At 43.7% G+C, this 72089-nt stretch overlaps 4 protein-coding genes and 1 pseudogene across 4 annotated transcripts; 4 read left to right on the forward strand and 1 right to left on the reverse strand.

Moving 5' to 3' along the window:
- The first annotated feature begins 17044 nt into the window (after positions 1-17044).
- Positions 17045-21206, forward strand: LOC147974871 (uncharacterized). The gene is made up of 13 exons (XM_087520182.1): positions 17045-17162; positions 17235-17420; positions 17517-17714; positions 17799-17879; positions 17963-18046; positions 18127-18195; positions 18286-18363; positions 18455-19393; positions 19462-19563; positions 19655-19732; positions 19836-20092; positions 20181-20432; positions 21198-21206. Exons 1-13 carry the CDS (start codon positions 17045-17047, stop codon positions 21204-21206), a joined length of 2451 nt encoding a protein of 816 aa, XP_087376308.1.
- Positions 21207-21577: 371 nt separating this feature from the next.
- On the forward strand, positions 21578-23284 carry LOC147974872 (uncharacterized; annotated as a pseudogene).
- Positions 23281-30537, forward strand: LOC147974873 (uncharacterized). The gene is made up of 19 exons (XM_087520184.1): positions 23281-23302; positions 23374-23407; positions 23687-23780; positions 25395-25520; positions 25679-25762; positions 25863-26039; positions 26141-26245; positions 26428-26581; positions 26666-26817; positions 26905-27084; positions 27178-27303; positions 27401-27531; positions 28962-29037; positions 29113-29405; positions 29489-29675; positions 29743-29862; positions 29948-30177; positions 30251-30326; positions 30406-30537. Exons 1-19 carry the CDS (start codon positions 23281-23283, stop codon positions 30535-30537), a joined length of 2499 nt encoding a protein of 832 aa, XP_087376310.1.
- Positions 30538-32904: 2367 nt separating this feature from the next.
- On the reverse strand, positions 32905-33519 carry LOC147974874 (uncharacterized). The gene is made up of 2 exons (XM_087520185.1): positions 33088-33519; positions 32905-32949 (listed from the first exon to the last, which is right to left on the reverse strand). The coding sequence occupies exons 1-2, from the start codon at positions 33517-33519 to the stop codon at positions 32905-32907; spliced, it is 477 nt and encodes a 158-aa protein (XP_087376311.1).
- Positions 33520-34771: 1252 nt separating this feature from the next.
- Positions 34772-42715, forward strand: LOC147974875 (uncharacterized). Its single transcript, XM_087519567.1, has 4 exons — positions 34772-34989; positions 35063-35631; positions 36226-36577; positions 41863-42715. Exons 1-4 carry the CDS (start codon positions 34775-34777, stop codon positions 42713-42715), a joined length of 1989 nt encoding a protein of 662 aa, XP_087375693.1. The 5' UTR covers positions 34772-34774.
- The last annotated feature ends 29374 nt before the right edge of the window (positions 42716-72089 follow it).

Raw genomic sequence — 72089 nt, forward strand, 5'->3', positions numbered from 1 at the left:
CAAGTCGATATCGATCATCTAAACTACCATCACATAGAAGAGAGTTGTGGTCATCACAATGAGCATCATCGCGATGAAACTGGTCTTCATCCGGTTCCTCCAATGCTCCCTCCTCTCTCCCGCTAGATAGCGCGCGTATCTAGCTTCCGCCTCCGCCCTAGTGGTGTACCCTTTGTAACTATTACCGCTGAAACGGTGAACCTATCTCTGGCACTCCTCCCAGAAGTTGTAGACTCCGGGAACCTTACCCTTGTACACGACATACGACGACATCTCTATGCACTAGCCAAACAAAACGTTAGTAGCAATTCACAGACAATACATAAGCAATATAGAAGTATGAAACAAAAGGATCGGAAGAGAAAAGCAAGACATTAATAGCACGATTCATGGTCCTACTAATAAATAGCATCAATTACATATAAGTTGAACGACTGTCCAAACCAAAGAGACATACAAGTTCATTAAAGTTTAATTACAACATGAGCCAATCGATATTTCAGAACTACACATAGCATCACTACTTTCGACTCGACTCAGGGACCGGAGCGTGGATGAAGCCGCCGTCTATCGTGATGGTCATGAAATCGCGGGCGTTGTCAGCCTGTATTTGTAGCGTTGTTTCTATCTCACTGTTGGACAGTTGATATTTGAGGTAGAACTGCCCCGAGGTATGAAGGACATCTTGATGGATGATTTCCGCAAACTCCGACTGGATGCAAAAGAATTCTTGTCTGATGTCCGCGTCCTGGATTGCCGACAAGCTTGCGGCCCAATCTTTGAGATTATTTGGTAGCAGAAGGTGATTATGGTCCCGTACGATCGCCCGCATGTGATGGAGAGCGTAGTAAGCATTCTTCTGACCGCCAGGCGGCTGCTTGACGCAGGGGAACATCGTATTGTGGGCGAACACGTGCTTGCCGTACCTACAAATTGGCCTGGTGAAGGTGCCTCCAGATCTGGCATAGCCGGGGAGAACATCATCATGAACTTTCTGGATATTTGTGTAGTCTTTCTTCAACTGACGGTCCGAGTCGAAATATGTGGCCATGGAATATTTCGGGCTTAAGAGGATGAGTGTGCAATGTGTGTCACTGCTCAAAACACAGAATGTTAGAAGAAAAAAAAAGAACGATCGAAATCTAACAAATCATATGTTACGGGGCGGTGAGGGGATGACTTACTCGGTAAAGTAAGGCACGAGGAAGTTATCCTTATCTGGGTTTGCCAGAATGACGGCTTTGAGGTATGAACTCGCGACTTGTCGGTCCCCAGCATTGCCCAAGAGCTTGGCATGCATGTACAAGGGGTCGACAATCACATTGTCCGGGGTCTTGTCTCTAATGATTCGCATCTCCATACTTAGCAAAAATAGCCGAACGAAGGTGTAATGCAGCAGATGAAGGTTAAACATAGTGAAGATGTCATCAAACCGCAGGACGATCATACCCCCGATGGCGCTATCGGCAAAGCCCTTGCCCTCTGGCACCTTGGCCACGAAAACCGGGTATGCCACATCATTCTCGGAGAGATGCCGCTTCTCCAAAGAAAGAACACTGTCATGAGACTCCGCATAGCACCGGTTGCAGCATTGAGCAGATTAGTCGGTAGCATCGGCCTACCCGCCACATGCACCCTCCTCGAGATATCCTTAGGTGAAGGTGGCCCATCCTGAGCACAGATCGTACTCGGTACCGGCTGGCTCGCACCCTTGTTACTCTTTCTTTTCCGTCCCTTCTTCTTCTGCTTTAATGGGATCGAGTTCTGCTCACAGACCGCCTTCTTGAGTGTGTTGGGGCTGACAATATTTCGCACCTCGGCTATCTGAGGCTCGGTGAAGGCGGCAGCTAGAGGCGTCTCCTGAGAACTGAACGCCAAACGACGCTTGTTGCAATTGGGTTTCTCCGCGGTACCAGCTAGATCGCGGTCGTCTTTTTCAGGGTTGGGTTCTTGAGAAGGAGGCCCGAAGAATTCGTCACTGTACCCATGTTTGGCAAAGTACTTATCGACGTTGGTAAATGTATCGTCGTCGTCCGGATCCTGTGCCATATGCATGTTCGGATCCTGTGCCATAGGGATGTCCGGCATGTCCGGTAGCGTTGCGGCGGTCTTGCCATGGCTTGGCGCCGGCACGACTGGCGGTGTTGTCTATGGGGTGGTGTCCCCCGCCCCAAACGAATCTAGCTCTACGGCCAAATCAGGGGCCAGCTTACGTAGGCGCTGAGGGTCATCACATCATCTTCGTCGGCCCCATCGGGTCGAATCGGAGGTAACAACTCGTCGCAGCCTAGCAGCACCCGAACCAGTTCAACCCTATACACTGTGGGTGGCATTGGATTACTGTGGAACACGGGGTTGCCCGGTTGAATGATTCTTCCCTTGGCGACATCGATCAACTCGCCGCCCATGAAGTGCAGGAGAGTGCATGGAACGTCGACGGCACCTTGCGAAAACATGTAGGGCGTCAGGGATGCCCAGTCAAAGGCAAGGAGATGAAGTCATTGGCCGAGAAGCTTAGTTACCGTGATGGCATCGAGCTCGGCTAATGTCGAGGCACCACCAACGGCGGGCGTGCAACTGACGGAGGGGCCACTTGCTGCCGAGATGCCGACCGGCGTACACCTAGGTGCATTAAGCTCCAATGCCCGTGCCGGCGTCGGAGACACCAATACCGCCTCCGCCGGAGACACCAATGGCGCCGCCTGCGCATTGTGCGAGTTGCTGGCCGTGAAGCTGGGAACCGGGGGTGGCCCCTGTTGGCCGCCCGCAATCCACGTCGTCAGCCCCTGAATCAAGGTAGGCATAATGGCGGTGAGCGTCATTCCCAGTTGTTGTTGCACTTGCTCTTGGACAATCTTCGGAATCCGCGCCACTTGTGCCTTGAGTTCTTGAACCTCACGCGATTGGCTTTCCGAACTGGTCTTTCTCTCCTTTCGCCCACCAGCGTTATAGTATGACGACCATTTTGTGGACAAGCCTTTGCCGGCCACACGACCAGCTGACGAAGCTTACTGAGCTTATCCTTCTTTTTCATTATGTTCAATGCCCTATTTAGAGTGTTGTCCCAAGGGGAGCTCTGAGACAACCCCGCGCTACTGCTTTCAGTCTCCTGTGGAAGGAATGTGAACCATTTAGAAATTTGGCTTCATTAATTAGAATGCAACCATATGGAGCTAATTACGCGGGGGTGTATTCCTTACCAGAACACGCTCAAGCGCCCTGGTCTTCAGATCCGTGGTAAGCTCCTTTGTTACCGGGTCCTCCTTGTACCGGGCCCTGACATAGTTCCTGGTCTACTTGTCACGGTATTTCTCAAAGCGGGGCGGTAGGCCTTGCTCGGCACGCTCCGCGTCCTCTTTGTCCCATATAGGCTCCACCACTCTGTAACCGCCGGGACCGAGTTGGTGGACCCCTAAGTTCAACTCCTGCATTTCTTTCCCCCACTGACATAATTCCACGGTTGCGCTGCTCTCGCACTTGATCTTGAAATCCTCGTAGTCATCTTCCCTGATCGAAGGATTTTTCTCCTTGATCTTCTCATAACTATCACCTTTGTCAATCATTCTCTTCACCGCGCTTGTCCAAGTAGACAGGGCCGTGCTCATCCTCGTGAGTGTAGCACTGTTCATTTTATTCCCTGAGAGGCGTGTGTTTGCAAAGTCAGCAGGGAACTTGTATCGTTCGTGCAGCTTCGTGAATAGGAGGCTGCACAAATTCCCTCGGTCCTTATGCCTTAGGTTCTCGGTGTTGATCGAGACGGTGCTTCGAAGAATGCACCTGAGCTGAACCGAGTACCCCTTGACTAATTTTTTGGGCGCCCTTGGATGCCCGTCGGAGTTCACTTCAGTAAATTCCTCCTTGGCGGTGCCGAGCATGTTCAGGCGCCGGTCCTTCCGTTGCCTCTTCGGTTGGCTGCCATCATCAGTGGTGGCATCCTCAGTGGCACCATCAGTGGTTTCATCCCCGACGCCACTAGGGGTTGTGTAGTCAGGATCGGTGTCTTCCGCGGCGTCCTCATAGCGGTGAGGTTCTTCCTCCATCTCCTGGGACAGCTCCCAGAATTGCTTGCCCGAACCGCCGGCCTCATCGTTGTGGGCCATGTTTCGCTCTAAATAGGAAAAAAATTTGGTCAAAAAGTTGGTTATTGTCAAGGAACAAGATCATGGTCTCATCATTTAGGGTTTGTCGACACCGAGGCATCCTAAAAGCTAAGCTTTTATCATTTAGGGTTTGTCGATGCCGAGGCACCCTAAAAGCCAAGGTTTTATAATTTATGGTTTGTCAACACCGAGGCATCCTAAAAGCTAAGCTTTTATCATTTAGGGTTTATCGATGCCGAGGCACCCTAGGTTGACTGATATATATGGGTATCTTCTAATAATATACCCTATCAAGAAAAGGGAAGGAGAATTCTAAGTTGGGCCTAATCACTTAGCTCTATTGCCACCTATGGTTTAATGCAGCAAGAATAAAGGGGCAGTTGATCCTACTTAATTAAGTACTAAGATACCCCGGCCCATGCATTAGTCCCAAGTACCCCATATGTCCTATTTTTAGCAAAGTCATGCTAAAATTCACGGAAAATTTCATCATGACCTTTGCTGAAAATAGGACATATGGAGTACCCTAATTTGCCGGAATGGAAGTTAATCGGCATTCCGGCAAACTCAAGGGCCTCTCGGGGTACCTGCAAAATCATAACGACATGATGGTCGGAGACAAAACCCAGCACTAGCAAAGTTACTGACGTGTAGAGCAAGAATGACTCGTTGTGCTAGGGAACAACATAATTAGCACTTAGCAGTACTGGCACCTGGAACCTTGTCTGTAATTTTCCTACGAGGGAAATTACTCATTGGTTCACCTAGTTTCAGTCCAGTCCATCAGATTACAGTGATTTCGAATGCTCCAGATAACAAACGGAATTTAAGTTCAACAATACTAGAAAGTCTGCACGAAACGAATAACTTGACAAAACTGGCCTTCTAAAGTTGGTAGCAACCTAGAGAGTCTCTCTTTAACAGTAGCGAAATGGTTTGATCATTTTACATGCGGTGTTCAGTAAATCAGATAAAAGCTAATTCTGTACCATTTTATACAACTTCTCTGCAAGCACGTACTTGCAAGTAACAACCTAGAGCAGGATATCCACTACAATTTTTACGACAATAGATTAGATGGTGGCATGGTTCTTCCTCCCGCGTGATGGGCATTGAACAGCTAATACTCAAAAACATACAAGATGCACTACACTCTAAAGCCTCCAAGGCAAGAATTGAATGAACAGTTGCTTATAGGCCTCTACTGATCAGCCCATAAAAGGTCAGGTAAAGCTCTATCCCAATACCCCGTGCACACAATGGAATTATGGAACAAGCCCTTAACCTCAAAATAAAAAGATTTATGTGTAGTTTGTACCAAATTTCAATACTTCCACAGCTACTTAATAAATCTAGATTGTTACTTGCAGTAGAAAACTTCAGGTCATCTTCTAGACCAGAACACATGCACACAACATTTCTTCACTAATTGCAGTAGAAAACTTGATCAGAAGGGGAGAGAGGCGAGAGAAGAGGTCACCTTGGCAACAGGGGAACCAAATCCAAAGAAATTGAACTCGCAGTAGCTAATCCATGGCCCTGTTTCTTTACCCAACACAACCAGATTGGCGCAATCTGCCTACACAAACTGCACACACGCACACATGAGATGCGGGAGACGAAGAAGAAAACTAGAAAGGGAAGAAGAGAAGGGGAAGATGGATTCGTACCCTTGTCCAGAAGATGAGGAAGAGGCTCGTGTTCCTCTTCTTCTTCTTGAGGAGGAGAGGTTGCAGACTTGAGTCCGGGCGGCGGCCTGGATTGGGGGGAGCGGCCTGCGGCGAGGGATCCGCGCGACAGAGGGGGCGCGGCGGAGGTGGCGAGACGCGTCGGGGTGGGGTCGGAGGGGGAGGAAGGGGAGGATGGGGAGAGGGAGGCGGCGGGGGCGCGGGGGCAGCTGTGGCGCAGTGGGTCGGGGCAACGGCGGCGGCGGCGCAGTGGGTCGGCGTAGTGGGTGGGGGGGCTGAGAGAGATGTGATCGATTGGGGGAAAGGGGACTGGGGATTTTAGTGGGGGAGGGTTAGCAATGGCGCACCCCCTAGCGGTGCGCCATTAGTAATTTTTTTGATAGCAATGGCGCACCTCCAGGCGGTGCGCCATTAGTAATCTTTGTTTTTGGATAGCAGTGGCACACCCCCTAGAGGTGCGCCATTAATAATCTTTTTTTGGATAGCAATGGCGCCCCCCTAGTGGTGCGCCATTAGTAATTTTTTTTAGGATTTTTTATTGCCTAGCGGAGGGCCGGCAGCGGCGTCTTGAACCCTAGGTCTCGTTCGAGGGGGGGGGAGGGGGTGGGTTGTGCGCTCGACCGATTCCGTTCGGGGGAACCGAGCGAGGAGACAGGGGAGGGTGCGGGGGGTCGTCGGCGGCGGTGGAGCGGGGGAAGGTGCGGGGGGTGCTCGGCAGCGAGGGGGGGTCTGGCGAGGGGGGGGGATAGCGATCGAGATGGAGGGGGATCGAGATCGAGTGTCCTCATGAATATTCAATATTTTTTCATATTGAATATGAAAAAATATCATCAAATTTGAAAAAATATTCATGAATTCAAAAAGTGCCCATGAATTAAATTTAAAAATATTCATGAGTTCAAAAAATATTAACAAATTCAATACTTTTTGTGAATTAGAAATTCAATACCATAATAAACATAAATAAATATTCATGAGGACAGTAGAACAGAAGAAATATCATTTCAATATGTCAAAATACAATCGAGAAATGAAGGCTACAATTTAAATACAATCGATCTTAGCTAGCTATCTGTTCACAATATCCCTGCCCTTATTTTTTGTAAATGGAGTTCTTCTCTTGAACGGGCGTCCTTTAGGTAGGGTGGTCCTACTTCTTCTTGTGGTGTATGCTGGTACTTCATTGTCGTCGTCATGTCCCATCTTCGGGTCGCCGTACTTGTCGAAGTCTTGCTCATTGGCGACTCCATACATTCCGATGATCTTCCTTTTGCCTCTCCTCACGACAACACGACTGGGCTTTGACGGGTCAGTAATGAAGAAGCATTGGTCCACTTGGGAAGCCAGTACCCATGGCTCATTTTTCACGGTGACGTTTGCGCCCGTGGTCTTGATTTGGCTTCGGGTATAACCATGGTGGTGAAATATCGGTCTTCTTTTATGACGCTCTTGGCCCATCTGACACGGAACATCGGAACCTTCTCTCCAGCGTAGCTCAGCTCCCAGATCTCCTCGATCCTTCAGTAGTATCTATCCTTGTCGTTACCGGTGTAGGATTCCATCGTTACCCCGGAGTTGTGATAACCATCGCTCTTCATGTCCTTTCCCTCGGTGTAGAATGTGTAGCCGTTGATATCGTACACCTCATACGTCATCAGGTTGTGCTTGGCGCCCTATGACAAGGCGAATATGAGTTGTTCTTCCGCGAAAGAATCCTCATGTAAAGGGTACGACAGAAGCTTCTGCTTGAACCAACGCGTGAAACATGAGTTGTGCTCTTTGATTATATCTCCGTCCATCCTCTGTTGGCCTCGGTCATTGTACATCTTTTCAATAAAGGTTTTGTGCTCTACCACCCAAGGATCGACCACGTATATGTGTTGTAGCGCGACTAGGTTTGCTCTTTCAAAGTCGGCGAGTCGACCCTCGAAGTCGACATGCATTTTGCGGCGACCCTCACGGTGACTCCATCCAGCGACCTGCCGAGGTGCCTGTTGACGGGCAGACCAACGAGGTTCTCGATGCCTAGATAATTCGTGCAGTTGGAGATGCACTCTTCGGTCAGAAAGCCCCTGGCTATGCTTCCCTCTGGACGTGACATGTTGCGATCGTATCCTTTGATGACACCATTCATCCATTCGAACAGCATCATGCTGTGCAGGAACGTCGGCCCGAGTTGGATGATATCCTCCACGATATGGACCAGCAGATGCACCATAACATCGAAGAATGCAGGCGGGAAGTACATCTCAAGCTCGCATAGTATCACCACGATCTCTTCTTGTAGCCTTCTGAGTTGCCTCACGCCAACCGACTTCCGAGAGATGACGTCGAAAAAGTTGCATAGGCCAAATAGCGTTTCACGGACGTGCGCGCCCATGATCCCACGGATTGCAACTGGAAGTATCTGCGTCATCAGCACGTGACAGTCGTGAGACTTCATCCCGCTGAACTTCTGCTTCGCTGAGTCTAGGTATCTGCTTATCTTCCCCGCGTAAACGTAAGGAAGTTTTACTCCTACGAGGCAGGTGAAAAACTGATCGATCTCTTCCTAACTTAGAGTGAAGCACGCGGGAGGGAAATCATTTCCGGTCTTCTTGGCCTTTTTGCCTTTGCGAAGACTTTTCGTGTCCTGCTTCCCCTCATCATCATCATCATTAGCGTGAAGCTCCTCCCTGATGCCCATTGATTTCAAGTCTGCCCTTACTTTCGGCCCATCTTTGGTCCTCTCTGGCATGTTGAGCAGGGTACCAAGCAGACTCTCGCACACGTTCTTCATGATATGCATGACATCAAGGCTCTGAGGCACACGGTGGATCTTCCAGTACGGCAAGTCCCAGAAAACAGACCTTGTTTTCCATACCTTCAGCAACGGCTCTGGCGCCTTTTGCTTCTTTCCCGGCTCTGGCGCCTTTTGCTTCTTTCCCGGTAGTGGGCAATCTTTCCAATTTTTCAACAGCTCATCTATTTCCTCGCCGCTCCTCGTACGCGGGCGTCTTCGGGGTTCGGTTTCACCATCGAACAGATCCTTGCGTTTTCTCCATGGGTCATCGCCGCGAAGCCACCTTCGATGTCCCATGAACACGGTTTTCGAAGACCCGAGATCTCTATCTACCTGGCGATACATTGTGTCATCCATGCACCTGACGCATTCAGAAAATCCGTGGACCACCTGCCCCGCGACATATCCGTAACCGAGATAGTCCTGCACTGTCGTGAGCAGTGCGGCTCTCATAGGGAAATATTCTTTCTCTGCGGCGTCCCACATATTGGCTGGCGTTTTCCACAGCGTGTCTAGCTCCTCTTTCAGCAGCCCCAGATACAGATTGATGTCGTTCCCTGGTTGTTTCGGCCCTTCAATTAGCATACTCATGTGAATGTACTTCCTCTTCATGCACAACCAGGGGGGAAGGTTGTACATCCACACAAACACATGCCAGGTGCTATGTGTGCTTCTCTGGCTGCCAAACGGATTGACTCCATCGGTGCTCGCGCCCAACACGATGTTCCTTGGATCGTTCCCAAATTCTGGGTATTCGAAGTTCAACGCTTGCCACTAGCTCTCCATCCTTAGGGTGACTCGACATCTTCTCTTTTTTATTTATCTCCGGGTCATTTGCATCATCTTCTCGCTTCTTCTCCTCCCTATCCGTGTGCCAACGCAGGAGCTTTTCTACCTTAGGGTCCGTGAAATACGGCTGCAGACGAGGAGTGATCGGAAAGTACCACACCACTTTTCGAGGAGCTTTTTTCCTCTTCTTGTATCAAGTGACGCCGCACACCGGACATATGGTAGACTCCGCGTGCTCGTCCCGATAAATGATGCAATTGTTCATGCACACATGGTATTTCACGTGCGGTAACTCCAGAGGACACGTGATTTTCTTTGCCTCCTCGAAACTGGTTGGGCACTTGTTCCCCTTGGGAAGACGTTCGTGCCAGAATGACATGTTTTCGTCCAAGCATGCGTCGGTCATTTTGTGTTTTACCTTCATCTCCAGAGCCATCAGCGTTACTTTCAGGCGGGTATCCTCGGGCCTGCATCCTTCATACAATGGAGTAACCGCATCTATCTCCAGTTGATCCATCTTGGCTTTCTCTCGGGCGGCACCTCTTGCGTTATCCGTCTGCTTGAGAAGCAGCTCTTGAATATGAGGGTCCTGCAGCCAACCCATCGATGGTCCATCGTCTTCTGCTCCGGCATCTTCATCTTCATGATCATGCCCTTCGTCTTGATCTTCCTCATCATCATGTTCAGCATCTTCTACATGATGACTGTGTACAGCATCACCGTCGTGATCATGTCCTAGAGATTCTTAGTCTTCTCGCCCGCCCTCGCCGTGGTGGTTGTCTTGCTGCCCTTCCTCATTTCTTGCCCGGCCCCCATGGACAACTTCATAGTCATCTTCATCACCTTGCCACCGATAGCCATCCATGAAACCATGCAAGAGCAGGTGGTCCCGCACCTGCCCGGAATCCGGGTCCGCAATAAGGCTCTTCAGCTTGCATCTTCGACACGGACATCTTATCTCCGTCTCGTTCTTTTGAAGCATCTCGGCCTTTGCGGAGCTCAAAAACTTATTCACGATTCCTTCGGTCATCGTGCGGACCATGGTCGCCCGCGGGGTAGAGCAAAACGATATTTTAGAACCAAGAAAAAATTTGGCATGACTTTCCCTAAAAATAGGACCAAAAAGAATGCATAGTGCCAAAATTCTCGCTGAAACAAAAATGAATCAACATTCCGACAAAATATTGGCAACTATCGCATTTCAAATACCAGTACCTTCAAACACAAACATATATGCAACACCATAAACATATGCAACACCACAAACATATATAGATCTAGTTAGGCCATAAAAAGTGCATGTGCATGTTGTTGGAGGGAGAAAAAGTAGATCTACAACATAAAGAAAGCTTTCCCCTTACTTACCTATCAAAAAAAGTAATTTAATCACTTAATTTGGATGAATCTATGGTGCAAATGAGATGAGGAGGAGGAGGCAGTCGAGACAAGCTTGGAGGAGGAGGTGGAGAGAATGAAGTGGGGAAAGTGAATGTGTAGGTGGCTGTCCAAAATATCTAGCTGGTCCCAGGTTACTAATGGCGCACCACCTACAAATGCGCCATTAGTAGTTTTGCAAAAAAAATGATAGTAGTGGCGCACGGGGCGAGTGGTGCGCCATTACTAGTTAAAACTAGTAATGGCGCACTGTGCCCTGGTGCGCCATTATTATTTTTGGAAAAATAAAAAATATATGTTAGTAGTGGCGCACCATGGGCGTGGTGCGCCATTAGTGTCTATCACACTAATGGCGCACCAACACGTGGTGCGCCACTGCTATATAGTAGTGGCGCACCACATGTCTGGTGCGCCATTAGTGTCCATATTATCTATAGCCCTTTTCCTAGTAGTGACACAACCAACTTTCTGTTTTTTTATAAGTGAACTGATGGAAAACTTAATGGTGCACTTCTGTATTTTATTCAAGGTGAACTGATGCACTTGCAAAGTTAACTTATTATGTTCCTTTTTCATACTGAACTGATGCATGTTCACAAAATGAAAAGATTAAAGGTGTGAACATTCAGTACATTTGTACCTTCGCTAGTGCCGCACTAGAATTAACATAACTAGATGATACCCCGGGCGTTGCTACGGAAACTTGTGCTGCTATAAGGAGGGGGTTTATTGAGTAAAAAGAAGTGAGACCACTAAAGGGGTGTATAAATACATATATGTTTGTTTGAACCTTTGATAGAATTATATGAGGAGTCAGAAAAATTACTATAAGGTTTTAGGGCATTGGTTCGTCGTATTAAAATTAATTAACAACTAATATCATTCTGGCCTTTATGGTCATTCCTTGTGTAAGATCCAAATAGAGTGTTTAAAAAGAAGATAAAAAATAGTTGGGCGCCACTTTAATGGACTCTTATGATTACAAAATGGCAACCAATGGACTCTCTTTATCTGATAATGTTCATGGTCGAATAAACGGGCAAGATAAACCAAGTCATGAACGGCTTATTGATTTGAGACGACCAATCCATATATTCCTGAAACCAATCAATAGTAACTTGCTCGCAGGAAACAATCCATAGATCTATTGTCTTCAGTATTGGACATCACATGTAGGTAAACAACCTAACATGATACTCGATTCAGAAAAAAGTGACGGGCCTTTTTTCACCTAGGAAGTATTCTAGCATGGTACATGATACTTACCAAATTAACTTGTTCGCAACTGATTTTGATGCAAATATAAGAGGACAATGGCATATTTTCAACACAATAATTAGTACAAAAAGCTGCAAAACAAATGTTTCTGTGATGTGCCATATATGAACTCAATATGCCATCCTAGTAGTATTTTTGCAAAAGAAAGAGAACATCATGTCCCTGAATATGCAGATACAAATAGTAACCTGGTACGTAAACATATATAAATTAGTAGCCTAAAACTAGATAGATGATAATTAATAACTGAAATCAGTTATATATATTCACGTGCACTGTAGTTCATTTAAGGGAATCCTACAGAATAGGTGAGCAAAGACATACCAAGATTCAGGTTGGACATGATGGATGATAGGATGATTTTCCTTTGCAAGCACTCCTGTACAGTTCCACAGGATAATCTCATATATGTTCCACCTGAAGATAGTGAAGAGACAACCGTGCTTACTAATAAAAACAATACCAATAAACATCATCAAGACTGAAGCAGTAGTGTCTTCGACTTTCCATTGAAACCGAACTAAGACCTATGATTAATCTTTAATAATGCAAAAAAGAGGACAGAGAATGGAGAACCTGTCACCAATTCACCACAAATCGAGCCATTGCCTGTCGGCCACCCATTTTCCCGAAGAATGGTGTTTGAGGCGTGGACAACCCTGCCAAAGTTTCGTCTGAGGTGCGATAGAGCACGCCTTCACCCACAACCATGGGGAACGACCCGGGAGGAGGCATCACACTGGAAGAGGAAATACTCGCTGTGGTGGTACGAAACAACAGCAAGTTGAGTTGCATCTTTTATCAATCTGGTGCCAGAAGTGGGGAAAGAAGAGCGCTAGGAGGAGGGAGGCCCTCCTCGATGCTGCCCCGCGGCGGCGCTGTACGGAGCCGCTTGATGAGTCGCTCTCCTCTGTGTGTCCTACACAGGCACGAAAGGAGATACCATCAGACCATCATCACTTCGTCGTTGGATCGGATCTCCCCTTTTCTTGTTTGCTTTTGGTGGAGTGGATGATTGACAGGAAGGACAAACTACACGTGAGATTTATCTTCCATCAGAGTGCATGTGAATTTGGCCACTGTACTTCGGAATGGATAGACAATGGACAGTAGATCACACAAGGGGATTAATAGCCAAGGAAACTACCGGAGAATGAAGAGACGGAGAAGGGAATTAATAGCTGAGCAAACTGCCGGAGAATTAAGAGACGGAGAAGGAACAGACAGAAATATTAATCTAGTGGGGAGATGAAAAGAATAGGCCTTATTACGGTTAGAAAACTTGGTCTTCATTATCGATCAATTCACGCCCGAGGAGGTGCTGTACGTGGGGAATGCATGAGTGTGACGTGGTTCATTGCTGATGTGTACATGTTGCATGTCAATATAGGATGATGTGACACATTGCTGATGTGGATAGTGTGCATGGTGAGAGAATAGGGAGTAGTGGGGAGCAACTTCTTAAGAATGTTAGATAAGTTAAGCTATCAGTACTGATGAAATCTTCACCACAAAGGAAACCCATATGAATGACTACTTGCATAATTTAGAAAAATTGAACATCATGTCTACTGTTGTTTTTGCAGAATGGACTTTGTGTTTCTTATGTACTTCAATAGTTAAAGGTTTTGAAAATTGCCACTGTCACATTCTCTATACTTGAACTCTTGTTAGACTAGGCATCTCCATTTCCCAGAGAACACCATAAAATTCCACTCATTTTGTCAATATGGCAGGAAATTTCACATACTAGGAGCAGTAACATCACATGAGATAGAGTAATAGAAAGAGAGAGAGAGCACATGATAGCAGTAGCCTGTGCATGTTTATGGGGGACTCTTGTCCATGAGAAGCGCTGACGGCATGAGACGAAGGCCTGTCGGAGGCCAGTCTAACTCGAGGACAGCAGGCCCGGCTGTTCGAAGGACGACGCGCTGCAGTTCAAGTTAGCACCGGAGGAGCAGCTGGTGGAGAATCTCGAAGACGTCGCCGCGTCTCCACAACGATGGTGCAGTCGGAGGTGCGCCGTCCAGGGCGCCGTGCCACGGCGAGGAAATGGGGACAGTCGGCGGTGGTAGTGGGGGTAGATGGGGCTCTCGGTGGCGCGCTGGGGGAGGGCGCAGCGGTGTCGCCCTCAGAGATAGAGCAGTCGGCTATGCGCCGGGGGAGGGGTCAACCGATGGCACGCTGGGGCATAGCAGACGGTCGAATTGGGCATATTGGGTGCAGCACATGTACCTCGGGAATGGAAGGGAAGTCGGGAGCAGGGGTGAATGGCTGAGGGTGGCAATGGTGAATTGCCTGGGGTAGTGGCGGTGAACGGTCTATGCTGGATGTTGTCCTCCTCGGGGCAGAGGGGGCTAAGGAGGAGGCCAACCTGTAAACACGGGAAGGCGACGATGTGGTAGCACCACTGCGTCCACAACGCCGTTGAGGTGAGCAGCGAGCCATGGAGCGATGAAATGAGGCGCGCCACCGTCGACAGCGCACGGCGGCCGGGGGGTGGGAGGCGCGCGACGGCTGGGAGGTGGGAGGCGCGCGGCGGCTGGGGGAGGGAGGTGCGCGACGGGCGAGGGGTAGAAGGCATGCGGCGGCTGGGAGGTGGGAGGTGGGAGGCGGGTCGTGCGGGTGGGGAGGGTTTGGTCCGGGCGGGGACGACGATGGACGAAAGGCGGAAGGTGGGCGTACCTGTTCAATCGCTCATATAGAGGCGAGAGTTTCTAGTATATATATATATATATATATATATATATATATATATATATATATATATATATATATACATACATACATATATATATATATACATACATACATACATATATATATATATATACATACATACATATATATATATATATATATATACTACCATCAGGAGGTGTAGTTACACCCATTTTTTATATACTAGCATGTGATAGTATATACTCTACTTTATTATTTTTAGTATGTTCACATACTATATCTAAGATACTCCAAAGTGAGCTTTATATAAAAAATAGCAAGTGAGCTCATAATTTTATTGTATTTGTGAAATACGTACATATTTATACGTAAAATAGAGTATGCATAAAATATGATACATACTATCAAAAAAGTAGTCCCTTTATCTCACAATATAAAAGCGTTTTGCAAGCTATGTTAGCTTGCAAAATGCTCTTATATTGTGGAACGGAGAGAGTAATATATATACTACCTAAAATTTTTATATACTACATACTACACGTACATACTCTTCGATATGATAGATACTACCTGAAACGTACGGAACAAAAGTAGAAGTAACCACACCCAGTAGTAGGTAAAGATAAAAATAAGAATTAGATAAAAATAAAGATAGATATTATAAGACAGAGGAAGTAAAAGGCATCGTGGCTGAAGGATTTGAGAAGATTGGATGGGTTTCGGAGACGGAACCGACCCATGATTTTCCACTTCTCTACTACTAATAAACAAGCAAACAAGAACTTCGCTAAGTATACCCGGCAATTTGTCCCACAAAACGCACGGAACAATCAGCACCACACAATTATACCCGCACATCTAAATCTAACAGCCATCATTCATTTGCTGCCTGTACGGTGTGGACTTAGGAAATACCCTTGACTGACTGTGCTCCACCTCCAGCACCCCCCATCCACCCCCTACAATCATGCTGTTCTCCTGGTAAATAAGGAAACAAAATTAATTCGTGATCGCACCATCACACCACGCTGTTCTCCTGGTAAAATAAGGAAACAAAATTAATTCGTCATCGCATCGTCGCACCATCGCCAACGTCATCGCCATTGTTGCCGAGCATCCTTCCCCGAGGTCGCCAGGGCAGCGACGCCACGGAACGCCCAGCAAGGTCGCCAGGGCAGCGACGCCACGGAACGCCCAGGACCTTGCCCTCGCAGCGTGGCATCCCGTCGGGAGATCCCCACTGGTACAGCCCGCCCTGCCCGTCGCAGCCAGCCGGATATACGCAGCTGTAAAATTCTTCTCTCCACTTTAGTCTAAACTTCTTCCGTGGCCTGCTTCTTCCTTTGACCCGTTGTAGCAATACTCGGAATTGTAATTTTCAGAATATATATAGTTCTAAAATATACACATGTGCACATCACAATACTACACATTTGTAGCGATTTCTAGCCTAACTGATACATGCATCCTATGTCCTAGACCTGGTGTGAACTAAAATAGCCATTCATAATTTAGATTACATCTAGCTGTGGGGATAAAAAATATAACTTCATTGTCCCAAGTAGATACGTCAGGATAAAGAATAGAAGTTAATTTCCACACCAATAACTCACAAATTCTGTACCTGCCAAAGCAACATTCTATGTTTGCGGCTCAACAGCAGGGCCAATATCATCTTCTGCCTTCTGTCACCGTGGAACTGAATAGGAGGGCCAACCACTGAGAGTGGTCCTGCAAGGGGACCTGTCATTACAATTTCCTATTAATAACGTAAATACAGCTTTGATGAAGCACATTATCAACTTCCCAATTTTTTATGATAACAATATTCATATGTAGGCCAAGGGTATGTCATCTCCCAAGAGTGCGGGAGTGCGCACCCCATTTTAGGATCTAAGTAACAACCGACTATTGGGTGATTATCGTCAGCCTTTTCCTAAAATGTCATACTGTATTTGTTGGTGCTTATATCCTAACTTGCGGTATGTACTTATATCCTAACTTGCGATATGTACTTATGCAGACCCCAAAGAATTGAAGAGGCAGAGGAACAGAGAGTACTATGCACGCAATAAAGATGATATCCTTCAAAGACGGCGTGAGGCCCGTGAGAAGAAACAGGCTTCAACAACACTGCTTAATGTCGATCAAAATGTACCTCATACACCCCAGCAGTTGGCCCGAGGTAGAATTTCCCTTACAATGCATTCTTCTGTATTGGTCACAAAACTTATGACATGCATGTACCAAACTAACAACAATATGTCATAGATATGGACCCTAACGAACTGCAGAGCCAACTGGTTGGGAAACAGTATTCACAGAACATGGATGGTGTCTTTGAGAGACAACATCAAGCCTATAGTGATATAGAAATGACCGGTGTGGATGGCGATGTCAATGAACAAGAAAATGAAACAGATACACCGGTGCCCATGTACATCGGTAATGCTGATCAACAAATTATATATAGCCCTATGTGTTCATACTAATTAACTTTATTACACATATATGCAGACCCTAAGGAGTTGAGGAGGCAAAGGGACAGGGAGCGGTATGCACAAAATAGGGATGAGATATTAAAACGACAACGCCTATCCCGTGAAAAGAGAAAGATTACTACTGGCCTCAATGATGATAACACTGTGTCGCAAACACCACCTACAGGACAATCCGGTGTCACCCAGCTACATAAATTGACAGGTTCGGGTGTACCATGAAATATTGATTGCATGTTCACACCTCATCGAATATGCCAAAACAAATGGGTACTCATGTGGTGCTGCAATTTTATGGCAGGCTTGTCAAATATACAAATTTCGTCTCATGAACAAATCCCTCACGACAAGGAAAATTATTTAACCTGCGATGATGAATCCAATTGGTTGCACAGGAATGATGCGTATCAGAGACAACTAATAGCAGGAAGCTCAAAAGGAACTATTGTTAGGCCTCAAGTACATAAAATGCAAAGCCTCATCAGAGATATTGCACGAGGTATATTTAACTGGCTTTGCCTTCCGGTCCAGCCACCATTCTGATTGTAATCATCTTCTGTGCAAAAATTAATTGTACATGCAGGACCTCCCACCCAAATTTCTGGAGTTCAGGTACCACAAATGAGCATAATACGTGAGCCAGATTGCACAACTGAGCATGCTGGTTAGTTCGTCCGTATAGTTATGATTGGGGTGCCCAAAGTGTATATTTGATAAAAACTCCCTGATTTTCGATTGTTTCTTCAGGTATACAACCTTTTAGCGGATCCAACCAACTTCAAAATACGCCAGAATATGATATGATCCGGCCTGCGCAACTGGATCCACTAGGTACTAATAACACTACTAATGATATGGGATTTTGAAGATCCAGCATGCTTATGCTCTACTAATCTTATGATTTTTCATAGTGTGCAATGACCAGAAAGATGATCCATATGGGATTTTTGAACCTGTTGTTGAACTAGACAATTTACAAGGTATATTGTATAATATACTATCATACACACATAAAGGTCATCATACATAAATTTGAGTCATTTCTGTATGACCAATATATTCCCTACTAGACTGCTTGGAGCCATTGCATAATGGAGAAGCTGCATACCATGAGCCTGATAAAGAAGCTAGAATTTTTATGGATCAGGGTATGTGCATTGCGTATTTTCTAATTTAGCAATCTAAAATGCACATGTTATGGGTATTTACTGATAAAATACATGTGTTGTCCTGTGCTAGATGTTGCTTTTGAATCGTACCAAATTGGACACCATCCTACCCGAGCAGTACCCGTAGCAAATACCGATGACTTCATATACCGAAACCTACCTACAAGGCACCATGTCCTAAGAAAGGTTGCGGACTGTCGCCACTGTGGGGCATTGCGGTTTCCATTCGAGGGGCCAGCATTTTGTTGCAGAAAAGGAAAAGTCGATTTGTTTACTCCAGATGTTCCAGAAGAGTTGAAACAGTTGTTTACAAGTCAAGATGATGAGGACGCTAAGTACTTCAGAGAACATATACGGTATTTCAACTCGCACTTCTCATTCACAAGTCTAGGCGTCACCCTTGATCGTCGAGTAAGCACTGCGGCAGGAACTGGCATATATACATTCCGTGCATGTGGTGGGCTGTACCACGCTCTTGACAATCTGGTGCCGGCTGATAATGGCCCTTGGCATTTGCAACTCTATATTTATGATACAGATCAAAACTTGTTACACAGGGCTAATAGGTCTCCAGATCTTAATATAGACCTCATACGGAAGATTCTGAGAATACTACAGCATAACCCTTATGCGCAAGTTTTGAAGAGCCTAGGGTCTGTTCCGAATCTTCATGAGTATAGAATCTCACTAAACACGGATATCAAGTTAGATCAGCGAAGGTACAATGCCCCAATGACTTCCCAAGTGGCAGCCATATGGGTTGAAGGGAGTGGCCCACAAAATTGCTTTGACAGGAGTGTTGTTGTGCATGGAAAAACAGGAAACCGGCCACTGTATATTAGAGCATACTATGGGTGCTACGACCCATTGTCATATCCACTGTTTTTCCCACGTGGAGAGACTGGCTGGAATCGTTCCATGCCATATATTCGGCCACCAGGTGACACAAACCAAAATTCAGTACATACTCCTGCATTGCAAGGAAACCAAGCCTCTGTCGAACATATAGGTATGATGTTCACTTTTATTTTATATACAAGCTATTTGTGAATGATGATGACAGTTTTTATGTATCAGTTGAAGACTTGATTAAAGAAAGAAAAGAAGATGATAATTTGGCAGTGCATGAAGCCGTTAATCATGCACCACAAGGAAACCAAGCCCCTGAATTATATACAGGTATGATGTGAACTATTAATTTATATACTTTCTTTTTTCCACAATGATGCGCAAAACTTGTGTTTTCATATACATCTGTCATATATATCAGATGGGAACTTCATTAGAGAAATAGAACAAGATGGGAATTTTACACCGCATGACGCCCATGGCACTGATTTACCTTCGGGTATTAATCACTTATTCTTCAATTATTATGTTGTCGATCATTATGAATATTGTTGATGATTACAAGTCCACCCACCATATTGATATTGATCTCAAACTTGTAGATGACAATGAGGATAACCCAGATGACGAATTTGGTGACAATGAGGTCAATGCAAAACAATCCAGAAAATTTGTTAGTGCAAGGGAGTACTACTGCTTCAAGCTGCAAGTCAGGAGGAAGCTTTTTAACATCATCTTGTTCGGTCATCGCCTTTTCCAACAGTGGGCTGTTGACATGTATATCAAGATTGAAACTATGCGGCTTGATTGGTACTCAAAGCCGGACAATCAAAAGGTTATACGCGCTGACCTCTACCAGGTATTGTTCTTGTGTTTTTTTAATACATCATAATGCAATGACATTATGGACGTTCCATGAATTTCTAAAACGTTCTATGCTATTATAGGGTCTTGTTGACACCGTCGTTGTCGGCGAGTCACGCGGAGATCGAATTGGCAAAAGAATTGTGCTTCCACGTACATTTCCTGGTGGTGATCGCGACATGCAACGGAGGTTCTTGGATGCTATGGCAATAGTGCAGCGGTGGCGTAAACCGGATTATTTTATCACGATGACGTGCAACCCATATTGGGAGGAGATAACCGATAAGTTGTTGCCTGGACAGCTGCCGCAGGACCGTCCAGACCTGGTGGCAAGAGTATACAAGGCTAAACAGCGAGATATGATGGCCTTACTAACTAAGGGTAAGCATTTCGGAGAAGTAGCAGCGTATGTACATGTAACTGAGTTCCAGAAGCGAGGTCTCCCGCATGAGCATATACTTCTAATCATGAAAGCAAAAAGCAAGTTATCGACACCAGATGACTATGATCGAGTGATATGTGCAGAGATACCGGACAAAGAGAAACACCCCGTTCTACATGAACTGGTCGTCAAACACATGCTGCATGGACCATGTGGCGAGTTGAAAAAAAGTTGCCCTTGCATGATTGATGGTCAGTGTCGGTTTCATTACCCGCGAGATTTTTGTGATGCCACACAACAAGGGAAAGACTCATATCCCATCTATAGGCGGAGGGACGATGGGCGTCGAATTAGGATCAGAGGAGCGGATTTGGACAATAGGTGGGTGGTCCCTTACAACCCTTCACTACTTATGTGATACAACTGCCACATTAATGTGGAAGCATGCTCGAGCATCAAGGCAGTCAAGTACTTGTTCAAGTACATCTACAAAGGTCATGATCGTACATCCTTTGCATTCGAGCAGGATATCATCAATGATGGTGGAATCATCAATGAAATCCGACAATATAGGGATGCACGATATGTATCTCCTCTAGAGGCTATTTACAGGATTTTTGGTTTAAAATGTTTGGTGTCAGTCCATCTGTGCTACAACTCCAGCTTCATTTGCCAAATATGCATACAGTTGCATTTAAAGCATGTGAGAATCTTGCAGATGTTGTAGCTCGACCATCTTCTTCAAAGTCCATGCTTACAGAATACTTTGAGATGAATCGGAAGTTTCCAACTGCACGAAAATGGTTGTACAGAGAGTTTCCAGAACATTATAGATGGATACCTGGAAATAAGAAGTGGCAGAATAGAAGAAATAAGAGATCACAGATTGGAAGACTTGTGCATGCACACCCTGCTGAAGGAGAGAGGTACTACTTGCGTGTGCTCCTAAGTCATGTCCGAGGTGCCACTTCATTCGATGATTTAAAAACAGTAAATGGCAAGCCATGCAGTTCCTTCAGGGAGGCATGTGAGCACTTAGGCCTCATTGAGCATGACAGGACTCTTGATGATTGCATGACGGAGGCAGCCACATTTCAGATGTCTTCTGCCCTAAGACGGTTATTTGCAACTATACTGGTGTTTTGCGAGGCAACAGAAATCCGGTAGCTGTGGGACAAACACCTGGCATCAATGTCTGAGGATTACCGTCGTAATCAATCCAATGAGGCAACACTTGAGCAGATGGTCCTCAGAGATATCAGGGATATGTTGCAATCCATGGGAAAAGATATTACAAGCTATGGACTTTCGGATTTGTTTGAGCACGATGGTTCTTCTGATGGTGAGTACAAAGAGGTAACAGAGGAGAGGCAAATCAGCGTGGACAAAGAACACCTAGACTTATTTAGCAGTTTGAACAATGAGCAACTGGCTGGTTTCAATGAAATAATGGATCATGTGATGAAACACAAAAGCCAGATATTCTTTGTTGATGGTCCAGGAGGCACCGGCAAGACATACTTGTACAAGGCATTGCTTGCAAAGGTGCGTTCGATGGGCCAGATAGCGATTGCAACTGCTACATCAGGTATAGCGGCGTCGATAATGCCCGGAGGACGGACTGCGCACTCCAGGTTCAAAATTCCAATCAAGCTCACTGACAACAGCATGTGTAGTTTCACAAAGCAGAGTGGTACAGCGGAGTTGCTTAAACAAGCCTCCTTGATAATTTGGGACGAGGTCGCTATGACAAAACGTCAAGCAGTTGAGACGCTTGATAGATCCCTGTAGGACATAATGGACTGTTCTTTGCCATTTGGGGGAAAGGTTGTCGTCTTTGGTGGGGATTTCAGGCAGGTCCTCCCCGTTGTGACACGTGGGACAAGAGCACAGATCACGGATGCTACACTTCTAAGATCCTATCTGTGGGAGAAGACCCGAAAGATACGCCTCACGCGCAATATGCGAGCACAGGCTGATCCTTGGTTCTCTGAATACCTCCTAGGGATCGGCAATGGAACAGAAGAGACAATTGGCGACGACTATGTGCGTCTCCCTGACGACATTGTGATCGGATATACCGAGGATGAGAAAGCTATTAACACACTCATCGACAATGTCTTCCCATCGTTGCATGCCAATGCTAGATCGAGAGAGTATATGAGCACACGTGCTATTCTTTCCACCAAGAACAATCATGTCGATGACCTGAATGACAAGATGATCTCCAGGTTTCCAGGCTCAGAGAAGTTATACCATAGCTTCCAGTCCATCGAGGATGACTTGCAGAATAATTACACGATTGATTTTCTAAACTCGATCACACCAAATGGCTTGCCCCCGCATGTGTTGAGATTAAAGGTTAACTGCCCAGTCATTCTGCTCCGGAACCTCGACCCTCATAATGGCATATGCAATGGGACGCGACTTATGATTAGAGCCTTCCAGGATAATGCAATCAACGCAGAGATTGTTGGTGGTCAGCATGCTGGAAAGAGGGTCTTCATACCTAGGATCCCTATGTCGCCCTCAGAGGACATCTCACTTCCTTTCAAACTTAAGAGGAAACAGTTCCCCATTCGCCTGAGTTTTGCGATGACAATTAACAAGGCGCAGGGTCAGACTATCCCAAACGTCGGTATTTACCTTCCCGAGCCAGTATTCTCACATGGTCAGCTATATGTTGCATTGTCAAGGGGAGTGTCCAGAGAGACGACGCGGATTTTGGCCAAGCCAAACAACGAGGTTGATAAATCTGGGAAAAGCACCAAGAACATTGTCTATAGAGATGTTTTGGGGAGATGAGGCAGGTGCGCTATTCCGGCATTTATTTGCACCTTGTTATTGTATCTGTAACTACTTGTGGATCTAACATTATTTGTTTTTATTTGCAGGTTTAGCGAAGGAGAATAAGCAGCAGAAGAGGAGGTAAGGTGGATGAACACAAGGGTATCTTCTTCGATCGAGCAAAAGGTGAGAGCTCTGCTTCTCCATCTGACCCCCCCTGATATGTATGTAATGACCAGATGGGGTACGCACATGATATGTAATAATCAGATGGAGTAGGCATACATAATGATAGTGCCTACACCTTTTTTCAGATGATAAGAGCAAAATGTATGCTACTGTGTTGTTTTTGAGCTTCCATGCAAAATATTTTTCTATGAGTATAATGTGCTAATGTGATGATGTATTGCAATATTTCAGGTTTTCAAGTTTGTCAGGTGAGAAACACTGCATAGAAAAAAGGTTGAACAGACATTCATGCCAGGAAGAGGCAGAGGACAAATTGAGTGTCGAGGTACTCCATGAGAAAGAGGATAAAGAAAGGAGTCAACACATGAAGAGAGGCACCCAAAGTTAAAATGATACAGTCCTAATAACATCAACAATCTATTATAGTTATTAGCTTTTGCTATTCACTTGCTGTTTAGCCTATAGTTCAGCATCAACTAAGATTGTGCTCCACTTTTGGGCCATCAGATTTCCATGTTCTGATAATTAACCGAATGGGTTATGTTTTAATGTAACTAATTTGGGTATGCAACTGTTGATGCATATAATTCTGAAGAACACACATCATTGCTGTTAATAATATATTGTACAGGACTTGCTTCTTGATAATGTCAAGCATTATTACTACTATATTGAACATACGTCCAGGACAAAAGTTTGTTTTACCAGAAAAATTTAAGCTGGCTGAAATAACTAGCGTGTATCTTCTCATTGCAAAATTTTATTTTACATGTGATCAGCAATAATATAATAATAAAACTTAAGTACGAAACTCACCACAGTGGAAATCTGCTATGTCATCGTTTTATCAGGCTCACATCTCTTGGAACAACTTAAAGCACTTCCCTGGCCCCTCCTGTCCAGCACAGCCACTGAACTAAACCTTCTATATCTGTATATAAAAAGGTAAGAGAAAACACACAAAAAATCAAAGATACGTTCCGATGAGCTGAAACCAATATTTTTGTATTAAAATGTATTACGAAAATAACTCCATTAATTCTGTATGCGTGGTGAATAAAAAAAGGAAAAGAAAAGCATTGGGCCTGAGATAAATTAAAGCAAAAAAGGAAAAGCATTGGGCCTCAGATAAATTAAAGGAAAGTGTGGGTCCTGAGATAACGCTCACGATTCCCAATCCTCACGCTATGGAAGTATACTTCCCGTGATTTCCACCTTCCATATCCCAATCCTCACGCTATGGAAGTATACTTCCCGTGATTTCCACCTTCCATATTGCCTACAACAATATATCTCTCGATCAGGAGCAGAAAGAAGCAATGGGTTTTGCATCGTAGGGTTTCCTTCCACCTCTCCTTCATCATCTCTCGCAAAGGACTGCCGCATCTCACACCACTCCACCGCGCCGGCCTCCTACACCGCAAGTCTCTCCAGCATCTGTCCGTGAACTACCATCGTCCTCCATGTCTGGGTCACAATCCCCGGTGGCCTGTGCGGATCAATCTGCTATCATCACGGTAATGATATCTCTCTGTAATTACATCCTATTCACGATTTCACATCTACAAGGCAACATAGTCACTAGAGGGGATCCAACAAAGTGAATCAACATGCCCTGTGTGACCCCACAAAATTGCCAAGATGCTTTGTGTGACTGTAGAAATTCTATGGGCAACATCCACCTGATTACTTGAGAGAATATTCACGCAAGTGAATATCAAAAAGTTGATTGAATGAACAATTAGACAAAGAAACAGATACTGAAATTTTGTTGGAAAGAATGTCCTGATGCCACTAAGTTAAAGTAAACATGTCAAAATATGTGCACCCAGTTGTGATGTATTCCCTCCGTCCCAACATATAAGATTGTTTTTCAAGGTAACAGAACTTAGGGGCCTAATGTTAACCGCGTGACAATAATATGTGCTTCGGTTTTCAGGAAAACATCGACGGGGGAGCCAAGAATGAGCATACCACAAAATACGAGGATATGAACACCGACTCAACAAAGGCAATAGAAGAACAAACCATCATCGATGATACAGAAAATATGCAGATTGATGAGGTCATACCCTAAGACAAGCATGCGAAACCCCAAGTCGAAAAAGGCGGTTTTTATTTTCACATGACACTATTATTTTTATTCTGCCGGGACAAAACAATATGTAATTTGTAGTATAATAATATCATGTCTACATAATATTATATTATTGTGTGTTTCAGTTAGTAAGCGAGGAAGAACCAAATGGAATAGACGACAAAGACGAAATAGAGAAAAATAATAGCATGCAGACCACTGATTGCGAAGTGATAAAGGCATGCTTTCTTTTCAACTATCCCAAATAGTTCTAATTCTAATTATATTATATCCTGCATAGGAATTATTCTTTGTAATATTTGCTCTCAGGAATTAAACTTCAAGGAAACAAGTGAACAAATGCAGCCACCTCAAGATGATAAATTAGCACAAACATTCAACACCGAAGAGGCAGAAACTATAGGGGACAAGCTGGCAGAATCAAATGAAATAGCCGACAAAGGAGAAGTGGAGAAAAAGAAAAGCACGCGGGGCACTAATTCCGAGGTGATAGACGCATATTTTCTGCCCAACTATGTCTCAAATAGTTTGAATTCTAATTATATTATATCCTGCATACAAAATATTCTTTGTAATGTTGCTCTCAGGAATTAACCTTCGATAAAACAAGTGAACGAATGGGGCTAGCTCAGGATGAGGAATTAGCACAAACATTGGGCACCGAAGGGGCGGAAACTATATGGGACACTCTGGTAGAATCAAATGGAATAGCCAACACAGAAGAAGTGGAGAAAAAGCAGAGCACGTAGTCCACTGATTCCGAAGTCTCCGAAGTGACAGAGGCATCTTTTATTTTTCAACTATGTCCCAATAGTTCTAAATCTAATTATGTTATATCCTGCATACCAATTATTCTTTGTATTGTGGCTTTCAGGAATTATCCTTTGATGAAACAAGTGAACAAATGGTGGCAGATGAGGACGAAGATTTAGCACAAATGTCGGGCATGAAAAGGCCACAAACAGTGAAGCCTATCCGACTACATAACAAACCCAAGAAAGCACCAGACTATGTGGTGGCTCCAGAAGGCACGTACAAGTCCTTCTATGCCTTGCTTTTGCTACATTTATTTTCTTTGTTGTTAATGAATGTTTTGACTTACATCATGATAGATTATGCTTGCACCGGCGATGATTGGTCCGTGATTGAAAATATCATGACTGAACCAAGCGATAAAAGAAATTTAGTGAGCATCAACGACTCATATCTCAAAAAATTACAATTACTACGCCTTTTAACCGAAGGAGAATTTGTTGGCGACGAAGTAAGTATATGTAGCTTTATGATAAGAGAATGTTATTAACATGAGTTCCTGTTATCTCCTAACCAAGGTGTGCACTTGATACTGTAGATCATAGACGCATACATACATTGCATAAGTGCTAAGCAACATCTACAGATGAGGTCAGGTGGAAGTGTGTTCTTAGAGAATGCATGCATCTCTAAGATGATAAAGGAATTTAGCTCTATACGGGATGACGCACCAAAATGGGTATTACAGAGAGCTAAAACTTATTTGGAACATGATATGGTGAGTCTCAGTTCCGTACATATTACTATAAATTCAATAGAGGACAAATGTTTGTATACATGGGACCTAAACTAACAAAAAACCTATTTTCAGATATTCGTTCCAGTTAACATTGAAGAGTTTCATTGGTACCTAGCAGTTATAAATACCGGGAAGCGATGTATCCAGGTGCTCGACTCGGTAGGCCCAGGAATGAACCGCAACGACCTCACTGCTATGGTTAGTTATTAGTCCCACTGCACCTTCTTTTGATAAGACAATTTTCTGTTATTCTTTGATTGTGATGCTAATACTTTGTCATTTATTCATGCAACAGCTGAAAGGACTGGAAAATGTATTCCAATTTGCTAAGCTTCAAATGGAACTAAAATCTGATAAGTGTAAAGACTTAAACATCAGTGCATGGCCAAGGGAAGAGTGTATTAAGAAGAGACTGCAGACAGATGGGTATACCTTCTAACTCAAAGCAATCGACATTATGTGTTTTTTGTGTGTCCCCATTAGTTGCATCACAAAACAAATTTTTCCACAATAAGAATAAAAGTATACAAGCTCAAAGGATACAGACTGCAGAATAAAATGAGGCTATGCACCGATTTGACGAGCAATGAGAAGGGAGGGTCCCGAGCAGCAGCACAGCACGCAGAGCTCTTCGTGGTCATCCATGGAAGGAAGGAACTGCAGATAGCGAGCTCCTGCTCCGGACCGAATCGAACAGCCAATTGAAGTTGTTATCGGAGAGCAAAGCATCTGGATCGAGGGGATAAGAGTTGAAACCGGACCTTGTTGGCGTCCCGAGCAGTGGGGAAGGGAATTTCATGGTGCGCGGGAGAAGGTGGAGACGCTCATCGCGGCGACGGCAAGTGCGTCAGGAGGAGGGAGGGCCCCGGCATCGGCGGCGCGCATGACGAGCTTGAGCGCCTCCTCGAGCACCTCGGCGACCTTATATGAAGAAGGGGCGGGGCAGATCAAGGGCCTGCACGCCCGCCGACAGTGGTGACGAAGGGGCGGGGCAGTTCAAGGGCATGCGCGCTCGCCGACAGTGGTGACGAAGGGCCGGGGCAGATCAAGGAACTGCGCGCCCGCTGGCAGCGGTGACGAAGGGGAGAGGCGGGGCACATCGCGGGCCTCCGCGCCCGCCGGCAGCGGTGACGAAGGGGAGGGGCTGGGCACATCGCGGGCCTCCGCGCCCGCCGGCAGCGGTGACGAAGGGGAGGGGCGGGGCACATCGCGGGCCTCCGCGCCCGCCGGCAGCGGTGACGAAGGGGAGGGGCGGGGCACATCGCGGGCCTCCGCGGCCGCCGGCGGTGCTGACGAATGTGAGGGGCGGGGCACATCGCGGGCCTCCGCGCCCGCCGGCAGCGGTGACGAAGGGGAGGGGCGGGGCACATCGCGGGCCTCCGCGGCCGCCGGCGGTGCTGACGAAGGGAAAGGGCGGGGCGCATCAGGGCCTCCGCGGCGGCTGGCAGTGGTGACGAAGGGGAGGGGCGGCCACCACAGATCGCCGGCTGTGGATGGGGAATCTGGCGTGTGCCAGTGAAGGAGGATAGAGGGAGGGAGGGAAGAATGGGGAATCGGCGTGTGCCTGTGGAGGAGGGAGTGAGGGGGCAGTAGAAGGTTCACTAACTGAGTTTTTGTATTTAATACTACTACTTCACTAATCTCCACTGTTAAGGACGTTTAACCAAACTATATTAACTTCTTACATTATTTTTCATACATTCCAGAGAGGGATTATGAGTGAGCGCAGGATTTTCTTTATCATCACTTCTTTGTTACAGTCATGATCATTTGATGATTTAAAAGTCTTCTTATATAAATATCTATAAAATTGATAAAATAAACTATTGAATATATTAAGTTTTGTAATCATACAGGTCATCGTGTGGTTTGTGGATGGTAAATTTTATGGAGTACTTCACAGGAGAAATTTTGTCTGACTCTCCTACACAGGTATTTTTCGATGTGTATCATTATACTTACATTCTATGGTGTATCACTATTTAACTATGAGTTCTGTTTTAATAGGATCATATCACAGATTTTAGAACAAAACTAGCTGTCATTTTAGTGGACTCAGAATTGAATGATGATAATATAAGAAATCGAGACATTGAAGATGACGAAGACAACACAGATCCCACAGATTGTATGATTTTGGAAACACCCACTGAGAACCTCAAACCATCGAATACATCGTCAGAAGTTGAGCAGGAGTCGCAATCATTTATCCTTTCGCCCTCTCTCACTCCAACAAATGATGACTTAATAGATGAACTTTGTTTGTTCATCGGTATGGTTGATGATGTCGCTCTACTAGAGTAAGCCATATATTTTTAGTTCATTTTGTATTTTAATAAATTAGTATGATTTTATTATAGTTTACATAGTTTCAATTTTACAGAAGCGAATGGGTGAAAAGCTCTGATCCTTATCCCATTAGTTTGAATTTGAGACAAATAAAAAACATATTAAATAATGATGAATGCATGGATGTTGATTGCTTCAATATGGCTGTACGGATACTAGCGCGCCACGAAGTCCAGCTTTTCAGAGACATTCCATGTCACTACATGGATCTAAATTTTTGTGTAAGTCATTATAATCATGTATTACATTTTGCCTCATGGAACTAATATTTTGTTTTTCTTATTTTAGTTCATGTCCTACTATGCACGAGACTCACGTCATCATGGAAATATGGACATTGCTATGTTGAAATGGATGTTTGATAGCTGGCCAGACAGTAATGAGTATCATATTTCACAGTGTCATACAGTAAGTTTTAAAATTTTAATTTGTAACAATGGTTTGTCATGTCTTAACTAATGTTTTAAATTTTTAAATGTATGCATCGTTGCAGATTTTATTGCCTTGGGATATTTGTGGGATATTTCTATTGTTTGTTTTCGATCAAAATAAAAAAGTTGTCTCAATTATGGATCCGATACCAATACCTATTTTGAGAAAAAATGTACTTAAAACTGTGGTCAACAACCTAAACCGTGCGCTCCAAGTTGCAAACCCTGCATTCAAAGACGACATCTCTAAATGGGAATGGAAAGTTCCTGTTGTTCCAACAAACTCACATGGGTATGAATCTTTTCAATGCATTACAAGATTAATTGATTTATTCAATAGACAATGTAATATTTTATAAATGCAGTGCCTTGTCGGGTTATTTGGTGTTTAATTTCATGCACTCATTGTGCGATGGACAGCTATATTTTCCCATACCCCAGGTTAGTATTTACACCATGCTTATTTGTATACGCATTGCGCATTATTTTGTTATAACAATGTTGCATAATGCATATGTAGGATGATTTTGAACTGAGAAAACAATTTTTGGTGCATATTTTAAAGTATGAAGAGAATGAAGCTCAAGACAATATCCCATCAATTGAACGAAGCATCATAGATCGCATCAATAGATGGACCTTCATTGCTTGAAAAGATAGACCTTCAAGAGATGCATAGTTATTGACTCTAAAATATCTTTTTGTAACAAATTATAATACAATTATTATGTCATCGTGCATATTATGTGAAGACATGTTTCTGGATCATGTGTTACACGCGCGCTCATATCGTTGGCATAAGACAGTTGGCTCGGTAATAAAAAATCACTAACATAAAAAATAGATTCACAAAATATGTCACTCTTTTGAAAATATATTTTAATATTATATTATATCAACTCATTTTGTTTGAGACGTGCGTTGCACGTGCATGCTTACATTAACGTAAATTAACCTGAAATATTGGATTTAGCTTAATGTAAGCGCACATCACAGAACGAGCAAATTAATCATAATTAGTTTCAGCTCGGGCCTATGGCCAGTACACATGCACATACATATACCTGAAACTACAAAGTGCAATAAGATACCAACAGATACATACATACCTGATGCGTGCTCAAGGACATACCAAGACCCCAGGCGGATACATAAAATCTGAAGATACATGAGTAAGAAGCAAGATAGCAGTTGGTCATTACCTAATCAGAAATAGATATTACTTTTATATTACTAGATTCATGATGTAGTGGACAGAGAAAATCCATGAAGGAAAACAGCCCCAGCTAGAAAATATCATAAGTGCACTAAATCACAAAGGTCCTCTTGAGAAATTAATTCTCTAGCTATCAAAGCAATAGGTTTATGGAATCAAAGCATTACCCTTGCCAAGATCATCATCAGCATCACCATGGACATCAAACAGCAGGGCCAACAACTGAATGTGGTCCAGTAAGGGGATCTACCATTCAAAGTTGTTATTAATGTCTAAGTAGAACTCTGCTGAAACACAATATCAATACAACGGACAGTGCACTATGTTTGCATCTGATGGTGGTGTTCATGATTAATTTCCACAATTTCCATGCTTCTCAAAATTTAATGGCATGAATATTCACATGAAGGCGAAGGTATGTCATCTCCCAATAGTGCGGGGCGCGCACACCATTTCAGGATATAAGCAACAACCAATCATTGGGTAACTATCATCAACCAGTTCCTACTTTGCGCTACTGTTTTTGCTGTTGCTTATGCGCTAACTTGCGGTATGTATTTATACAGACCCTGAATAATTGAAGAGGCAGAGGAAAAAAGAGTATTCTGCACGCGATAGAGATGATATTCTTAAAAGACGCCGTGAAGCCCGTGAGAAGAAACTGGCTTCAACAGCACTGCTTAATGACAAGCTAAATGTACCATATACACTCCTGGCCATGTCCCAAGGTAAAAGTGCCCTTGTACTGCAAGCTTATTTATTATTCAGATAACTGATGAGATGTCATGTACCAAGGTAAAAATGCCCTTCTACTGGATGCTTATGTATTATTCAGATAACTGGTGAGATGCTAAACTAACTAGAATGTATCATAGATGTAGACCGTAAGGAGCAGAAGAGGAAAATGGAGAGGGAACGGTAATTAATGGTTTTCTATGTGGAAAATGGTTAGTGTTTTGGGTACTACAATTTTGTAACTGACTGAATCATGCACTCTATCTCCTCGGACTGGTGTCAGAAAAGTTGGCTTCCAGAATTTACGAAGGTGACTTGAGTTGTCGCAAAACACCTGAAATATTGAATTTAGCTTAGCGAACTACAAATTAATCATAATTAGTTTCAGCTCCAGGATGTTACAATGAATTGTATAGATCTGTATAAACCCACATTTTGCACACATGATGATTGAGATGTGCATAATTATTTAAAACTGAAAACATCGTCTGAAGTACACCTGATCCATTCTAAGCACAAGAAGTTGCACTTCCTACTTCCAGAGTGTAAAATGGTGCATTTGAATGTCTATTTGTTGGAACTATGCAGTTTGATTTTGTAAATAAATATGCCTATCACATGAAGGAATGTTCCATAGACAACTCCATGGATTTCTTAGAGCAATAAAAATACTGTGCAATGCAACTCAGAATCAAGACATACTCTTTGAATTATACTTTTTGCTCCCATCCCCATTCGGCACCTCCTTCTCCTCCCTCGGGAAATCGGAACCATTAAGGGCCTTATCATCAGCATAGCCACCAACAAAGCGGATGATTTCTCATATAACAGTCCTGAAAGGGAACATTGTAACAGAAAACTCACTTTCTAAAGATTAAACCAGACACTCATTCATGGTAACCACCATGACGAGCTTCATAGTATTACAAAAAGAATTGCCAATTTTGTGCTTCTTGTTCCATTTTAGCTCTTGAGGAACACATGGCACTGAATTCCTCTTCAATAATAATTCTCCAACTTCCTTTCTTTCATGAAGATAATCTTATCATATTTTGAAAAGGTATTGTATCATGTTAACTCTTGGATCCACTCACAACCAAAAGGTGCATCAATCTAGAGCAGAATAATACTCGGTTAAATCAACTTTTCTAACAAAGCCCTATAACAGAACAATTATTCAGAGTCTTGGGAACATTCATGGTGATTTCTCAATAGGTGGAGCAGGTGGCGGGTTTGGAGAGAGGGACATACCTGGACCCGGATGACCGCATGGGAGAGGGTGGAGAGGCTCATGGCGGCGACGGCAACGGAGACGGCATCAGGAAGAGGGAGGGGCCCAGTGTCGTCGGCGAGCATGCCGAGCTCGAGCGCCTTCTTGAGAACTTCGGCGAACGGATTCGGAGAAGGTGCAGGGTAGAGCAGGCGCGTGCGAGTGCCACACCTCCGCGTCCACCTCCGCCGGCGCCTCGCGCTGGCGCGAGCATGCCGAGCTCGAGGGCCTCCTCGGCCACTTCGGCGACCGATTCGACATGAAGGGGAGGAAGAGAAGCGGCTGCGAAGGGGAGCCGCGGCCTGACCAGGAAGCACCGATGTTGGTGACCAAGGTGAGCGGCGGCCAGACCAGGGAGCGCCGGCGTTGGTGATGAAGAGGGCCGGCTGTGGAGTGAGGGGTGTGGCCACCATGGGAGAATGGGGAATGGGGACAGAAATGTGAGGGACTGAGGGGGCGGTGGGGAGGATATCTAACATTTTTTAAAATAAAATTATGCAGTGACCAGAGAGAGATTGTGACTGTGCGGCTTGTCCAAATCAATTTTTTTATCTTCTAAAAAGACCCATTCTTTTTTATCTGATTCGCCTGCATGCCTGCCATCTTTTTTATCTTCTAAAAATCATCAGGGCTGGTTACACTCATTTTTGTTTGATGATTTTAAAATTTATTATATGAATCTCTATAAATGTTGATATTTTTTATTGAATATGTTTAAGTTTTGTAATCATGCAGATCATCTTGTGGTCTATGGATGTTAAATTTTGTGAAGTACTTCACATGAGATATTTTTTCTGACACTCCTACACAGATATTTTCCGCCGCGTATCATTATACTTATCCTACGTTGTACCACTATTTCGAAACTAAGTCTAGTTACTACTTTAGTGGACTTGAATTATGATAATTTAAGAATTTGAGACTTGAAAAATGATGCAAACAACACAGATCCCGCGGATTGTATGTTACATGTGTGATCATGTTGTTTGGTATATAACACATTTGAATGCTTCGGTAAAAATAACTTGCTAAAAGAAAAACTATATTCAAAATAAATGTTTTTATAAGAGTTAAATTATGATACGTGCGTTGTACGTGCACGTTTACTAGTTCGTGATAAAAACCAAACACACCGCTACACCGGGCAGCCGAATACAAGGGGATTCGAGGAGATACGCAACGAAGGCCGAAAACGCTTCCCAGCAGCTTGTCGAGGGGATTTACAGGCAGACATCGTCGAAAAAAGCCTCGGCATCTTCGATCTCCCGGACGTCGTGGAGGCGTGGTAGAGGCGTCAACCGTCCGCCCCGGAACCCTCCCTCGCGTCAAATCCCTTCCAGCCCGGACACCTCCAGCCGGCCGCCCTAGTCTTTTTTGAGAAAGCGAGCGAATTTTGTACTAGATGCTCCTGCTGGTTGGGTTCTGCTGTGATAATTTTATATACAGATAGCATTCCTTGATGAAGTGCTATTTGCTGCTGGTGGTTGCTATTTGCGGCTAGTTAATTCCATACTGAGAGAGCATTGCTTGTTGATCGTGTTGTGATATACATAGAGTTGCTGCTAGTTAATTTTTCAATGCTGCTACTTATTTGATTGCCGCTGCTTGCTACTTATTTGCTGGCAGATGGATGGAGATGAAAGTTTTGAGGAGATGCAAGTGTTGGATATGCTCATGAATTCGCCGTTGTCTTCATCTGGCGACGACGAACTCATTGTTGCAGCATCCTCGGAGCATGAGGTGGAAGAGAAGGTGAATAATCGACGCCATGGCGATTCCAAAATCGGGTGTCAGACAGTGGATTGCGGAAGAGGTGCTGGATTTCTGTGGGATGACTACTTCAAGCAAAAGCCTATCTTTCCTGAAAAATATTTTCGCCAAAGGCTGGTAATTAGCACATTGTTCTTTGTTTGCCTATTTTCCATCTCCCTATCTCATTTATGTTTTTCCACGCAGGTTTAGAATGTCCCGGAGTTTATTTTATCGCATAGGTGAAGCTATAGTTGAGCATGATCATGATGGTTATTTTAAGCAAAAAGGAAATGCTAGTGGTGCTCCTGGTTCGCAGCCTCTTCAGAAGATGATCGTGGCAATGCGGCTGCTAACTGATGGATATGCAGCTGATGCTGCGGATGAGTACGGCCGGTCTGCAAAAACTACTGATGTAAAAGCTTGCAAAAAGTTTGTAATAGCTATTTGTCAAATCTTTGGGGGTGAGTCCTTGAGATCTCCAAATGAAGAAGATACTGCAGGATTACTTGCAATCTGCCAACCTGTACGGCTGTCAAAAGCAAAACCAACGACTTTCCAGTACCCTCCATTTTTTAGGGATTTCTTGTGCTTCAGAGTCCCCATCTCTGTCACAGGTTTGTCTTTGAGATCTGACCCAATCCGTGATTTCTGCATCTCCCTTCTGTATTCTCTCAGCCCCTTTTATTTAGGAAGGAGCATGGGAGGGACTCATGAATACTCTATTGGTTTTGTCCATTCCTCGGTTGGTGATGAGCTACCCCAGGATGCCATCTGTAAGTCGACCTCAATCTTGCGCTCGACCATTTAGCCATTTACTTCCTCTGTTCGGAATTATTTGTCACAGAAATGGATGTATCTAGACGTATTTTAGTTCTAGATACATCCATATCCGAAACAAGTAATTCCGAACGGAGGGAGTAGCATAGAAAGATGCAACTTTTAAGCCGGGCCATGGGAGTGTGTGGTCATTGCGGGGAGCAGAGTTCAGATTTGTTAGATTTTAGTGACATGACTGTTCTTTCACCATTTGTTTGGCTTAAAGATTTCATTTTTCTTCTTAAAGATTTCATTTTTCTTAAGGATTGCACAAAAGATGAAGTTTTGTTTCCTTGCTTTGCACAGTATGTTGGCATCACACCGGCTGCTTCTTTGTGAGTAGATATTTGTTTCTTTGCGCGCAATTTTCTTGGCCGAGTCGCATAACTTTCCACTTGGTTTTCCAGTTTTATTTATATAATTTCTTTCGTCACAAAAGATTCATTGTCCTAGTCCGACCAATATATGTGTTGGATCTTTGTTTGTTTTGCTATGTGTACATGACCTGCAGACCAGCACATAATATGAGGTATTTTTATTTACAATGGCAGGCTCTTATGCAAGGTCCAGTTGGTCGGACCTTCCCACGGATCTCCTCCTCAGAATCTTCCAACGCCTCCAGCTCCAGGAATGCCTTGCTTTTGCGTTAGTCTGCACATCATGGAGCTGGGCTGCGGCTGCTGCTGGCGTCCCATGTTCTTGCAGACCGTGGCTCATGTCTTGGACCCACCTCGTTGAGGAGAGTCAACCCAAGATCAACTCGAGCTTGACTGTGACCTGCAAGTTCCGCCATCTGCTGGAAGTCAACAAGTCTTATGATGTTGATTTTCCCAAGGGTTGTTTTGTTGCATGTGCTGGAGCTTCTCATGGATGGCTGGTTCTGGTAAATGAACTCTCCAATCTACTTCTCATGGATGGATGTTGACTTGATTTGCCTGCGACGCCGTGGCATCGTGCGTATTCAAGTGGCTGTCCTAAATTTAAATATATTTAAGAAATAGGATAATACAGGGAGTGCGTCAGTGTCTGCTGGGGTGTATGTCAAATTAAATGATTATGACTTCCGATTTGTTCTCGAGGAGGATGATTTTAAACCCGATGATGATTTTATCCCTCGAATTTGGGAACACCAAGATGATGGCCCCGACCATGGGGCAAACCGGGATGATGATTTGCCTGATCAGGATGCGAATAAAAAGGCCAAAAATTCTGGAGTCTCCGGTGCAGCTTCGTCTGAATCTCAGTCTGATGGGACCGTTCCAATGAACACGGATGTTGGTTTTGCGGGTGCACAGAGAGTATGCTCGGACTCACCCATGAGCACCATTGAAGAGTCACGCACAATTAGCACCCCATCTATTGATGTGATACATGCAGATAATTTGGAGGCAAGCGTTGGTGGCCATGACAGCGCACACGCAGGTCTGGGGCACCCCAAGCGAGTTGCTGCCTTGCAGCCGGTTGAGGGGGAGTTTGGCCCACCAGCTCAGGGCCTGGCGGAAGCCATCGGCTCAGGTGCATGTCCAGCTACTGTGCACGGAGCAGCTGATGTGCACGGGGCTGCAGATCTTCGCCAGCGTTTGGACATGTCGGTTCAGCAGCCGGCTGTTGCTGCAGTCAGCCCACCCACGCAGGCTCGGCAGCAGTCTCCGATGCTGTCTCACAGGGCTATTCTGATGGCGCCAAGTGTTGATCTTGCTGCACCGACTTCGTCTTCAACACCTACCATGTTGGCTGCTGCTTCATCATTGTCGACGGATCGTCCGATGACGCCGATGGCTCTTATGTCTGAGGGAAGCTCTCCCCTTCGACGTAGTAACCGTCACCCCGTCTCATTTGACGGTTCTTCTCCGACCGACGAACATGCTATGGACAAGGCAATGCGACGTCAGGCTGCACGTAATTTGGACACCGCTCCAGGTAATCTTTCCACGAAATCTTTTCTTTCCTTTTCAGATTCACGTATTTCTTCTAGTTTAAAGAATGTTGGATGCTCTATGGGAAAGAATGATAATGAAATTAATCTATCGGTTGGGGTGCTTAAACATATGGAGATTGACCGTTTAAAGGTTTCTCCGAAGTGTAATGCATCCATACCTAACCCTGAAACCGAGGAGGATGATGAAGCGGATGCCAAATATGATGGTCCGCTTATATCCCACTTGGTTGGTGAGGTTACCGAGGTTGGATTGGATGACACGAGACCTGGGTCCATGTTTTGTGACTTCACAGCGTCCTCGCGGAAATCTAAATCAAACTCATCTAAAAAGAAACAAAAACCGCCCAAGAAGGCCACACCGATTCGAGTTTCCACATGAAAGGCATGTTTTGGAATAGCAGAGGTCTCTCGGACTTGGCTAAACATAAACACGTCGGTGATTGTGTACGGGAACATGGATTGGATTTTGTGGCAATTTCTGAGGCTGGTAAGTGTGACTTTTGCCCGCATGTTCTCGATCACCTATCAGGTGGTTTTGACTACGCATGGCATAGTCTACCAGCTCGTGGAAGGTCCGGAGGAATACTTCTTGGGATTCTGACCACAGTCATGGACTTGTTGGCCTTTTCGATTGGTGAATTTCATATAAAATGTCACCTAAGAAATAGGACAGACAATTTTACATGGACTCTCGTCGGTGTCTATGGGGCGGCCCAAGATGAGCAAAAACCGGCTTTCCTTCGGGAGTTGGTAAACCTGGCTAAGGATAACCCGTACCCAATGCTTATTGGAGGGGACTTCAATATCCTTAGGTACCAGGAAGAGAAAAATAATGACCGCTTTGACACTCACTGGCCTTTCCTATTCAATGTTGTGATAGACAGTTTGGATCTTCGGGAGGCCAGTATGTCGGGGCGTCAGTTCACCTGGGCTAATAACCGATCTATGCCAACATACGAGAAGCTTGACAGGGTACTCATGGATACCGAATGGGAACTAAAATTTCCTCTGGTAACTGTGCGATCCCTAGAGCGTATAGAGGCATTATCGGATCATGCACCCATCATTCTGGATTCTAACTCTACAAACCCGGCTGCCAGACGTCGTTTCAAATTTGAATTGGGTTGGCTGCTCCGGGAAGGATTTGTAGACATAATCAAGAATGTTTGGGAGAGGCCCGCTGTTGGTCGTACACCTATTCAGAGATGGAACTTTAAAATAAGGGCCATGAGGCAACACCTCACTGGATGGGCAAAACATACCAATGGGATATACAAAAAGGAAAAACAACGGCTCTGTACCATCATTGACGACCTCGACAAAATTGCTGAGACGCGCACCTTATCTCAACAAGAGATTGAATTGAAAAATCAATCTAATGAGAAGGTTGCACGTCTTTTGCGAGAAGAGGAGATCAAATACTACCAAAGATCCAAAGCCGATTTCATTTTGATGGGTGATAGTAATACAAGATACTTCCAATTGGTCGCTAATGGGCGGCATCGGAAGAAATGTATTTACAGTCTCCAACAAGAGGAGGGGCGGATCGAAGGTCAGGAGGAGCTCAAAAAGTATATCACCAACTACTACAAATCTCTATTCGGGGCGACGGTTGATGGGAACTTCACTCTTGACGAGTCCCGAACAGACGATATTCCACAAGTCACGGCAGAAGAAAATGATATCCTTACAGCACCGTTCTCCGAAGAGGAGGTGAGAGCTGCGATGTTCCAAATGGAACATAACAAAGCTCCAGGCCCAGATGGTTTCCCGGCAGAATTCTATCAGAATTTCTGGGATATCATCAAGTCTGACCTTTTGGAGTTGTTTAATTGTCTTCATGCCGACAGACTTGACCTATTCAGACTTAATTTTGGGGAGATTGTCTTGTTGCCAAAGATTAAGGAGGCCGAACGGATCCAACAGTTCAGACCCATATGCCTCCTTAATGTCAGCTTCAAAATTTTCACCAAAGTGGCTACGAATAGGTTAAACTCAGTAGCTGACCATATTGTCCGGCCATCTCAAACGGCTTTCATGCAAGGAAGAAATATACTCGATGGCGTAGTAATCCTGCATGAGACCGTCCATGAGATGCACCGAAAAAACATGAGTGGAGTCGTATTCAAAATCGACTTTGAAAAAGCCTATGACAAGGTCAAATGGCCTTTCCTCCAACAGGACCTAAGGATGAAAGGTTTCTCTAATAAATGGCGTCAGTGGATCCATAATTTTGTAACTGGAGGTAGTGTGGCCATCAAAGTCAATGATGACGTAGGCCATTACTTTCAAACAAAAAAAGGACTACGACAGGGTGACTCCATGTCCCCAATGTTATTTAACATTGTCGCTGACATGTTGGCTATTCTGATTGAGCGCGCCAAGCAGGACGGCCAGATTGCAGGAGTAGTGCCACACCTTGTGGATGGTGGCCTCTCTATTCTGCAATACGCCGATGACACAATTCTCTTTATGGAACATGACCTAGATAAGGCTCGAAACCTAAAACTCTTGTTGTCAGCATTTGAGTAAATGTCGGGTCTTAAAATTAATTTCCATAAAAGTGAACTTTTCTGCTTTGGAGAAGCTGTTGAGGCGGCGGCCGATTATGCTGACCTGTTCGGTTGCACACATGGCCAATTCCCGATTAAATATCTGGGAATACCGATTCATTATCGGCGTCTCACCATTGCGGAGTGGAAGCATGTAGAGGAGCGGCTAGAGAAACGTTTGAGCAGTTGGAAAGGCAAATTGCTCTCAGTTGGAGGACGACTGGTTTTGATTAACTCTGTCCTCACAAATATGGTTCTTTATATGCCCTCTTTCTTCCAACTCCCAAAAGGGGTCCTGCAAAGACTGGACTATTTTAGATCCAGATTCTTTTGGCAAGGAGATGGTGAAAAGAAAAAATACAGGTTGGCCAAATGGAGTGTGGTTTGTAGGCCAAAAGACCAAGGTGGCCTTGGAATTCATGACCTGGAAGTCAAGAATGAGGCCCTACTTAGTAAGTGGTTGTTTAAACTTCTTACCGAGGATGGTGTTTGGCAAACCATGCTGCGCAACAAGTATCTAGGTCAAAAGGCGGTGTCTCAGGCATATTGGAAACCTGGTGACTCGCACTTTTGGGCTGGCCTAATGGCAGCAAAGAAACATCTCTTTCGCTTTGGGTCTTTCGCGATAAAGGATGGGTCGGAGATTCGTTTTTGGGAAGACATCTGGCTAGGCAATGCCAGTCTCCGAGAACAATATCCAGCCTTGTACAACATCGCTCGCGATAAGAATAAAACTATTGCGCAGGTGCTCAGTTCATTCCCACCCAATATTTCTTTTAGGCGGGATTTGATTGGCCCCGTCTTACGTCATGGCATAATCTTTTATCCTGTCTGGATTTGATCAATTTGACACAAGGTCGGGATGTGTTTCGCTGGAACCTTACCGCATCGGGTTCTTTCACAGTAGACTCTATGTATCATGCGCTCACGCATTCTGAGGTACCAGTGAGTAATAACAAGAAAATCTGGAAGTCAAAGATTCCACTAAAAGTTAAAATCTTCATGTGGTATCTTCGTAGGGGAGTTGTTCTAACCAAAGACAACCTCGCACGGCGCAACTGGCCAGGGAGTAAGATGTGTTGCTTTTGCACTCATGAAGAGACAATCAAACACCTCTTTTTCCAATGCAAGTTTGCACGTTCTACGTGGTCAGTCATCCAAATAGCGTCAAATTTGTATCCGCCCACAAGTGTCGCCAATATTTTTGGTCATTGGTTGGATGGTATTCCAAATAGGTTGAAAACGCTAATAAGGGTGGGAGCGTATGCCTTACTATGGTCGCTTTGGCTATGTAGAAATGATTTGGTTTTCAATAACAAAAATGCTTCTCCTTTGCAGGTTATTTTCCGTTGTACGCACTCGCTTCGTACGTGGTCTACGCTACAATGAGTGGAGTACCAACCGCTGTTCAAGGCGGTGTGTATGCGGTTGGAGCAGGTGGCTACGGAGGTTTTTACCCAACATGGGTGGCAGCATAATCTCCGGATCGGTCCACCACCCCTTTCGACATAGGCATAGTGTCGGTCTATATGACTCTACTGTCGCCCATTTGTCGTTTTTTCTTCCTTTCTTTTTATCAGACTTTAGGTGATTGGCTGTGTGCATCTTAGTTATGCAGAGGCCGGGTGTTACTCATAATGCTTTGTATCTTCTTGATGCTACTTTTTGAGATAATAAAAGCGCCCTTTATCGAAAAAACTTCTCTTCAACCCCTTTACCTCGGACATGGTCTCTTTACCACCAATTACCGATTTCTCATTCGTGGAGGCAATATGTGATAATCAAGGAAACATAGAAGGTTATTGTCTTTTTAACGATGAATTCTATGATGCAAAAGATCTGGCAACATGGTTCTTCCAAAAGGCAGTTTTGTCCTGTACTCCATCCAAAGGGGGCAACTACATTGTCATGATCATTCATTATGATAGCAATTGGCTCTCTTTTGTTAGGGCAGGAGAGGGCAAGTGGCAAGTGGTCTCAACTTCAGCTAGAAGGGTACAAAATCGGTATGCAGACTGTGCATACCACAATGGGAATTTTTACACTGTGACATACCATGGAATAGTAGAGAAATATTATCTTGATGGACCGAATGGACCAACAAAGGAGGCGATTATTGCACATAGTACCTATTCAAGTGTTCTTACTAGGCATTTGGTGTCTACACCATGGGGTGATCTCTTGCAAGTCCGAGCCATTTCTGCAAATCATGTGGATCGTGTGAGATTTCAAATTGCCAAGGTTCATCCTGAAGGATGCAAGAAGGTATCACCGGACGACTTGGTAGAGCATGCAATATTCGTTGGGCTGAATCACTCGGCATGTTTACCCTCGAAGAATTTCCCAGGTTTAAGACCTCAATGTATCTATTTCTCATCTCCTTGGATGACAGCGACATTTGATTTGGTTGCCCGTTGTCGTGGATGGGGAGGTGTAAGGTCATATGACATAGAAAGAAGAGTCTTTGAGCATGCTTTTCCCTTCGTAGGGATGCCTAAAAGTTGGAGAATGCATGTTCCTTCAGAGATATGGATCACACCGAATATATAATACTTGGGGCCAGTGTGTCTTCGGAAGCTCGTATGTGTCATAAATAAGTGCGAATTGCTAAGATTTAGTACACTAAAGATTTACTTAATCCTCTGGGCGCTCCTGGTGCATAGTTTCTTATCGTTGTTTATTAATGCAAGATAGATTTATGGATATAGCTTTCTCAATTAATGATGGTGTAAGTGTTTTATCTGAATGGTTTTTCATTTACGGTACTAAGTTTCGGGATGCATACTAGCATTGTGACGTTGTTACCTGTTTGTGACGTGTACTAACCTGATATATGTTTTGTTAACGTGCGTGAAGATGAATACGTGCACGTGGAATTGGGTGACACTTGTGCACATAATTGAACGGCCGTAAATTTTTTTTTGAGGAAGCATGCTTTTATTCAAGTCGCAAAATAGTACAAAGTTCTTGATCTGTACAAGCACACCCTAAAACACACACAAAAAACTAGAATAACAAAGAGCAACCTAAAACAACCAGTAAAACACGAAGATCTTCGAAGGTAAACCTTGCGAGAAGACCCATGCAACACAAACATCTATAGTTAGATTTAAGCAGGTCATCATCTTCAACCATGGTATAATCACCATTATGCTGCTCCCCCTTTTCTTCGCTTCCGCGCCGAAAAGACGAGAACATACATATGCATCTAACACACCTGCATCAACCTTCGCCATATATGGTTTTGAGTACCGATGTATGTGTCCCTTCCATATGGAAGAGAAATAGGATCTGGTTCCGGTGCCACGGTCGGACCAACTGCCCGGGCAAAGTAGGATATCCCTCCAGCAGTAGCACAAAGGAGGAAGAAATGCAGCATGAAACCATACCGACGCTGAGGTAGAAGAATCTCTGTCTCCACACAACCACCACCCATCTGAGGACCAACCTGGCCAGTGCCGGTCGACCTCTAGACATCGTAGCCCGCGATCTCGACGAGATCCGGGGACCCCCACCCCGCTGGCTCCTAGACGAAGGCAAGAGTCCTGCCTGACCGCGAACGGGGCCGAAGAAAACTTACTCAATCGCGACGCCCGGCGACGGTCTGGGCAGCGACTCCCTCAACCCTAACCCTACTGAGAACCAATCAAGGCACAAATCCGAGGTCCCCCTCCCTCCTGCCGCTGGAGCGGGTGACGAAGGGAGGGGGAACCAGCAGCGGCGCCGGTGGCTCGCAAAGGGCACCTGCTGTCGCCTACTTTCTGCCTCGCTACGATCCGATATTTTCGGAGGCAGTTCTCTCGTTCCTGCTTACCGCACCTTGAACAACCATACATACTATATCCAATAGTGGTTTCAAACTGGAGTGGTTTCGCGCAGGTCACAAGACTTTCACACACACACACACACACACATATACACACTATTCTGATCACGGGATCAGAATAATATTCTGATCACAATCTGAACTGCCTGAGTAACGCGCCTGAACTTCCCTCTGTACGAACCCGACCTTCGGGCTATCTTCGCAACCGTGCCCCCCCCCCCCCCCCGCGTGAATTACTCTGTTTAGTCGTGTTATATATGATGTTAGTGTAATCTAGGTACGTTTTTAGCAACTAAATACCGGTTTTAAATAGGAATCTCGCTCGTTGGCGGATTTTGCTCTCGAGTAGTGATGAAATTGCGTTTTTTACAATTTTACTGCCTGAGTTGTTCGACCTGAACTTCTCCTAGTGCTAGGTTGAACTTCTGCCAACATTGCCCAAACGTGGCTTGCGATATACCGTTGGAAAGCTATGGACACCAGTATCATGACCCAAGTTAAATTTTTGACAAAATGTAAGCGGTTTAAGATCAATTTTGAAAACCGTTTTTCCCTCATACAAAAAACGTGAGTCATATTTTCGATCACATTTTTAAACCGTTTATCGGAATGAGGCAAATAATATGGCGTTGGAAAGCTGCTGCAAAACCGCTCTTTCCACATGTTGAAAGTTTTCTCTAATTCCCTATGGATAAAGAGTAATTTTGAAAATCGTAGAATTTCGTAAACAGAACAACCAAGTTCGTATTTTCGATGCCATTTCTAAACGGCTAATCCAACTAAGGCAAATAATATGGCGTTGGAAATCTTATGAAAATGCGCTACTTTTTCATGTTAAAACTTTTTTCTAATTTTGAACGGTTTAAAAGTAATTTAGAAAACGATACAAGTTCCACCGAGTTCGTATTTTTGAGCTAATTTTTTAACCGTACGTCCGAATGCAGCAAATGATATGGCATTAGAAAGCTTGAACAAATGCGAAACTTTTTTGTACATATTGTTTCTCCCAATTCCTTACTGTTTTAAGTCAAATTTGAAAATGGCTAAAAATGCATTTTCCTTGTAATTTCTACAAACTTTATCAGAATGAGGCAAATAATATACCGCTGAAAAGCTACGGAAAATGCGAAAATTTTCCATGTTGATGGTTTTCTCTGATTCCTAGCCGTTTCATGTAATTTATAAAACAACGAGATCATTCGTTCTGCCTTTATCACGAAACAGATTCTTCGAAAATGCACCGCGTGAAGAATCTGAACTTCTCGGGGCGTGTACCTGAAGTTCACTCTGTATTTCACGTGATTTTTTTGCTCGTAGCTCTCCATCCACTCACAGGAATTGAGCAAGTGATATACCAGTGGAAAGCTGCTGTAAGCACACATCTTTCCTGTGTTGATCGTTTTTTCATACCCGCGATGATTTTAAAAGTTTTTCATCTAAAATTCATTTAGTGTAGTAGTTAAACTTCCTGCTGTTTTCACGTTGAACTTCTCTGACGTATTTTTTTGTAATTTTTCTCATCCATTCGTTAGTGTTACACAAATGATTTTCCTTTTGTACAAACCTGTCACACCCTCGATGCGACTATAGCTCCCACGTGTCGAGGCACGACTTAGAGACATAATCGCATTGAAGGCATATGTCGCAAGTTAGGCAATCTTCACAACATCCCATGTAATATGAATAATAAAGGGGAGATAACATAGTTGGCTTACACTCGCCACGTCAATCAAGTACATAAATAACATTACATCATCCAAACACTCATGGCCCGACTACGGCGCCAAAATAAAAGAGAACCCAACATGCGACACGGTCCCAATCACCCCCAACTGGGCACCGCTACTGATCATCAGGAAAGGAAACATAATAACGTTGAGAGTCTTCGTCGAACTCCCACTAGAGCTCATACGCGTCTCCTGGAGAGGAATCATCAGGCCCTGCATCTGGTGTAATAGTAATCTGTGAGCCACAGGGACTCAGCAATCTCGCACCCTCGCGATCAAGACTATTTAAGCTTGTAGGTAAGGCAGGGTAAAAAATATGTGGAGCTGCAGCAAACGACTAGCAAGTATGGTGGCTAACTTATTCGCAAAAGAGAGCGAGAAGAGGAGGCAAAGCGCGAGCGAGAAACTAGAGAGCAACCTGCGCAAACATTAGTCCAACACCGTGTCCACTTCCCGGACTCCGCCGAGAAGAGGCCATCACGGTAACACACTCTGTTGATTCATTTTAATTAATTAAGGTTCAAGTTATCTACAACCGGACATTAACAAATTCCCATCTGCCCATAACCGCGGGCACGGCTTTCAAAAGTTCAAATCCCTGCAGGGGAGTCCCAACTTAGCCCATGACAAGCTCTCACGGTCAACGAAGGAATAGACCTCCTCCCAAGACGTTCCGATTAGACTCGGTATCTCGGTTACTCAAGACACTTCGACAGGTTAAAACAAGACCAGCAACACCGCCCGAATGTGCCGACAAATCCCGATAGGAGCTGCACATATCTCGTTCTCAGGGCACACTCAGATGAGACATCCTACGAGTAAAACCAGCCCTCAAGTTGCCCCGAGGTGGCCCCACAGTCTACTCGGCCGGACCAACACTCAGAGGAGCACTGGCCCGGGGGGGGGGTTTAAAATAAGATGACCCTCGGGCTCCGGAAACCCAGGGGAAAAGAGGCTAGGTGGCAAATGGTAAAACCAAGGTTGGGCATTGCTGAATCAAGGCGAAATATCAAGGGGTTCCCATTATAACCCAACCGCGTAAGGAATGCAAAATCCGGGAACATAACACCGATATGACGGAAACTAGGGCGGCAAGAGTGGAACAAAACACTAGGCGAGAGGCTGAGCCTTCCACCCTTTACCAAGTATATAGATGCATTAAGATAACATAGCAATATAATGATATCCCAACAAGTAAATAAATGTTCCAACAAGGAACGGCCTTCAATCTTCACCTGCAACTAGCAACGCTATAAGAGGGGCTGAGCAAAGCGGTAACATAGCCAATCAACGGTTTGTTAGGACAAAGGTGGGTTAGAGGTTTGACATGGCAATTTGGGAGGCTTGAAAGCAAGTGGTAGGCATCGTAGCAATGGCATAGCAAAAGAGCGAGCAAACTAGCATAGCAAAGATAGTAGTGATTTCGAGGGTATTATCATCTTGCCTGCACAGTTGTCAGAGTTGACTGGATCCTCGAAAGCAAACTCAACGGGCTCCTCGTTAGCGAACTCATCTCCCGACTCTACCCAAACAAGACAAACAAGCAACAAGGACACAATCAACCATGTGCAAACTCAAACAACACAATGCAAAGATGATATGCTATGCGGGATGCGATGCGGGATGCAAAAAGCAAGATATGACAGGAAATGCATGAACCTGGCCTCAACTTGGAATTCCAAGTGTGCCACTGGAAATATGAGATGAAATCGCTTGAAAACGATATAAAGAACTCCGAAATTGGAGTTACGGTTTGGAAATGGCAAGCGATTCAAAAATGACACCGGTCTGCGATTTACAGCAAGTAGGCATCTAAATGCAATGAGATGAACATGCTACAGCACCCAAACAAGACAACAAAATACATGGCAGGGATGCACACAAGATGCTTAACAAAAGTCTAGCACTGAGCTACGGCCAACTCATCCATTAACAGGTTCAAACAAGCATGGCAAAAATGCATATGGCAAACAGATCTCAGACTTAGTGAAATCAACACTTGTCTGGAATTTCAGATCAGGTAGCCCCCTTCGGAGCAACAAAACTACATGCTACAGGATCTGAACATGGCAAATTAAAACAAGGCATGGAGCTACTCAAAGAGCTTAAAAAAAGTCCTTTAGTGACCTTGAGCCAAAAGGGATCAGAAAATACAATTGCAAGCATGTGAACATAGCAAAAACATAATCAGTTTTCATACTTAATGAAAACTGACACATGCTGAAATATAACTCAAGTAGGCATGTTTACGAGCTCGATGCACTCACTACGGTGCAAGTCATGGCAAGACAAGCATACACCCATCAAGAAGGCACAAAATACAAGCTGGACATGGCAAGAACAATAGCATAGCATGCACGGATCAACTACAACATCACCGGCAAAATTGCAAACAAGTTGACAATCTGCCCAGATTCACAAAGTAGCAAAACTAGAGCTCGATTGACTCAAGCTAGGGTGCTCCATAATTGCAAACAAAGACATGGATGGATAGAGCACTACAATATTAACAAAACATCCTTACTGATCATCCTCAAAAGAGGCACGGATCACTAGGAAACAACATGAACATATGGCCTCATGAGATAAACAGCTCTAGGACTTGGTGAAATTACTGTCCGTGAAAACAGAATTAGCAAGTGCACCACTTTGCAAGCTTGCACAAGTCACCACACACATCACAAAAATATATGGGTTGCACCTCTGGAAAGATGACAAAACTCTTAACAAAATACATGTAGAGCATCAGGGAATAACATGCACACATTAATCATGGCAAAAATGACAAAAACCTAAATGGAGTAGCAGATCTGACAATTAACTCAAGTAGCCCTCTTCTAACAGCATTTCGGGCATCAAGATGAACTCAAATGAAAATGATGCAATGGAATGAAATGAGTTATTCTTTGAGATGAACATTTTGATATGCTATATGCATGAATCGGAGCTACGGATGCGAAGTTACGGAGCTACGAACATGAGCACTTGGACTGAAAATTTCGGGACTTAGAAGAATAAAAACACCTCCGGATCTAGGGTTAGACCCGGCACGTGAACCGAGGTTGGATCCGGGCTCGCTGGAGTTTCCTGTACGCCGGAGCTCGCCGGAGGAAGGAGGATGCCGGCCCGGGGCTCGCCGGAGTTTCCTGTACGCCGGAGCTCGCCGGAGGAAGGAGGATGCCGGCCCGGGGCTCGCCGGAGTGGCGGCCGGAGCGCGGGGCCCGAGGGGCGCGGCGGCGGAGGCGGTGGGCGAGGCGGCGCGGCCGGGCGGGCGAGGCGGCGGGGATGGCGCAGCGATGGCGCGGCGATGCGGCGCAGTCCGGCCTGGCGGCGGCGCGGCGGAGGCGGCAAAGCTCGGCGGGGAGCAGGGAGGCGCGGGTGGCGGATGGATGGGCCTCGGGGGCCGGCTGCGGGCTTCCCGGGCCCGGGCGGCGCGGGGATCTGGGGACCGGGCGTGGGCGAATGGGAGGCTGCCACGTGGCGGCGGTGGCGGCGGGATTTTTTGTCCGGCGGCGGGCGAACATGTCCGGCCGCGCGGAGAGGAGTGGGATCTAGGTCTAGGGTGGATTTGATCCGGAAATTTCGGGGGAGATGCTATTTTATAGGTAGAGGGAGTTAGGAGAGTCCAAATGGGGTGCGGTTTTCGGCCACGCGATCGTGATCAAACGCTCTAGATGATGGAGCAGAGTTAGGTGAGTTTGGGCCAAAATGGAGGGGTGTTGGGCTGCAACACACACGAGGCCTTTTCGGTCCCTCGGTTAACCGTTGGAGTATCAAACGAAGTTCAAATGGTACGAAACTTGACAGGCGGTCTACCGGTAGTAAACCAAGGTCGCTCGGCAAGTCTCGGTCCAATCCGGAAATGTTTAATCCCCACACACGAAAGAAGGTTAGAAATGACCACCGGAGGAGAATGAAGCGCCGGAATGCAAAACGGACAACGGGGAAAATGCTCGAATGCATGTGACGAACACGTATGCAAATGCAATGCACATGACGACATGATATGAGATGCATGACAACGATCACAACACACGGAGACAAAGACCCGAACCCGAGAAAATAAATATAACTTAACGCCGGAAACGGCAAGAGTTGGAGTACAAATAGGGAAAGTTACATCCGGGTTGTTACAAAACTCTTCTCACAATAATTTTTTTAACTTCCTCCGACCGAGGACTTGAAATTATAAAAACAAAAAATTTGGACTTTGCCTTTTTATTCAGTTTTTTCTCATATGAAACACACACGTGATTCATATTTTGGACTTTGCCTTTTCTCTGTTATTTCAATTTGAACTTCACCTTTTTATATTTTGAGTAAAGAATTGTATTCGATTTTTATACGGAAAAAATCAAACATGGAAATACAAGGTGAACGTCTCTTGTAAGAATTTTTGAACTTCTTCGGACAGAGCACTTGAACTTCTTTCAACAAATCTTTAAAATTTTATTTTTCTATACTTTTATTCTCACCTGAAATGCTTTCCTTGCAGTAGTTGAACTTCTCATTATTTTCACTTTAAACTTCTATCACGTATTTTTGTTCAACCTCTCTCACAAGAATTTTCGAACTTTCTCAGGCCGAGTACTTGAACTTCTAGCAACAAAACTTTCGGCCTTTATTTTTTCATTCCTTTTTTTCATACAAATGCACACCGCGTAGTATGTGCACTTCTGTCAGTTATCAAACTGAACTTCTCCCGGTTACGTGAAAATATTGAGTTTCTTATAGACATTGACCCCTCCACAGTTTTAAATATCGAACTTCTCTATTTTGTAATTTGGACTTCTTGGTTTATTTCTTTTAGCATCAAAGTATCCTAGTTTGTCATAAATATTGGACCCCTCCACATTTTTTAAAATTTTGATTTATTTGTAAAAACATAGACATAAACGGGAGAGAGAATTATGTGTGCATAAAGTGGGTTGCAATTTCCAACTTTCCCTCGTCGAGCACTTGACCTTCTAGCAGAAAATGTTTTTCATTTTATGTGTTGGTTTTAAAAAGCCAAAATGGCATTGGTTTTTGTTTTAGTTTTCCGAACATGTAAATCTTAGGTATTAATAAACTCCAAACGTCCATGTTATTTTAATTCGAACCTCATGTTGGTTTTATTTTCTATTAGCGGTTAGAATCTGAATTTTTAATAAACATTAAAGCGCTCCATTTCTTTAATTTGAACTTCTAGGTTTCTTTTAGAAACGGGGAAATCCATTTTCTAATTAAATTTTCTAAACTTTTTTTGTTATTTTTACTTGAGCTTCGGTTTTGGAAACTTGTTGAACATAAGCATTTCCGAAACTGAAACCAACATATCAAAACTGCCCCCATCTTTTCTTTTTATTCTTTTTTTCTCATACGAAATGCACACCATGCAATACGTGAACTATCGGCAGATATCAATTTGGACTTATCTCTATTTTTCTTTAGTAACTGAAAAAAAAATCTGACTGGGGGGGAGTAGGACTCCCCCCTTTCCTAGTTGGATTAGGACTTGGGAGGGGGAAGGAGTGGAGAAGAAGGAAAGGGGGGCGCCGCCCCCCTCTCCTTGTCCTATTTGGACTGGGGGGGGAGGAGCGTGCAGCCCAGCCCTAGCCACCTCTCCTCTCTTCCACCTAGGCCCACTAAGGCCTATTAGGTTCCCGAGGGGTTCCGGTAACCTCCCGGTACTCCGGTAAAATCCCGATTTCACCCGGAACACTTCCGATATCCAAACATGGGCTTCCAATATATCAATCTTCATGTCTGGACCATTTTGAGACTCCTCGTCATGTCCGTGATCACATCCGAGACTCCGAACAACTTTCGGTACATCAAAACATATAAACTCATAATATAACTGTCATCGAAACATTAAGCGTGCGGACCCTACGGGTTCGAGAACTATGTAGACATGACCGAGACACGTCTCCGGTCAATAATCAATAGCGGAACCTGGATGCTCATATTGGCTCCTACATATTGTACGAAGGTCTTTATCGGTTAGACCGCATAACAACATATGTTGTTCCCTTTGTCATCAGTATGTTACTTGCCCGAGATTCGATCATCGGTATCTCAATACCTAGTTCAATCTCGTTACCGGCAAGTCTCTTTACTTGTTCCGTAATACATCATCCCCCAACTAACTCATTAGTTGCAATGCTTGCAAGGCTTAAGTGATGTGCATTACCGAGAGGGCCCAGAGATACCTCTCCGACAATCCGAGTGACAAATCCTAATCTCGAAATACGCCAACCCAACAAGTACCTTCGGAGACACCTGTAGAGCACCTTTATAATCACCCAGTTACGTTGTGACGTTTGGTAGCACACAAAGTGTTCCTCCGGTAAACGGGAGTTGCATAATCTCAAAGTCATAGGAACATTTATAAGTCATGAAGAAAGCAATAGCAACATACTAAACGATCGTGTGCTAAGCTAACGGAATGGGCCATGTCAATGACATCATTCTCCTAATGATGTGATCCCGTTAATCAAATGACAACTCATGTCTGTGGTTAGGAAACATAACCATCTTTGATCAATGAGCTAGTCTAGTAGAGGCATACTAGTGACACTCCGTTTGTCTATGTATTCACACATGTATTATGTTTCTAGTTAATACAATTCTAGCATGAATAATAAACATTTATCATGATATAAGGAAATAAACAATAACTTTATTATTGCTTCTAGGGCATATTTCCTAAAGTCTCCCACTTGCACTAGAGTCAATAATCTAGATTACACAGTAATGATTCTAACACCCATGGAGCCTTGGTGCTGATCATGTTTTGCTCGTGGAAGAGGCTTAGTCAATGGGTCTGCAACATTCAGATCCGTATGTATCTTGCAAATTTCTATGTCTCCCACCTGGACTAGATCCCGGATGGAATTGAAGCGTCTCTTGATGTGCTTGGTTCTCTTGTGAAATCTGGATTCCTTCGCTAAGGCAATTGCTCCAGTATTGTCACAAAAGATTTTTCATTGGACCCGATGCACTAGGTGTGACACCTAGATCGGATATGAACTCCTTTATCCAGACTCCTTCATTTGTTGCTTCTGAAGCAGCTATGTACTCCGCTTCACACGTAGATGCCGCCACGATGCTTTGTTTAGAACTGCACCAACTGACAGCTCCACCATTCAATGTAAACACGTACCCGGTTTGCGATTTAGAATCGTCCGGATCAGTGTCAAAGCTTGCATCAACGTAACCATTTACGATGAGCTCTTTATCACCTCCATAAACGAGAAACATATTCTTAGTCCTTTTCAGGTACTTCAGGATGTTCTTGACCATTGTCCAGTGATCCACTCCTGGATTACTTTGGTACCTCCCTGCTAGACTTATAGCAAGGCACACATTAGGTCTGGTACACAACATTGTATACATGATAGAGCCTATGGCTGAAGCATAGGGAACATCTTTCATTTTCTCTCTATCTTCTACAGTGGTCGGGCATAGAGTCTTACTCAACTTCACACCTTGTAACACAGGCAAGAACCCTTTCTTTGCTTGATCCATTTTGAACTTCTTCAAAACTTTGTCAAGGTATGTGCTTTGTGAAAGTCCAATTAAGCGTCTTAATCTATCTCTATAGATCTTAATGCCCAATGTGTAAGCAGCTTCACCGAGGTCTTTCATTGAAAAACTCTTATTCAAGTATCCCTTTATGCTATCCAGAAATTCTATATCATTTCCAATCAGTAATATGTCATCCACATATAATATCAGAAATGCTACAGAGCTCCCACTCACTTTCTTGTAAATACAGGCTTCTCCAAAAGTCTGTACAAAACCAAATGCTTTGATCACACTATCAAAGCATTTATTCCAGCTCCGAGAGGCTTGCACCAGTCCATAAATGGATCGCTAGAGCTTGCACACTTTGTTAGTTCCCTTTGGATCGACAAAACCTTCCGGTTGCATCATATACAACTCTTCTTCCAGAAATCCATTCAGGAATGCTATTTTCACATCCATCTGCATATTTCATAATCATAAAATGCGGCAATCGCTAACATGATTTGGACAGACTTAAGCATCGCTACAGGTGAGAAGGTCTCATCGTAGTCAATCCCTTGAACTTGTCGAAAACCTTTCGCAACAAGTCGAGCTTTGTAGACACTAACATTACCGTCAGCGTCAGTCTTCTTCTTGAAGATCCGTTTATTCTCAATTGCTTGCCGATCATCGGGCAAGTCAACCAAAGTCCACACTTTGTTCTCATACATGGATCCCATCTCAGATTTCATGGCTTCAAGCCATTTTGCGGAATCTGGGCTCACCATCGCTTCTTCATAGTTCGTAGGTTCATCATGATCTAGTAGCATGACTTCCAGAACAGGATTACTATACCACTCTGGTGCGGATCTTACTCTGGTTGATCTACGAGGTTCAGTAGCAACTTGATCTGAAGTTCCATGATCATCATCATTAACTTCCTCACTTATTGGTGTAGGCGTCACAGAAACCGGTTTCTGTGATGACCTATTTTACAATAGAGGAGCAGGTATAGTTACCTCATCAAGGTCTATTTTTCTCCCACTCACTTCTTTCGAGAGAAACTCCTTCTCTAGAAAGGATCCATTCTTAGCAAAGAATGTCTTGCCTTCGGATTTGTGATAGAAGGTGTACCCAACAGTCTCCTTTGGGTATCCTATGAAGACACATTTCTCCGATTTGGGTTCGAGCTTATCAGGTTGAAGCTTTTTCACATAAGCATCGCAGCCCCAAACTTTAAGAAACGACAACTTTGGTTTCTTGCCAAACCACAGTTCATAAGGCGTCGTCTCAACGGATTTCGATGGTGCCCTATTTAACATGAATGCGGCCGTCTCTAAAGCATAACCCCAAAACGATAGCAGTAAATCAGTAAGAGACATCATAGATCGCACCATATCTAGTAAAGTACGATTACGACGTTTGGACACACCATTACACTGTGGTGTTCCGGGTGGCGTGAGTTGCGAAACTATTCCGCATTGTTTCAAATGTAGACCAAACTCATAACTCAAATATTCTCCTCCATGATCAGATCGTAGAAACTTTATTTTCTTATTACGATGATTTTCAACTTCACTCTGAAATTCTTTGAACTTTTCAAATGTTTCAGACTTATGCTTCATTAAGTAGATATACCCATATCTGCTTAAATCATCTGTGAAGGTGAGAAAATAACGATATCCGCCATGAGCCTCAACATTCATCGGACCACATACATCTGTATGTATGATTTCCAACAAATCTGTTGCTCTCTCCATAGTTCCGGAGAACGGCGTTTTAGTCATCTTGCCCATGAGGCACGGTTCGCGAGTACCAAGTGATTCATAATCAAGTGGTTCCAAAAGTCCATCAGTATGGAGTTTCTTCATGCGCTTTACACCGATATGACCTAAACGGCAGTGCCACAAATAAGTTGCACTATCATTATCAACTCTGCATCTTTTGGCTTCAACATTATGAATATGTGTATCACTACTATCGAGGTTCATCAAAAATAGACCATTCTTCAAGGGTGCATGACCATAAAAGATATTACTCATATAAATAGAACAACCATTATTCTATGATTTAAATGAATAACCGTCTCGCATCAAACAAGATCTAGATATAATGTTCATGCTCAACGCTGGCACCAAATAACAATTATTTAGGTCTAAAACTAACCCCGGCGGTAGATGTAGAGGTAGCGTGTCGACCGCGATCACATCGACTTTGGAACCATTTCCCACGCGCATCGTCACCTCGTCCTTGGCCAGTGTTCGCTTAATCCGTAGTCCCTATTTCGAGTTGCAAATATTAGCAACAGAACCAGTATCAAATACCCAGGTGCTACTGCGAGCTCTAGTAAGGTACACATCACTGCTCCGAGCCTCTGTTCATTACTTGTTTGTGTGTTCTTGATCTTCCCAAGTTTTGCATGACTAATTTGATGCTTCTATTAATTATGGAGCTGCCAACCCCATCAAGCAAAATATTTGTTCTTTTGGGGTTGGCACCTCGAACAAGCATAAAAATAGAGGGAAGAAAATATATTGTCGTGTATGCACACACCCTTCTTTCATTAGTTTAGATGAACCATTGATGATCAATTCGGACCAGTGCATGCGATTAAAATTAATTTTACCTAAATAGATGGTGCAGAATAAACTACAACAACTAGATTTGCAACCACGGGATGCTGACGATATCTTCAAAGAACGTTGCAACGGCAGCTAGGCTTCACAGCAACATATGGTAAGCCAGTGTGTTTTAGTACATGTGAAATGTAATGTGAGTGGGCTGCTTTCTTGGCTTGTTCCCTCAACGTGTAATCCTACCGAATTATAAATGGTTCAGTTGTTTGCTTTGCTGTATTGCTTGATTCGAATGCTTATTTGTTGTTACGCTATACCCGAGTTGGCCAATATGTCAGCAGTGCCTGGTGTACTATCATAAAGAAATGCATGCCTATTTCATTTGAGTCCTTAACTTTTCCTCTCAACTTCATCACAAGACTGTCTTCGTAGTTTATATGAGGCCACACTATTAAGTGTTTTTTGAGGAAAATGAACTAGGGAGGTAGCAAAAACTAACCAGATGGGACTGGCGGATGTCGTTTATTTTCCACTTACATACCTAGTTTCATCTTACCATTTTAATTTATTTTTGGCTGATGCTGCTTCGAACCATGCTCGGCAATAATTCGTCCGTCGTTTACCATGTAAGCTTACTGCCTGGATCATACGATAACTATCTCTTACTGAGGTCAAGCGGAAACCTTTCAGGATGCTGTTCATACTTGGACACAATGTACAACCCCAGAATATATTTGTGGAAGCAGTGCGCCATCCATGTTACCAGATGGTAGCAGTTCAGAGGCAACACCGCCGGAGAGCAGTCTAAGCACAAATATTATAGTGCTTGAGGCTCTACTAGAGGCCGAAAGAGATGGTGTGGCTGCCATGAATGAGGTAATCTTTATCTTGGGGCTGGAAATTACAGAATTAGCGGCACGCATTATGCAAGCAACCCAAGAATTGGAGGAAGTAAGAATGTTGCATTTGAAGACGGAGGAGGTCCTGCTGTTTCTGCTATCTGAAGCCCAAGGTAATCCCGGTTCTTCTTTAGATACCAGTTGAAATTGTCATTAGATTATTGTACTTGCATGTTGTGTCATGTCTCTGAATGGATTATGTTGCAAGACCCCCTATGTTGTCCATGTGTTGTAATGATCCGAATTTTTTAGGCGAGGTAATCCTCAGTACTTGTATGATTGACATAAGGTGAACTGTTTTTCATGTGAGCATATTGTATTGGATGAAATAACTATTTGACTCAGAATGTATCCAACCTACTGAATTCGAAGATCATGGCATTTCTAAATCATAATCATATATAAAGGTGGAATAAATCTTTGTTGTGGTTTTGAAGAAATAAATAACAAAACGTATAATTATCTGTGGATATTCGTAATTGAATACAAATTGGATTTGAATTTAGTTTGCCAGGTCCCAGGGAAAACGTGAATGCTAATTCTCCCAAGTTTTGAACGAAGCGGCTAAACACCCACTATAATTTGTGGGCTTCCCAAAGCAAGTGTTTGCGAGATGGAAATTACTGTCTACCCCTGACACTTGACATCCTTATCGACCGGATTTACACTGCTGTCGATAGGGGTAGACTAGTAACTTCAATCAGACGTGACACGGCAGCCTCTAAGCCCATTCAGACACGGTGGGCGCCAAACGTGGGTGGCAAAACACATTTGATTCAAGCTCGTCTGAAAGACATGTGTCTCTTCCTCCATTTCCCCATTCATACACGGTGGGCGGCAAAACAAACTCTCTTCATCCAAAATCGATGTAGGCTAATATTTTAAATAGGGGCATATGTGTAACTTCCATCAGACATGACACAACCGCCCTACCTGTTAGCCTCGTTCATACACCGTGGGCGCCAACCGTGGGCGCCAAAACACCCTCTCCTCGCCCGAAATAGTTACCGACAAATATTTGGGAGATGCGAGATTACCGTCCTATCCCCAACCGACGCGATGTCTGAAATTTTAAACGGGGGATAAGCTCGTAACTTTCCCCCATTTCAGAGAAGCGCGTCCCAAAGTTTGAGATCCCCCTCCCCTCCATTTCCCCATTCATACATCGTCGGCGGCACAACAACCTCCGCACTGCGGCCAGCCTCCTCCATCCACCACCCCATCCTCCACCTTGCCGGAGCCGCTACCCCTACCCTGTCGTCCACTGCAAGAGATGGACGTCTCTCATCCATGGCGTTGGACCAGAATCCTTTCATCGCCTCCTCTCGCTTCATCGGCACCGTCGTCCACCTTGCCGTTGCTGCTCCTACGACCGCCTCGTCCACGACAACAGGATATATCCCCCAACCCGGCCGTCTGCCGTCTAAAGTCTTCTTCCCCGCCGCTGACAGCCATCGCACCTGCAGCACCCTCAACGTATCAGCATAGGCCTACACGGCGTCGCAAGAGAGGTGGTACTCTTCCACATGTGCTTAAGTTATTGATCTCACCCGGAAAATAGATCGTAATTTGTTTACTGTACTTTTCTTGTCCGTACCAAATCGTAGTGGCTAGTTGAAAGCAAACATTGGTTGCAAAGTAGCTTTGTCCAGTTCGCACCTTCAGATCCGCCATGGCATGGGCACTATACTCGTAAAGCTTATGGTTTCCCCCCTTTATATTCACTACCATCATCGTAGGTGCTTCGTGTCGTGCTAGCACTGCTCCTCAAGACCTCAACCCAAAGCTTACATGTTGATATACGAATCTGATATGATGCTCATATCACTAAAACAGAGAACGTTTAATTAGTCACCGAATGTTCCTATATTCGTTTCGAAAAGCATGTGTGACACCCATTGGTCCAGCTAGTTCCACTTTCCTGATTTTCTCTTGAGGCTTAGGGTTTTCCCCTTTTATCTACTCTACTATGATCTGCGTAGGTGCTTTCTGTCGTACTAGCATTACTCCACCCTTCAAGCTAAACAACACAACACTCAGAATTCGAAAGCTTAGTTGTTCAAATATGATTGTGATATGATACTGATATTAGTTAACCGCCACATTTAATTGGTTAGCTAAAGGTCCCACTTGAGTTTCCAAATGCATGTCGCGACATATAGAGAGACAACATAATTGCATTCCTTTGTCACTTGTTGACCGTACTTTCTTGTCCATACCAAATCTTAGTTGTTATTTCAAAGCAAACATCAGTTTCTAACTACCCTTTGCACGGTTTGCAGCTTCAGATCTGCCATCCCACTGCCATGGTCAATACTATACTCATCATGCTTATGTTTTCCCCATTTTATGATGACCGCAATCAGCCTACGTGGTTCGTGTCGTAATAGCACTGCTCCACCCATCGAGCTAAACAAGCTTAGTTGTACAAATTCATATATGATATTATTGCTGATATTAGTAAAACTGAGAGATGTTTAATTGGTTGGCTAAATGTTCCTACTTTAGTTTCGAAATGCATGTGAGCCACATATGAAGAGACCGGAAAGAATAGTATTTCTCTGTGCGCTCTGGTTCATCATAGGTGGCCAACCGACATTGTATTGAAAGACTTGTAATATCTTCAATCTGCTTGCTCTTCTGCTCTTCTTTAAGATGATACTCTTCTCTTGCGGTCGACTGGTCAGGTCGAGTTGTTCTCCCTTAGTATATTTTGAATCTGTTAGGTCAGGTTGACTTGTTCTTCTTTACTACATGTTGAAGCTATCATCTGCGAAGTGTCATCACTTCTGGAGCTCTCATATTTTGAGTAGTAGGCCACATTATATTAATGCACACAACAAATTACAGCATGCATGACGTCTTTTAAAATAATTGCAGAGATAGCACAAAGGGGTTTACAGGGAGGCAGTATTGGATTAGAATCACTTCTGCATTACAAAGAAAATCTCACTTGTTTTTATGTTTTCATGGATGTCAGATATTGAACATTATCAAAATGAATATGAGAATGGGCACACGAGAGGAATATTGCGGAATGATCCACTGGCTAACACACTTGGCATGGTGGAGGATGGCCTATCTTATTCACCCATCAAGGTGCTTGCTCTAACTTTGCAAAGTTATATTGGTTGCACATATTTTGCATTTGACCTCTTGCATTACTTCTACTTTGTTACACCATCTGCTTAGTTTAAGCATCATATATGAGTATATGCCATACCTATCCATTTTATGTACCTATTCCATGTGTCATCACACTATGTTTTTCCAGTCAAATGTTGTTCTTTCGTAATAGATGTCCAAAAGGAAGAGGGTGAGTGCAGATCCTCAAGGAGTACAAGCTAGGTACTTGGAAAAGGTAGTGATACCTGTTAAATCAGATAGATCAGCAACCATAGAAAACACAGGCCCAACTGTACCACACTTTACCCCTATTCCAGTGGCCAAACCCCTATTAGAACTGGTGGGAGCCCAGCGTCAGGTACTGTCTATGATATCAATTCAAAATTTGAACTCCTAAATTTCTTCTTGTGCCTTACCTTCTCTCTTGTATGAAAACTAATTTCAGATGAATCTCCTTGCTCAAAGGATCATACGATCTCAAAACAATAATGGGCTCTGCATTGCTCTTGTCAGTACCTCTCTCCCTTTTGCCTTGTAATGCTGTACTTAATTAATTGCTATTTGATTATGTATCATCAGTCTGCACCTGAGCTTCATTATCCTCTATTTCTTCCAATATTATTTGATCTATATTTACTCTTTCCAAAATGTAGAATAATGGCAACGCTTATAAAGAATTTTCTTTGGGGAATTTATTGAATTATCCTTCCATCAACATGGAGAAGGGCTTTGTCCAGCCCCTGTTAACATGTAATGTAAGTTCATCCTTCTCAAGCCTTCAAACTTTTTTCTAGTATAGATTTGGATAGGCATCATTTCCTCCACTACTGTTTGCTTTGCTGTTTACATCTGATTGGATGTTTGCAACAACTACCAGCTTCAAATTGTAGTTGTAAAAACATGTACCTTATGCAGAAAAGATCCATTTATTTGCTTATATAATTGTGAAACATGTTACGTGTCTCCTTGTTTCTCTTTCAGACTTGTATCTCTTATGCCAGGCAGAACTTTAGGGAAGATAGTGAGCCAAACCATCTTGAGGACAGCGAGATGACCCCAAGGTCCTGTCTTGATGAAGATAGTGAGTTGAAGCTACTCACCAGCAGGTGTGAGACAACCTCTGTGCAGTCGCTGCCTCAATCAGTTCGACTTCTTCAGTCTCAACTTAAAGCGAAAAGGCTTGCTTCAGCTCAGCTCCGACTTGAAGTCAAAGATGCAATGAAGATGTCAGAGGACCACCGTGCGCACCATCATGCCTTAAATCTAGCGTTGATGCATCTATCATTGACACAACTGAGGTCTACTTAGCTTCTTCAGCTGTTTGGGGGGCCCGACCTGGCCAGGCCTAGTGCCTTCTGAAGTGCTCTCAGTTTTGTATATTCTTTTGTCGGCGCGTTTATTTTCACTGGCGGTGAACTTTGATGCCCAGTGGATGTAATATGTGTGATAGCCGTGATAGCCTAGCGTAATTTGCTTGCTTATTTATTTCCTTGTTGTCTTGTTTATTTGTTTGCTTGTAGTCATTGCAGTTCTTTTTCCGCGGTTTGCTAGTGGCTGCAATAACCTATTTTTTAAAACTAGGCCACAATAACCATGGGCTAATATTTACTGTAGTGACACTGGGGCTCCTACGGGCCGTAGAAACAGTGTGCCTTCTACGGGACGTAGAAACAATGGGCCTTCTACGGGCCGTAGAAACAATGGGCCTTCTACGGGCCGTAGAAACAATGGGCCTTCTATGGGCCGTATCATCAATGGGCCTTATACGGGCAGTATGATCGATTGGCTAAACATGGGCCAATAACAGGCCGCATTATGGCCATAAACGGGCTAGAGTTGGAATCGTCCGTTCATGGGCCGACCATAACGGGCCATCATTAATAGGCCGTATTTGATGACGCTATGAAAACAGCCCAACGTATTAACGGACCACAAACGGACCGACTGTAACCACGGGCTGAATTTGGCCCACAAGCAGAAAATGACAATAACGGGCCGTAAGTAAACGAATGCTGGAAATGAGCCCAAGAATAAATGGGCTCTGAGAAGGCCGAAAGATAACATGGGCTGGAAACGGCCCAACGGAATAATGGGCCGTTAATGGGTATAAAGTGATACACTATTCTTTATGGGCCAGTTTCACCACGGGTCGTTAATGGGTGTAAAGTGATACACTGTTCATTACGGGCCAGTTTCACGACGGGTCGTTAATAGGCCAAGATTTACATAGGGCCTCATATGGGCCAAAAGACGTCATGGGCCATACATGGGCCAGAAGTGAAAACAGGCTGAAATCATATTGGGTGACCCGGATGACGCTACTGGGCCTAATTCGGATAGGGCGTAATGGGCCTTGGGTTAGCGGGCTGTAAATGGGCTATATGCGAACATGTCGTTAACAGGGTTTACATGGTCCGGCCCGCCACCTTTCGACCAAGTCAAACGGGCCGGCCTTTTCACAGGAATGGGCCTCTGTTGGGCCGTGCCACGTGTCGACGTATCATAGGCGCCTTCTGTCCAATGAGTGGATGACATCTGTCCCAACGATGAGCCGACACGTGTTTCCTCCAGCCAATGATGATTTTACACGTGGAAAATCCCCATTGGTCAGGGCTGTTAACGGGTTATCGGATCCAAAACCCGGCCCGATAGCTTAACGGCATTCCTTTACGGTGGATGCCACGTGTCGGTCACCCTTGACGAAAGCACTTCTGTGATGCGGGATTTATCGTCATGGAAGTGGACACTTCTGTGATGATAATTTTGGTAATGTCATGGAACATTTCTATGACAGCACAGGTATGACTATCTTGATTCTGTCATAAAATCGTCATGGATGTACATGCATGACAGAAAATGCGACCTATTATGACAAACACGTATCATCATGGAAGTGTATTTTTTTTGTAGTGATAGCACATAAACTAGGGTTTAATCTTCTATCACTATTGCAACCCATCATCTAATAACTACTCCACAATGCATTCCCTTAGGCCCAAATATGGTGAAGTGTCATGTAGTCGACGTTCACATGACACCACTAAGGGAATCACAACATACATATCATCAAAATATCAAACACATATCAAGTTTACATGATTACTTGCAACAAGATTTCTCCCGTGACCTCAAGAACAAAAGTAACTACTCACAAATGATAATCATGCTCAAGATCAGAGGGGTATTAAATAGCACATCAGATCTGAACATATAATATTCCACCAAATAAACCATATAGTAATCATCTATAAGATGTAATCAACACTACTAGTCACCCACAAGCACCAATCTAAAGTTCCGGTACAAAGATTGAACACAAGATATGAGCTAGGGTTTGAGAGGAGATGGTGCTGTTGAAGATGTTGATGGAGATTGCCCTCCCCAAGATGGGAGAGTTGTTGGTGATGGTGATGACGATGATTTCCCCCTTTGGGAGGGAAGTTCCCCCGGCGGAATCGCTCCGCCGGAGGGCAAAAGTGCTCCTGCCCAAGTTCAGCCTCGAGACGGAGGCTCTTCGTCCTGAAAGTCATCTCCTTATTTTTTCTAGGTCAAAATGACTTATATACCAGAAGAGGGGCACCGGAGGTGGGCCGAGGAGGGTGATACGTCTCCAACGTATCTACTTTTTCTCACGCTTTTCCTCATGAAACTAACCCTGGACTGACGCTGTTTTCAGCAGAACTACCATGGTGTTGTTTTTGTGGAGAAATAAAAGTTTTCGGAATGGAACAAAACTTTGCGAGGATTTTTTATAGCAATAATAAGAATTTTTGGAGCCAAGACCCACCAAAGAGGGGCCTTTGGGTGGGCACAACCCACCAGGGCGCGCTCCCCTCTCCTGGCGTGCCTAGGTGGGTTGTACCCACCTCGTGGCCCCGCTGATACTATAAATTTACATTAATTCAGAAAAAAATCAGGGAGAAAGAATTATCATGATCCACGAGACAGAGCCGCCGCCAAGCCCTGTTCTTCCTCGGGAGGGTAGATCTGGAGTCCGCTTTGGGCTCCGGAGAGGGGGGTCTTCGTTCTTCGTCATCACCAACCAATCTCCATCACCAATTCCATGACGCTCCCCACCGAGACTGAGTAATTCCTTCGTAGGCTCGCTGGTCGGTGAGGAGTTGGATGAGATTCATCATGTAATTGAGTTAGTTTGTTAGGGCCCGATCCTTAGTATCCACTATGTTCTTAGATTGATGTTGCTATGACTTTGCTATGCTTAATTCTTATCACTGTGGGTCCGAGTGCCATAATTTCAGATCTGAACCGTTTATGAATTCATCATTATATCCATGTTTTAGATCCGATCTTGCAAGTTATAGTCACCTACTACGTTTTATGATCCGACAACCCCGGAGTGACAACAACCGGGCCCACTCTCGGGGATGACCGTAGTTTGAGGAGTTCATGTATTCACTATGTGTTAATGCTTTGTTCCGGTTCTCTATTAAAAGGGGGCCTTAATATCCCTTAGTTTCCAATATGGACCCCGCTACCACTAGAGGGTAGGACAAAAGATGTCATGCAAGTTCTTTTAATAAAGCACGTATGACTATTTACGGAATATATGCCTACATTATATCGATGAACTGGAGCTAGTGCTGTATCGCCCTAGGTTATAACTGTCACATGATGAATATCATCCAACGAGTCACCGACCCAAGGCCTATGAATTTGTCCTTATTGATTTTGCTGCATTACTATTGCTATCATCACTGTCACACTTGCTACAAAATTACTGCTATCATTGTTACTGTTACCGTTGCTGCTGTCACTACTATAAAAACTATCAAACTACTTTGCTACTGATCACTTTGCTGCAGATAATTAGTCTCTAGATGTGGTTGAATTGACAACTCAGCTACTAATACCTTCAAATATTCTTTGTCTCCCCTTGTGTCGAATCTATAAATTTGGGTTAAATACTTACCCTCGAAAACTGATGTGAACCCCTATACTTGTGGGTTATCAAGACCTTTTTCTGGCGCCGTTGCCGGAGAGTATATCTATATTTGTTGAGTCACTTGGGATTATTATAATATTATCACTATGAAAAATCTGAAGGATCCAAAGACTAAGATTTATCCCTCAAAGACGAGGGGAGGTAAGGGACTTCCATCCAGTTCTGCTTTAGATTCACCTTCTGTTATGAGTAAATTTGCAACACAACCACATGCTATTAATTCTGATATGTTGCAAGTTATTGATGATGCTACTTCCACTATGAATGATGCTTATAATGATGCTAGTACATTGCTTGATGATGATGATGTGCCACTTGGTGATTTTCTTGATAAACAAATTGCTAGAATTATACAACATGATGTTGTTGATTCTGATGATGAGCTTGAAACTGAAACTCCTGAAACACCTACTAGAACTAGCCTTCTTACATATGAATTGCCTAAGGTACCGGAAGGTTATGTTATGAGTGAACAGACAACTAGAGATATTCTTGCTTGCAGAGATAGAGATGATATAGAGAAATTGTTATGCAAGTATAAAGAAAAATCTCTGAATGCTAGAATGAAATGTGATCCTAAGTTGCTACTTCACCTATATGTATTGCTGATTGATAACCCACAAGTATAGGGGATCGTTTGTATCCTTTTTCATAAATAAGAGTGTCGAGCCCAACGAGGCACTAAAGGTAGAACAAATATTCCCTCAAGTTCTATCGCCCACCGATACAACTCTATGCACGCTTGATGTTTACTTTACCGGAAACAAGTATGAAACTATTTGGCAAGAATAAAACTACGAGTACTTTGTGAGAATAAAACTATGAATAAATTGCAAGATAATAAAAGAGGATAGCTTTTGCCAACAAGAAAGTCATTTGTCCCTAGGCAATCGATAACAAGTACTGGTAACCATTCTTGTAATTTTATATGAGGGAGAGGCATGAGCTAACATACTTTCTCTACTTGGATCATATGCACTTATGATTGGAACTCTAGCAAGCATCCACAACTACTACAGATCATTATGGTCGTGAAACCCAACCATAGCATTAAGTATCAAGTCCTCTTTACACATATCCGCGTTTAAGTTTCTGTCACTCTCGCAACACTGACAATAAGCAAATCATGAACATATTGCAACACCCTACAGCGGGGGGGGGGGGGGGGGGGGGGGCTCACATTTGCGCGAGACGGAGGGCACCGTAGGACAGCACCACAAATAAAATATACAATCATACCAACAAAGATCACGATTAACCCACACGACAAAACGGATCTACTCAAACATCATAGGATAACCATAGATCATTGAGAAATAATATAATTTGTTGAGCAACATGTTTAAGTAGAGATTACAGCAGGGGGAAGAGGTGTTACACCGCTGCATAGAGGGGGTGAAAGTTGGTGTTGACGGTAGCAAGATTGTTGATGTAGATTGCTGTCCCGATCGTTGCCCCCGGCGGCACTCCGGCGCCACCGGAAGCGAGGGGGAGAGAGCCCCCTACTTCTTCTTCCTTGGCCTCCCCCTAGATGGGAGGATAGTTCCCTCTCTGGTCCTTGGTCTCCATGGCATGGGAGGGGTGAGAGCCCCTCCAAGATTGGATCTCCCTCTCTGTTCTCTTCTATTTCGCGTTCCCCAAATCTGGCCGAAAACCGTTTCTTATATTCCCGGAGATCCGTAACTCCGATTGCGCTGAGATTTTAACACAATTTTTTTTCCAGATATAAGCTTCCTTGCACCTGAAGTATAGCTCCAACCGATGTACAAGATGGGTACAACCCAGCACCGCGCGCCAGGCTCCCGGCCCGTGCGCTGGTGTATCGTGCCCTGTGTGGGCCTCCTTTTGCGGTGATTCCAACTCCCAAAAATCACAAATATTACAAAATAAATCTCCGTATTTTTTATTGCATTTGGACTTCGTTTCATATGGATACTCCATGATACCAAAAACATGCAGAAAACAGGAACTGGCACTCGGCACTGGATCAATAGGTTAGTCCAATAAATCATATAAAAAGTTGCCAAAAGTATGTGAAAGTGGTATAATATTGGCATGAAACAATAAAAATTATAGATATGACGGAGACGTACCACTGATAAGGATTATGAATTCTTTCTTGAGCCAGAGTTAATTACTTTGGTTGAATCTGATCCTTTCCATGGTTATGAAACTGAAACTGTTGTGACACATCTTACTAAGTTGAATGATATAGCTGCCTGTTTTACTCATGATGAGAAATCTCGCTATTACTTTATTCTCAAATTATTTCCTTTCTCATTAAAGGGTGATGCTAAAGCTTGGTACAATACTCTTGCTCCTGGTTGTGTGCGTAGTCCCCAGGATATGGTTTATTACTTTTCGGAAAAATATTTCCCTGGTCATATGAAACAAGCTGCCTTACAGGAAATATTTAACTTTGTGCAAACTAAAGAAGAGAGTAGCCCACAAGCTTGGGGGAGGCTTTTCTAGTTACTTCACGCTTTGCCTGATCATCCTCTTAAGAAAAATGAAATACTTGATATCTTCTATAATGGACAAACCGATGCTTCTAGGGACTTCCTAGATAGTTGTGTTGGTTGTGTTTTCAAGGAACAAACTGTTGCTCAAGCTGAAGAATTATTGAATAACATACTAAAAAATTATGATGATTGGACTATTCCTGAACCACCGCCTAAACCCACTCCGAAGAAGAGGGGTATATTATATCTCAGTCCCGAAGATATGCAAGAGGCAAAGAAATCTATGAAGGAAAAGGGTATTAAAGTTGAGGATGTTAAAAATTTAGCTCGTATTGAAGAAATACATGAGCTTAATACACCACCATTTCCTAAGGTGGTAGAGGTAAATTCTCTTATGAAGTTTAATGATAATGATAATCCTCACAATATGCATCCTAGTCAATGCTTTTATGAGTTTGAAAACTATATTAGAAAACAAGATCACTTCAATGCAAATGTTATGAAACAATTGAAATACAATTCTGATATGATTGCTCTCTTGAGTGACTTGTTATATAGAATATCAAATGATGTTAGAGGTGTTGGAAAGCATGCTTCTATGGTTCAAACTCAGCTAGAACAAGTTGCTAAATCACAAAGAGAATTACTTGATGAAATGAATCATAATATGCATGACTTTGTTATTAGAGTTGCAATCAGAGGAGGTAAAATGACTCAGGAACCACTTTATCCTAAGGGACACCCAAAAAGACTTATACAAGATTCACAAAGAAACAACACTAGTGCACCTAGTCCTTCTAAAAGGAAAAATAAAAAGAAAAATAAAAAGAAAAATGATAGGACTTTGCATGCTTCTAGTGAACCTTAAATAGAAAAACTCCTGATAATGAAAATGAAACTTCTATCTCTGATGCTGAAACAGAATCTGGTAATGAACATCCAGCTAGTGATAATAAAAAGTTAGTGTTGATGTTCATGAAGACACTCAACCAACCAATAATAAAGAACCAAATAATGATGTTGAGATAGAACCACCTATTGATCTTGATAACCCACAACCTAAAAATAAAAGGTATGATAAAAGAGACTTCATTGCTAGAAAACACGGTAAAGAAAGAGAACTGTGGGTTCAAAAACCTGTGCCTTTTCCACCCAAGTCAACTAAAAAGAATGATGATGAAGAATTTGAACGCTTTGCTGAAATGCTGATGCCAGTCTTTTTGCGTACTCGCTTGACCGATATCTTGAAGATGCCTCCTTATGCAAAGTATATGGAAGACATCATCACAAATAAGAGAAAAATACCGGAAGCTGAAATCTCCACTATGCTTGCTAATTAAACTTTTAAAGATGGAGTACCTAAAAAACTTGGAGATTCGGGAATACCAACTATACCTTGCTCCATCAAAAAGAATTATGAAAACTGCTTTGTGTGATCTAGGAGCTGGTGTTAGTGTTATGCCTTTCTCTTTATATAAAAGACTTGACTTGAATAAACTCACACCTACTGAAATATCTTTGCAAATGGCTGACAAATCAACTGCCGTACCTATCGGTATCTATGAGGTTTTGCCCGTTATTGTTGCTAATGTTACTACTTCGACTGACTTTGTTATACTTGAGATGCCCAAGGACGACAACATGTCAATTATCCTTGATAGACCCTTATTGAATACCGCGGGGGCTGTTATTGATTGCAACAAAAGCAAGGTCACTTTTCATATTAATGGTAATGAGCATACGGTGCACTTTCCGAAGAAACAATTCCAAGTGAATGGTATTAATGTTATTGAAAAATCTCCGACAATCACTATTAAAAGTTTTCAAATACCTCTACCTACTGTTAAAAAGAAATATGAAATGCTTATTGTTGGGGAAGTGCAAAACCCCATCGAGGTAACTTAGTGATTTACGAAAGTTCTTCGGTTTCATGCCAACCGAAAGTGGTTGTTAATAAGACTTGATCAACCTTATTAATGAATCATTTTTGAATGGTATGAAGTTGATGAATTTAGTAAGCACTACTTTCTGTCCCTACTTTTTATTCTCTGTTTTTATTAGTTAAATAAAATAAAATGCCATGTTTTGCCTATTTTTTGAATTTCCTGTGCAATAAAAAATGACCCAAAAATAAAAGTTCTTAGAATTCCCTAAAAATTTTATATGTTTTTCTTCAATATTTAAGAATTTTTGGTGCAAAAATAACCAGAGGGGGTGCACCTGGTGGGCACAACCCACCAGGGCGCGCAGCACCCCCTGGCGTGCCGTGGGGGGTTGTGGTCCCCACGCGGGCCCCCTCACTTACCTCTTCATCCCACATCATCACTCTCTACCAGAAAAAAATCCCCATTGCTCTCTCTCCCGAGTTCTTGCTCATTTTGCTGCCATTTTCGATCTCTTTGCTCGAAGCTCCATTTCCGAAACTATTTTGTGGATTTGTTGCTTGGTATGTGACTCCACCATTTTTCCAATTAATTTTTGTTTTAGTGGCTTATAATTTGAATAAATAACTACTCTTGGTGCTGCTGTAGATGTGCTTGCATGTTCAATTCTTAGTGTTCTAAGTAGTTTGAATGCTTGCTATGGCCTCTATGTATCCCTATGAGTAGTTGCTGTCGGTTTTATGAAGTTTTGTTGGAAAAAATTTGTGAACTAAAAATTCAGATTTTTGTTCATAGAAAAAATTGTACGCGGACATGATGAACCTGTTTGGAAGGAGTTCTTCGAGGAGATGATCCTCGGGGGCATCCTCTAGTGACAGTTCTGCTCGCCGGTCTTACGTTGAGCCAAGTGAAAGTTCCACACGAGATGCCTCCACCAAAACTTGCTTATGGCCTTGCGATGAGTATATGATGCAAGTGGGCATTAAGGAGGAATTTGAGCAATATGTTCACAATGCCGGTCTCGGTTCCTATCTTTCAGATAAGTGCGAACAACACCATGTTCTCACTGAATCACTTGTCAAAGAATTTAAATATTTTCCTCGTGAGTCTAGGGTGTCGTTCATGCTTTCTGATAACCCATATACTATTTCGCTAGAGAACTTTGCTTACCATTGCAAACTCCCATTTTGGGGTTCGCTTGATGAGCCGGCAAAGTCTGAGTATGAGTCTTTCCTGACTAGGCTTTGTTACGGTGAAAATAGGGGAGTGAGACAAGGGAGAATAAAGAGCATTCACTTTCCTGCAATTCAGTACCTTGCATTATTTAACGGGAAATGCATAGTAGGCAAGCAAGACTGTAGCATACTTTGTGCTCCAGACTTGAGCCTCATTCACACCACTCTCGTTGGTGAAAGGGATTATAACCTTGGAGCAATTGTTGCACGTAGACTTCAGCATAACACGAAAAGTGGCTGGTTCGATGGTGGAATATATGCTACACGTCTAGCACGAGGGTTAGGTGTTTCACCTTTGTCATTTGATCCTATCCTACCCACTCGGTATTTAGATTTTGATGCTTTAAAAGGGCATAAGATTCTCTCAGGGAGGGCTAATAACTTCACTTATAATTTTTTATTTAACCAATCACATGTTGTGGACACATTTTTGCCTGCGCCTTCTCTCTTTGATTGTCACAACAAGGGGGGATATTTTGTTCTTAGAAGTGAGGCCCGAGCTCACAACGCAACAGTGCTGGCGCACCGAGAGCCTCCGTGAGCTACCATGCCGACTACTACCCTCTAGGCTACTGATTGATTACCAACTTAGGCAAAAAACCTAAGCTTGGAGGAGTACGTGTTTCTCACCGACATTATATTCATGCTCACATATCATTTTATCTGTCGGTGTTCACACTTTTTCATTGTATAATCCATGCTTAGATTTATTTTTCTTGCTTTCTTCTCGTGTGTTTGAAAAACTTAGAGAAACCAAAAAATTAGTTGTAGTAATTTACTTTCCATGCATGCTTAGTAGTAGTACTAAAAAGAAAATCCAAAAAGATTTCCTTATTCTTCGTTTGCTTGTTGGGAGCTTTCCTGTGTAAATAGTTTTTCTCTTTTTTGCTTGTTGAAGAAAACGAAAAACTCCAAAAATATTTTAGTGTGTTTCTCTGAATTTCTTTTCTTTTTATTTGAGTCTTACCAAGGAGAAGACCACGGTGAAAATGTTGAGTGGCTCTCATATGAATAACTGTTGAACTAATAAAGAGCCCAATTTACCTTGTCTTCTCCTATTGAATAAAATGTTTTGCCGATTCTAGATTAGTCCATGGCACTCTTGCAATATTATTGTTTTCATATCATTCAGTCGTGCAAGTGAAAGGCAATAATGACGATATTCAATGAGCTGGCTGTGCCAAAGAGAAACTGGTATGAACTCGACTTGTTCTGTCTGTGTAAATATGTTTAACCTAGTATCCAGGCTTCAGCCCATTATGATTAAACATGTTTGCAATAATAATTAGAGATTATAGTTTCTCATGCCATGCATAAGTAGCTAAGAGTTGATAATGATTTATCTTGGATATCAACATAGCGTTAAAATGATTGTGATGTAGTATGATGATATGGTATCCTCCTCTGAATGTTCGAGTGGCTTGACTTGGTACATGTTCATGCATGTAGTTGAATCAAAACCAACATAGCCTCTATAATGTTTATGTTCATGGTGTTCATATCCTACTCATGCTAGTGTCCAATGTTATTTATGCATAATGCCTGGTCATTATCGTTGTTGCTCTCTAGCTAGCTGCTTCCCAATCTTAAATTGCTAGCCTTCTCCTGTACTAAGTGGGAATTCTGCTTGTACATCAAAAACCTTCAACCCAAAGTTATTCCAGATGAGTCCACCATACCTACCTATATACGGTATTACCCTGCTGTCCTAAGTAAATCTACATGTGCCACCTCTA

This window comes from Triticum urartu, chromosome 4A (assembly GCF_056163025.1).
Source record: "Triticum urartu cultivar PI428250 chromosome 4A, HENAU_Tu73, whole genome shotgun sequence".
Classification (NCBI taxonomy): Eukaryota; Viridiplantae; Streptophyta; class Magnoliopsida; order Poales; family Poaceae; genus Triticum; species Triticum urartu.

Excerpts from the sequence above, each read along its gene's own strand:
- LOC147974874 (XM_087520185.1), bottom strand. The coding sequence starts at position 33,519 with ATGGTGGCCACACCCCTCACTCCACAGCCGGCCCTCTTCATCACCAAC. Across the intron at positions 32,950-33,087 it reads ATGCGGTCATCCGGGTCCAG|ATTGATGCACCTTTTGGTTG; the intron begins GTATGTCCCTCT and ends ATTCTGCTCTAG.
- LOC147974873 (XM_087520184.1), top strand. The coding sequence starts at position 23,281 with ATGAGGCAGGTGCGCTATTCCG. Across the intron at positions 26,818-26,904 it reads GAGAATTTGTTGGCGACGAA|ATCATAGACGCATACATACA; the intron begins GTAAGTATATGT and ends TTGATACTGTAG. Across the intron at positions 27,532-28,961 it reads AAGAGACTGCAGACAGATGG|GTCATCGTGTGGTTTGTGGA; the intron begins GTATACCTTCTA and ends GTAATCATACAG.
- LOC147974875 (XM_087519567.1), top strand. The coding sequence starts at position 34,775 with ATGCTCATGAATTCGCCGTTGTCTTCATCTGGCGACGACGAACTCATT. Across the intron at positions 34,990-35,062 it reads GAAAAATATTTTCGCCAAAG|GTTTAGAATGTCCCGGAGTT; the intron begins GCTGGTAATTAG and ends TTTTCCACGCAG. Across the intron at positions 36,578-41,862 it reads GTAAATGAACTCTCCAATCT|ACTTCTCTTCAACCCCTTTA; the intron begins ACTTCTCATGGA and ends TTTATCGAAAAA.
- LOC147974871 (XM_087520182.1), top strand. The coding sequence starts at position 17,045 with ATGGATGGTGTCTTTGAGAGACAACATCAAGCCTATAGTGATATAGAA. Across the intron at positions 19,564-19,654 it reads AGCCCCTGAATTATATACAG|ATGGGAACTTCATTAGAGAA; the intron begins GTATGATGTGAA and ends CATATATATCAG. Across the intron at positions 19,733-19,835 it reads TGGCACTGATTTACCTTCGG|ATGACAATGAGGATAACCCA; the intron begins GTATTAATCACT and ends TCAAACTTGTAG.